A 72,089-nucleotide genomic window follows, 5' to 3' on the forward strand; every position below is an offset into this window, starting at 1 on the left:
TAATTAAGGAACGGTGATATATTTCCAAGTCAGGACGGTAGATGACTTTGAGGGGAATTTGCAGCATGTGGTGTCCCTTGTCCTTCTAGGTGGTAAACGTCACTTGATAAATTTGAGCCAGGGAGGCTAATTGAAATGCCCCTTTGAGTGGTTGAGAGCAGTTAACTCAGCAAAGAACCTGCTTCATTCTATATAATGGCCTGTGACTAACAAATAATGGAGAAAACATATCACACCACACAATCCCTGTATTTCATCCATACTCCCTTAGTCTCTGCAACTCTTACAGACACAGGAGGAGAGAAATCAGGTGAAATACATCACGCACGATCTTAAATGATCCTCCATCCCACTCTGTTCAAATTAGTGCATGAATAATCTGGTTATTATTCAATTTGGCTTTAACATGGTCCTGGCATCACGAACAGCAGATAACACAAATAATCACAACCTTATTAAGATGTCAATCGAGGTTCAGTGGGTACTAAGGGTCAGAAAGTTTTGGTTTCCTAGTCTGGAATTTTACTGCCTCACCCGCCCAAAGCTTGGAAAATCCCGTCTGAGACCAACAGAGAATCTCATCCGACCTGATTCCGCAGTGGGTGAGGTGGTAAAATTCTGGCCAAAGTCTCACTCCAAAGACTTGAGCACGTAATGAAGGCTGATGCTTCAACGCTGTGTCGGGAGAGTGCTGCACTGTCAGAGGTGTCCTTTTTTAGCTGAGAGATTAAATGGAAGCCCTATCTGCTCTGCCGGGTAAGCATAAAAGATGCCAAGGAGCAGAATGGGCGAGTTCTCTCCAGTTTCCTGGCCTATATCTATCCTTAAACCAACATCACTACGGCTGATTATCTGGTCATGTCACACTGCTGTTAGTGGGGTCAGATTAGTTTCCATGCTTTTGACATTACAACATTAACTTTAAAAATGATTAAAGTGCTAATAAGGCATTTTAGGACGTCCTGAGGTTGCTTTCTGAATGCTAATCTCTTCATTTTGTTGGTTAGTTATTGCACAGAAGTTTATTCCCTTTTAAGAAATGAAGGACTTATTGACAACGTTTTGCTAGTTAATGTTTTCTATATCAAAATACAGCAATTCGATAACACTTGAGCTTTTGAACTCCACTGGGGGTAGTCTATAAAAAATGCTGAACAGTGAAATATTTCAGACCCCCACTGTTAGCTAAACAGTCACAACCATCTCAACATTCTGGGGTCCCGGCCACTGAAGGAGGGATGGGCAAGCTTCAATGATGGAGTGATTGAATAATAAATTCCTGAAGACTGGGCAGCAGGGAAGTACAGAGGAGAGAGCATTCCAAGAAGGAACTGCAGGGCGCAGCAGCACTTGTGGGATTTACCGAGGGAAGCAGCTGTCAGAGGGCAGAGCAGAGATAGCTGCGGAATGCGGTCCCATCATCCTGTCCACTCCCACCGTTAAAATGGTTTACGACGGCTGCTTGGCAACCAGACATTTGTTTTGATAACATTGCATCACTGAAGCATGTGGTGCAGCTGTCGATCCAGTAAGCGACCGGTCACCTGGAAGTCTAATCCCGATTTGTGTGTCAGGAGTCTGAAGTGCACATTCCCGCACTCACAGGCAGCGCCTCTCTGGGCAATCTCAATCATTCTGCTGACAAATGTTCAATCATAAGCTTTAGGGTGGGAGAAACTCGGCAGGTTCCTGTAATTAGAGGATGTGTTAATCAGAATAAAGTGCCGGCCTTTGGCTGCGGGGATTTAAGTGAGTTACAGAAGCTGATGCGGTAGCTACAATATTATTAAAAATGGTACATTTACGGCTGTTGCCTCTTCTCCCCTGTCCTGAAGCTGCTGCTCAGTCTGCAGCTCACAATTCAATGGTACACAGCCCCCTGTAAGCATTAGCAAGCGATTACCCTTCAACTTTGTAGTATGGGCAGTGAGGGCTGGGACATTTCTCATGCCTCCCCTGTCTTTACCCGATATTTTTAGACATATTTTCTGGTTGTACTCACTCCATGGCAGTCCCTGTCTGCTTTTTTTTTTGGTTCCTATCAATCTACAACGCTGTATCCACCCAGGCCCCTGACTATCAGCAAACACAGACTTTAAACTGAAGATGTAGAGTGAATCCTCTGTGCTCAGTCAGTTGGTCTAAGCAGGGATGGTCAATGGGAGCAATCAGCTGGGCTTCTCTCTTTGTCCTGTCCAGCAATTATTCTTGCACATCCAGGTAAGGAAGCAGTCTGTGCCCACAGAACTGAAGAATATTCCTGCTAAGGCTGAGAAGTGGCAAGTAACATTTGGACCACACAAGTGCCTGGCAATGACCATCTCAAAAGATGTGGATTAGGTAGATTGGCCATACTAAATTGCCCCTTAGAGTCCCAAGATGTGTAGGTTAGGGAGATTGGTGGGGTAAATATGTGGGATTACAGGGATTAGGGCCCGAGTAAGATGCTCTGTTGGAGGTCGGTGCAGATTTGATGGACTAAATGGCCTCCTTCTGCACTGTAGGGATTCTATGATCTCCCATACAAGAGAAACTAACCATTTTCAATTGACATTCAATGTTTAATTCCCCCATTATCCTGAGGGTTATCATTGACCAGAAAATGAACGCAACTAGTCCTATAAATAATATGGCTACAGGTCAGAGATTGGGAATTCTGCAGTAATTCACTTTCTAACGAACTCACTTTCTCACCCCCAAAACTTGACAACCATCTACAAAGCACAAGTCAGGAGTGCGATGGAATACTTGTCTGGATGGGTGCAGCTTCAAGAACACTCAAGAAGCTTAACGCCAGCTAGGACAAAGTAAGAACATAAGAACATAAGAAATAGGAGCAGGAGTAGGCCATCTGGCCCTTCGAGCCTGCCCTGCCATTCAATAAGATCATGGCTGATCTGTCGTGGCTCAGTTCCACTTTCCCGCCCTCTCCCCATAACCCTTAATCCCCTCTCTTATCAAAAACCCATCAACCCGCTTCTTAAAAATATTTAGCGAGGCAGCCTCCACCACTTCAACGGGCAGAGAATTCCAGAGATTCACCACCCTTTGAGTGAAGAAGTTCCTCCTCAACTCCGTTCTGAACCGCCCCCCCTTTATCTTGAGGCTGTGCCCCCTAGTCCTACTGTCTTTTTTGAGCGGGAAGAGTCTTTCCACCTCTATCCTATCCATCCCATTCATCATCTTATACGTCTCAATGAGATCTCCCCTCATTCTTCTAAACTCTAACGAGTACAAGCCTAGTTTATTCAGCCTCTCCTCATAGCTCAACCCCCTCAACTCCGGTATCAGCCTAGTAAACCTCCTCTGCACTCCCTCCAGGGCCAAAATATCCTTGCGCAGGTGCGGCGCCCAAAACTGCACACAGTACTCCAGCTGCGGCCTCACCAATGCCCTATACAGCTGCAGCAAGACCTCCCTACTTTTATATTCAATCCCCCTCGCTATGAAGGCCAGCATCCCATTCGCCTTCCTGACCACCTGCTGCACTTGCAGGCTGGGTTTTTGCGACTCATGCACAAGGACCCCGAGGTCCCTCTGCACCGTCGCCTGCTGCAGTTTTTCGCCACGTAAGTAATAGTCCTTCCTACCATTCTTCCTACCAAAGTAGCAAGTAGCAAGTAATTGGCACCCCATCCATCATCTTCAACATTTATGGTCCCACTACTGATCCACAATTGCAACAATGTATACCACCAACAAGATGCACTACAGCAATTCATCAAGATTTTGCCCTTTGACAGAACTTTTCAAGCTTGTGACCTCTACCTAGAAGGACAAGAACAGCAGAAACAAAGGGAACCCCATTACCTGCAAGTTCCCCTCAAAATCATCTACATCCTGACTTGGAAATATATTGCTGTTCCTTCACTGTCACTGCGTCAAAACTTCCTTCCTAACAGCACTGGGTGTATCTACACCATATGGACTGCAGCAGTTCAAGGAGACAACTCATCACCACCTTCTCAAGGGCAATTTGGGATGGATAATAAATGCTGGCCTATCCAATGACATCCACTTCCCCAGAATGAATTTAAAATATTAAAGAGAAGAAATCAAGAAAAAGGTGGTGCATTCTCCAAGGCCTCTACCAATTAAAGCCCACTTGCCAACCAAGCATCACTCTCTTCTCATGAAGTACAAATTGTTGTTTCTTTTACATTTAGCAACCTTGCAAATTGTCCTGACTACCACATGTGCCTTTGTCAGCAATACTCAAGTTGTATATAACCAAATGACTAGAAGTAATTATGAACATAAAATAAGGGTAATCTTGCTCTTGATTGTGATGGCACCCACAATCGAATAGCCTGATTATACGTGAAGAATGGATAATAGGGTGAGGGCAGGAGGGTGCCAGACCCCAACGTCACTGATGAACAATCTGACCAAAGCTAGGGAAGGAAAGGTTTCTGCGTTTGACATAACTGCCGTTTCTCCGTAAGGAAGGAGAAGCAGCTGGGATAGATTCTACATTTATTTTTTAACTGGTGTTCCAAAGTAATCAAAAATTGACTCATGTCGGACGATCTTCTACTTCAAAGAAAAGGAAATCACAGCTGCAGAATGTGTCAGGTTTGTGTTGGCAGAGATAAAGATCCCATGATGGGAACGATGATGATGATGTGTCATTTGGGACTCTTTGGACAGAACATGTGCCTCTGAGTTCAAGTCCTCCATCGAATCCCTACTGCACAGAAGGAGGTCAATGGGAGAATTGAGTCTGTACCAACCTATGTTTTTTTAAAAAATCTTTCCCCTATCCCCACATATTTACCCCACTAATCCCTCTAACCTACACATCTTGGGACACTAAGGGGCTATTTAGCATGGCTCTTAATCCACCTAACCTGAGCATCTTTGGACTGTGCAATGAAACCCAAGCACTGGGGAGACGTGCAAACTCCACACAGTCACTCCAAGGACCAGAACTGAACCTGGGTTCCTGCCGCTGTGAAGCAGCAGTGCTAACCACTGTGCCACCCTCTATTCTGAAGATTTGGCCATGTAATCAAGGCTGATGCTTCAGTGCTGGAAGAGAGGTGCTAGAACAATGCAAGTCTTTTTGTGATCAATAGCTCCTGTGCTCAGAAATCTTCTCTTGCTTTTAAAAAGGACAGGAACATCAATCCTCAGCACTGAAAAAGGGTCGTTCGGACTCAAAACGTTGGCTCTGTTCTCTCTTCACAGAGGCTGTCAGACCTGCTGAGATTTTCCAGCATTTTCTGTTTTTGTTGCGTGAGGAACATTAATCTGTTTTCCAATTGAGCTGCAACAAGGCCTGAAGACACTGCTGCCAACAAGGGCTCTGTAAAACAACAGAATGTGAGACACTCCCTGTCGCAATCAGCAACTTTGCTACCCTGTGGAGGCAGGAACACCCACAGGAGATCAGTAATCCAAGGCCAAATGGGAGAATCCAGAGCTCTTCGTGGAATCGATTCACCATGGCTGGAGCAAGATCTTAACTACTATAAACTATATTTTATGTAATGGATTGATCTCCTGTGTTATAGCTCAATCAGAGGATTCTCATAGAATCCCTACAGTGCAGAAGGAGGCCATTCAGCCCATTGAGCCTGCACTGAGCACAATCCCACCCAGGCCCTATTCCCCTAACCTCACATACCCACCCTGTTAATCCCCCTGACGCTATGGTCAATTTAGCATGGCCAATCCACATCATTGGACTGTGGGAGGAAACTGGAGCACCTGGAAAAAAACCATGCAGACACAGGGAGAGTGTGCAAACTCCACAGTGACCCAAGACTGGAATTGAACCTGGGTCCTTGGCACTGTGAGGCAGCAGTGCTAACCATTGTGTCACCCTTAGTTTGTTAATGTCAGAAGTGTTAGACTATGTGGCACACTATTCAATATAGTTGATCCTGCCAAAAAATAAAGTGTTTTCTTCCTGTAACTATCTCCCTAATTGTCTCCCACTATTCCAATTTCTTCTGTTGCATTCCCCTCACTTCGATAAATAGAAGTTCAATGTAAAAAGTCTTGTATTTATACTGCCTTTCACAGCCTAAGGCTATCCTGGGACACTTTACAGCCAATGAAATATGCTGGTGATTTGGGAACTATTTTGAAATGCATTGACTGTTGCATAGGAAACAGGCAGCCATTCTGTGCACAGCAAGATCCCACAAATGGCAATGGAATAAAATCATTGATGATTTTTGTTGTGATGTTGGTTGAGGGATAAATATTGGTCAGGACACCAGGGATGACTCCTCTGCTCTTCTTCAAAAGCATCATCGGGTCTGCTACATCCACCTGAGAGAGCAGACGGAGTCTTGGTTAAATGTTGCATCCAAAAGTCGGCATCTCCAACAGTGCCTTATAAGGCTAGGGATATATGACTTTGCAAACTTATTTTCATCATTTATCACATCAACTGGTTCATGTGATACGATGAGCAGGCACCTCCATATTATAATGGGATAACACGCATGCAATATAATTGCCTCAGGGTGTCAGCCTTGAGCTGCTGGAATGCTGCCTCCCTTGGCTTGAAATCTTGGTTTGTTCTGCCAGACAACGAAGGCCACTCATTTTTGTTCTAGGAATTCAACGAGTTTGAAAATTTACACATACCAAATACATGTATCAGATATTAGGCTGGAATAAGTGGCTGGCAATTGGACAAATCTTTACTAGGATGCTCCTGGGATTTGATGGATTGAGTTATAAGGAGAGGCTGGATAGACTGGGGCTTTTTTCCCTGCAGTGGGAGGCTGAGGGGTGACCTTATAGAGAGAGGTCTATAAAATAATGAGGGGCAGAGATAAGGCAGATATCTTTTCCCAATAGCAGGGGAATCTAAAACTAGAGGGCATAGGTTTAAAGTGAGAGGGGAGAGATACAAAAGGGTCTGGAGGGGCAATTCTTTCACACAGAGGGTGGTGAGTGTCTGGAATGAGCTGCCAGAGACAGTAGTATAGGCGGGTACAATTTTTGGATAAGATGGGTATGGGCCAAACACAGGCAATTGGGACTAGCTTAGTGGTAAATAAGGGGCAGCATGGACAATTTGGGCCAAAGGGCCTGTTTCCATGCTGTAACCCTCTATACAGTGTTTAAACATGACATGGAAAAAAGGTTCTTAACACAACACATCAGACATAATTAAGCCTCTTATTTGTATATATTTACACATAGCTTAGGGTACAGAGTTCCCAGTTGATCTCATCTGAAAGGGAAAGTGTTATAATTAGCATTCATAGCCATAGGCTATTGGAGGTTAAAAGAGAGGGTTACTTCACCTGATGACTGTGTGGTGATGTCTGCAGGGAGATGTCTATGTATAGGAAAAGGCATAAGGCCATTCAGCCCCTTGAGCTTGTTCCATTGTTAATAGGAACAGGGGTAAGGCTATTCGGTCCCTCGAGTCTGTTCCATCATTAACAGGAACAGGAGTAGGCCATTCATCCTTGAGCCTGTTCCATCACTAACAGGAATAGGAGTAAGGCCATTCTGCCCCTCGAGCCTGTTCCATCACTAACAGGAATAGGAGTAGGCCATTCAGCCTCTCAAACCCCTCCATTATTAATTAGACCGCGATTGATTTGTATCTTAGCACCATTTTCCTTGTTTCCATAATGCTTTATACCCTTGGTTTACAACCTCAGTTTCAAAATGTTCAGTTGACCCTCAGCCTTAGCAGTTTCTTGGGGAAGAGAGTCGCAGACTTCTATTGCCCTTCCTGTCATTGTCCATTGTACTGCCTACTCCGCACTGTGTAGGCTCACACACCACAGTGCCAAAAAACTGCTGGAGCCACAAAATTGAGCACAAGGTAAATCAGGAGACATACAATGAATTGCCAAAACAGCCATGTGCCTGTATAGCATTCCCCTCATTTCCACCTCCCCCCCCGAAACCCCCACACTATCATAGGAGCAAATGATGGAGACTAGGAAAGATGGGAGAAAGGGGAAAATGATATGTGGGGATGGGTGTGTGTGTCATGGAATCTCTGCAGTGCAGAAGGAGGCCATTCGGCCCATCAAGTCTGCATTGACTTTCCAACAGAGTATCTTACAGGCCCTAGCCCTGTAGCCCCACATATTTATCCCACTAATCCCCCTAACCTACATATCTTGGGACACTAAGGGGCAATTTAGCATGGCCCAATTCATCTAACCTGCATGTGTTTGGATTGTGGGAAGAAACCGGAGCACCCAGATGAAACCCACGCAGACACAGGGAGAATGTACAAACTCCACACAGACAATGGCCCAAGGCTGGAATCAAACCCGGGTCTCTGATGCTGTGAGGCAGCAGTGCTAACCACTGTGTGACCTTTGTGTTCACAGCAATCTGATATATCACAGAGTAAATACACAAAGCTGGTTTAAAACAATATCAAACTAATGTACAGATAAGCCAGTGCTGGAGGCATTTGGAAGGTCTATGCAGGTACTTAACGCTAGAAATGCTTCACATACCTTCCTCACCAAAGTGAACAACATTCTTGACTGTTAAATATATTCAATCTAAGATATCCCCATTAAACTTTGCATCTAAATCATTTTGCTTGGTAATTGTCTATGGTTCTTCTTTGAGTTGGCGGGGGGGTTACAGCCTCACAGGTGCTAGATATTTCCTGCTGCCATTTCCAACTGGCAATCCTTCCCAAAGCTATCAGCTGAGAAGATCACATCAGAGCCTGATTGCATCCTTGGCAGTTGTCACTGCATGGAGGGCAGGAGAGGAATTACCTTCTCCTATGTCTGAGGCACTGAGATTAATTCCTAAAGTCATTCTGTCTGCTAACTCAGAATGAAGTGAGAACCGAAACTGGGGTACTGCATAGGTTGGCCACCGACTGGGTAGATTGGTTGATACCTTCAGCTAGAGATGCACGGAGCTGGAATTGAGCCGGGAGAGTCACTATCCTGGAGAAACCACTTGTGGTGCTTTGTGCCCCCTAGTGATGCCTTCGATATCACACGAGGTGGGTCAGTCCTGATCAATGTGAAATTTCCCATGCTTGCATTTTACAGAAAGGACTTATCACCCACGATCTCCCTCTCTCTCGGCCCTTTCTTTCACTCCAACTTGCTCCGTTATTCCTCTCAGATAGATTGGGGAGGGGGACCAATTATTGTGGTCCAAATAGGAAGAACCACAAATGATGATGCTGGGAGAAATTAAAAATGCTGCACCTCCAGGGTAATAACCTCTGGATTGTAGCCTGAGCCACGTGCCAATTGGCGGGATTGGGAGGGGGCAATCAGATTAGAGAATTAACCTTGTGGCTCAAAGAGTGGTGTGGGAAGATTCACAAAGGACAGGCACAAGTACTGGGGATAAAGGGAGCTGTTCCATTGCATGGAATCCATTTAAACTGGACTGGCATCCGTGTCCTGGCAAATCATATATCTAAGGGCCTATATTGGACTTTAAATTGGAAAAGAAGGTGGGGGTGGGACACGGGGTTAATAGGATCCAAGCTCATTAGAGTCATAGGCCGGAATTTTACCAACATGCCCCGATTCCGGGGGCGGGCTCGGCTTGGAGAACGGCACAGGCGGGATTGTGCCGGTAAAATTCCGCCCATAGAGGTTTACAGCATGGAAACAGGCCCTTTGACCTAACTTGTCTGTGCTGCCCTTTTTTTCGAAACCCCTAAGCTAGTCCCAATTACCCGCATTTGGCCCATATCCCTCTATACCCATTGTACCCATGTAACTATCTAAATGCTTTTTAAAAGATAAAATTGTACCCGCCTCTACTACTACCTCTGGAAGCTTGTTCCATACACTCACCACCCTCTGTGTGAAAAAAATTACCCCTCTGGACACTTTTGTATCTCTCCCCTCTCACCTTAAATCTATGCCCTCTAGTTGTAGATTCTCCTACCTTTGGGAAAAGATATCGACTATCTACCTTGTCGATGCCCCTCATTATTTTATAGACCTCTATAACATAGAACATAGAACACTACAGCACAAACAGGCCCTTCGGCCCACGAGTTGCGCCGATCACATCAACACCTACCAATCCATAGACCTATCTATAACCCCCAATCCCACTAAATCCCATATACTCATCCAGAAGTCTTTTAAAAGACCCCAGCGAGTTCGCCTCCACCACCACTGACGGCAGCCGATTCCATTCACTCACCACCCTCTGAGTGAAAAACTTACCCCTAACATCACTTCTGTACTTGCCTCCCTGCACCTTAAATCTGTGTCCTCTCGTAGCGACCATTTCAACCTGGGGAAATAGCCTCCGAGAATCCACCCTATCTATTCCTCTCAACATTTTATAAACCTCTATCAGGTCACCTCTCAACCTTCGTCTCTCCAGGGAGAAGAGTCCCAGCTCCCTCAACCTATCTTCATAAGGCATGCCTCTCAATCCAGGCAACATCCTTGTAAATCTCCTCTGTACCCTTTCAATAGCTTCTACGTCCTTCCTATAGTGAGGCGACCAGAACTGTGCACAGTACTCCAAGTGAGGCCTGACAAGGGTCTTATAAAGTTGCAGCATTACCTCCTGACTCCTAACGTCACCTCTCAGCCTCCGAAGCTTCAGAGAAAGAAGTACCAATCTATTCAGCCTCTCCCTATAACTCAATCCATCAAGTCCCAGTAGCATCCTAGTTAACCTTTTCTGCACTCCTTCTAGTTTAATAATATCCTTTCTATAATAGGGTGACCAGAGTTGTACACAATATTCCAAGTGTGGCCTTACCAATGTCTTGTACAACTTTAACAGGATGTCCCAACTCATGTATTCAATGTTCTGACCGATGAAACCAAGTATGCCGAATGCCTTCTTCACCACTCTGTCCACCTGTTACTCCACTTTCAAGGAGCTATGAATATGTACTCCTAGATCTCTTTGTTTTGAAACTCTCCCCAATGCCCTACCATTAACTGAGCAAGTCCTGCCCTGGTTCAATCTACCAAAATGCATCACATTTGTCTAAATTAAACTCCATCTGCCATTCGTCACCCCAGTGGTCCAATTGATTAAGATCCCATTGCAATTGGAGATAATTTTCTTCACTGTCCACTATGCCACCAATCTTGGTGTTATCGGCAAACTTTACTAACCATGCCCCTTAGATTCTCATCCAAATTATTAACATAAATGACAAATAGCAGTGGATCCAACACTGATCCCTGAGGCACACTGCTGGTCACAGGCCTCCAGTTTGAAAAACAACTCTCTACAACCATCCTCTGGCTTCTGTCAAGAAGCCAATTTTGTATCTATTTAGATACCTGGATCCCATGAGATTTAACCTTACGCAGCAACCTAGCATGTGGTACCTTGTCAAAGGCCTTGCTAAAGTCCATGTTGCTGAAGTTGAACCAAGACGCAGAGCTTTTCTTGACTTGAGTGAGTTTATTGACTTGTTCAGTCTCACAGCTCTCCTCCACACAACCCAGTGTCCCAGCCATCCCCTGTTTATATGTGCCTTTGAAAACAAATAACTTAACTAATAAACTGATTGAAAGCCCTGAAAAGTTGGCAAAACGACAAAACATTACAAAAAACATATCAAAATACATTAAAATAATGATGCATTCCAGCCCCTGCTGTGTCCCTCAGTCCCTGAAGGCTTCAAGTGTGCCAGTAGACACGGCAAGCTCCATCTCCAGGGACACCTTGGGTCTGTAGGTGATCCTGGATTTGGGGCAGGCAATCAGGTCTAATCACCCTTTCCATGGCCTGTGTCTGGACCTGTTAATGGCCACCTTGGTCAGACCCAAGAGCAGATCCACGAGGGAGCCTGCCCCCCTCTGCGCTGGATGATGATAGGTCAGGAGCGTGGGGCTGAAGTGTAATTAAAACCTGAGGAGCAGCCCCTTCAAATAATCAAAAAGGGCCTGCAACCTCACATAACCTACATAGACATGGAACACAGGTAGGTAGCCTGGGAGTGTGTGAACCACCTTCATCGTCTGTAACAAGGCACTACAAGAAGTCTCACAACACCAAGTTAAAGTCCAACAGGTTTATTTGGAAACAAATGCCAGTAGCTTTCGGAGCGACAGGTTAAAGAGATGTGTATCGTCTCCAGACAGGACAGTTAGTGAGATTTTGCAAGTCCAGGCAAGTCATGGGGATTACAGATAGTGTGACATGAACATCGCTCGACAGTCACCAGGCGAGAGTGTTCTCTTCCTGTTAGGAAACACTTCAGCGGTCACGGGCATTCGGCCTTTGATCTTCGGGTAAGCGTTCTCCAAGACGGCCTTCACGAGACACGACAATGCAGAGTCACTGAGCAGAGACTGATAGTCAAGTTCCGCACACATGAGGACAGCCTCAACCTGGATCTTGGGTTCATGTCACACTATCTGTAACCCCCACGACTTGCCTGGACTTGCAAAATCTCACTAACTGTCCTGTCTGGAGACGATACATATCTCTTTAACCTGTGCTTAACGCTCTCTCCACTCACATTGTCTGTACCTTTAAGACTTGAATTCCAATCATTATTTTGTAAATTGAGTTTGTGTCTTTATAAGTCCTGTTTGTGATTAGAACTCCCACTCACCTGACGAAACAGCAGCCAGCGCTCCGAAAGCTAGTGGCTTTTGCTACCAAATAAACCTGTTGGACTTTAACCTGGTGTTGTGAGACTTCTTACTGTGCTTACCCCAGTTCAATGCTGGCATCTCCACATCATGACAAGGCACTACTCCATGCCATCCCCCGTTTATATATCTTTCAATTACCAGTAAAATAACCTAATTAACAAATGAACTAATGAACAAATTAACAGCCCGTAAAGAGGTTAATCCCTATTTATATTCTGTCTTTCCCCTGATGTAGGGCGCAAATCTCCCTTTTCTTTTCTAAGTGTTCCCTCTGGTGGGAGAATTGGAATGTTTCCCATTAGGACTGGCAGTGCCTGTCAGGTGGAATTCAGCCACTTTTACCGTGTAAATGCATTCAAAATGCCAGCCAGCCAATGTCACAGAGATTGGGGCGCTGTTTTTAGAGGGAGCAGCAATCTTAGCAGTCAGAGACAGACCTTCCTCCTCATGACTACGAACATGGTGACACCCCCCCCCCCTTCTCCACTCCCCCGACAAGAGGAGCACCCCTAACCCCACAGCACAGGGGGACACCTAACCCCCACCTTTAAAAGAATGGGTCAGCCCACCTTCTTCCCCACCACCCCCCCAATAAAGGTACTCCAAATTGGGATCCCTGCAGGCCCTGCCTCCTCAGCCTCCCTTAGGCTTCAGCCTTTGGCAGTGCTGACAGTGAACTGCCCCTTGTCACTCTAGCAGTGACATCCTGGCTGTCTCTCTGTGACACCCTGTCTCTGTGGCAGTGACACCCTGGCTGTGACATTAAAGCAGTGTACCAGGGTGTCATTGCCAGGATGGAAGGGCAGCGGTGCCAACCTCATCCATGGTTGATAGCTCCTCCAGCATAGGCATGCTATTCCAGCACGAATGGTTGAGGAAGACTCACTATGGAAGAAAAAACAGTCAGCCAAGGACTTGAAATCAAAGAGCAAGCCCTTTTATAAACACTGCAATTAGAAAAGTGGAAGTGAAAGGTTCTTCCCGATGTTTAATAGTCTCAGTATGTCTATCAGAACAATTCTATTTATAAACATTGTGGTTAAGAACAAAAGGAAATACTTCAACCATGAAGTGAAACAAAAACAAAGCTGTGTAATAGCCTCAACCTGTCAAACCTGAGGTTTATAAAAGGTACTGGAGCATGAAATTGAATTAAACATAGCATTTCAAAGCCTTTGAGCTTTCCAGGAAGGCTCAGAGATTTGCAAAAATGCAGTGTTAAAAAAATGGGGCTTAGTGAGCAGCTGTGATGAAAATAGAAAGTTCTTCATGCTTACTGAATTATATCAACAATGAATTGTTTGATCTGCTCTGGAGCTGTCCACTACAACTCTCACCAACTTTTACAGATGCATCACAAAAAACATTGGTTTTGGTTGTATCACAGCTTGGTATGGCTCCTGCTCTACCCAAGACTGCAAGAAATACAAAGCATCGTGAAAGAAGCCCAGTCCATCATGCAAATCAGCCTCCCATCCACCGACTCTGTCTACACTTCCTGCTGCCATGGAAAAGCAGCTAGCATAATCAAGTACACCATGCACGCTGGACGTACTCTTTTCCACCTTCTTCTGTCGGGAAAGAGATACAAAAATCTGAGGACATGTACTACCCAGTCAAGAACAGCTTCTTCCCCATCGCCATCAGACTTTTGAATGGACCTACCTTGTATTAAGTTGATCTTTCTCTACACCCTAGCTATGACTGTAACATTCTGCACTGTCTCCTTTCCTTCTCTATATATGATATGCTTTATCTGTATACTGCATAAGAAACAATACTGTAAACGGATATGTTTAACAATAATAAATCAAATCAGAGCAGTTCACATTAGCCAGGCTGCACCTGCTGCTGGTTCAGGCAAAAAAGGGAATCCCCCTAGTGAAACTGATATCTCCTGTCAGTCAGAGGTCTTCAGATGTGTCTGCTTACACCTGGGGCTTCCAAGAGAGAATAAAGGAACCTTCCCTAGTGAAACTGACATCTTCTGCCAATCAGAGGACTTCAAATGGGTCTGCTCACACCTGGGGTTTCTGAGAGAGATCAATCCTTTCTCTAAAATGGAGTGATGTTATGATTTTGAAGGCTTGACACACCCTTCTCCTCTCTTTCTCTCAATGGGACAAATTAACAAAAGATCAAATGAACAGATTAAAGGGGCAGCCCCTTTAAAGAGGAGCTACAACAAAAAAAACAGAATCAGAGAGGAAACTTATAGAAACAAATTAAAATGCACTCCTCTATTTATGCTCTTATTAATATAAACCAAACGTATATGAAACAAAAATGATAAATGCAAAATACTGCAGATGCTGGAATCTGAAACAAAAAAATGCTGGAAAATCTCAGCAGGTCTGACAGATTCTATGGAGAGAAAATAGAACCAACCTTTCAAGTTTAGATGACCCTTCATCTGTGCTGGCTCTGACAAAACAAAAATGTGTTTGAACACCTGATGGGGCACTGTTACTAAAACAAAATGACAAAGAAAATGTAACTAATTAAACAAAAATGTAATTACTGGAGGTGATATTGCACCCCATCCCCCATGGTTCACTGGTATAGGTTGGTAGGCAGTAGATTTAAAACTGAGATGAGGAGAAACTAATTCTCAGAGAGGTGGCAAACTTGTGGAACTCACTGCCCCATAGTGTGGTGGAGTCTGAATCACTGAATGGTTTCAAGAAGGAGATAGATATATTTCTAATTTTAAAAAAAGGACAAGGGGATATGGGGAACAGGTAGCAGGGAGGTGGATTTGAAATCAGAGAGAGATCAGCCATGATCATTGAATGGCAGAGCAGGCTCAATGGGCTGAATTTGTCTACTTCTGCTCCTAACTCCTGTGTCACTGAAGGCCTGAAGAGTGCCAGTGGACACCACATGCTCCCTCTCCAAGGCCACTCGGTAGAGAGGATGGGTAGATGAGAATTTTTTAAGCTTGCAGGCTGTAACTAATGGAGTGCCACAAGGACTGCTGCCGGGGCCTCAGCTATCTACAATCTATACCAATGGACTTAGGCAGAGACTGGGCAATATATTCTGGCGTGGAGGGAGATGGGAATGGAAGCTCTGGGAAGGAAGGACACAGAGAGGCTGCAGGCAGATATAGCCAGGGTCACTGAGTGGGCAGCAAGGGGGCAGATGGAATGTCATTGGTGTGTGAGTTTACCAAGCCCCCCAAACCCTCTCCTGCCCCTCTCTCCCCACCCTTAATCTTCCCCCTCCTCTCTCCCCATCCCCTCACATCTTCCACCCCCAATGCTGCCCTCTCTCCTGCAGCCCCTCCCCCAATGCTGCCCTCTCTCTTCCAGCCCCTCCCCTAATGCTGCCCCTTCTCCTCCAGCACCTCCTTCTCCCCCCAGCCCCCCTCCAGACCTACTCCGATGCTGCCCCTTTCCGCCAGCCCCGCCCCCCCTCCTCAAGCCCCTCCCTCTCCGCTCAAGCCCCTCCCTCTCCGCTCAAGCCCCTCCCCAATGCTGCCCTTTGTCCTCCAGCCCCTCCCCCTCGCGCAGTGACGGTTCAACCGGAAGTTGATGCCGGTGCGCGAGGCGGCGGTGACGTCACCGGGAGGCGGGGCTGCAGCGGGAGCGAGTCGGAGAAATGAGCAGGTAAGCGAGAGAGAGCGGGATAAACCCCACACCCTCACCCCCACCGGGACAAACCCCACACCCTCACCCCCACCGGGACAAACCCCTCACCCCCACCCCCACCGGGATAAACCCCACACCCTCACCCCCACCGGGACAAACCCCACACCCTCACCCCCACCGGGATAAACCCCACACCCTCACCCCCACCGGGACAAACCCCACACCCTCACCCCCACCCCCACCGGGACAAACCCCACACCCTCACCCCCACCGGGACAAACCCCACACCCTCACCCCCACCGGGATAAACCCCACACCCTCACCCCCACCGGGACAAACCCCACACCCTCACCCCCACCCCCACCGGGACAAACCCCACACCCTCACCCCCACCGGGATAAACCCCACACCCTCACCCCCACCGGGACAAACCCCACACCCTCACCCCCACCCCCACCGGGACAAACCCCACACCCTCACCCCCACCGGGACAAACCCCACACCCTCACCCCCACCGGGATAAACCCCACACCCTCACCCCCACCGGGACAAACCCCACACCCTCACCCCCACCCCCACCGGGACAAACCCCACACCCTCACCCCCACCGGGACAAACCCCACACCCTCACCCCCACCGGGACAAACCCCACACCCCCACCCCCACCGGGACAAACCCCTCACCCCCACTCCCACCGGGACAAACCCCTCACCCCCACTCCCACCGGGACAAACCCCTCACCCCCACCCCCACCGGGACAAACCCCTCACCCTCACCCCCACCGGGACAAACCCCTCACCCTCACCCCCACCGGGACAAACCCCACACCCTCACCCCCACCGGGACAAACCCCACACCCTCACCCCCACCGGGACAAACCCCACACCCTCACCCCCACCGGGACAAACCCCACACCCTCACCCCCACCCCCACCGGGACAAACCCCACACCCTCACCCCCACCCCCACCGGGACAAACCCCACACCCTCACCCCCACCCCCACCGGGACAAACCCCACACCCACACCCTCACCCCCACCCCCACCGGGACAAACCCCACACCCTCACCCCCACCCCCACCGGGACAAACCCCACACCCTCACCCCGCACCCCCAGACCTGGATAAACCACCCAGCCCGCACCCCCCGACCTGGATAAACCACCCAGCCCGCACCCCCCGACCTGGATAAACCACCCAGCCCGCACCCCCAGACCTGGATAAACCACCCAGCCCGCACCCCCAGACCTGGATAAACCACCCAGCCCGCACCCCCAGACCTGGATAAACCACCCAGCCCGCACCCCCAGACCTGGATAAACCACCCAGCCCGCACCCCCAGACCTGGATAAACCACCCAGCCCGCACCCCCCGACCTGGATAAACCACCCAGCCCGCACCCCCCGACCTGGATAAACCCCACGCCCCCACACCCCGACCTGGATAAACCCCACACCCCTCCCCCGACCGGGATAAACCCCACGCCCCCCCCCCCCCCCCCCGGAGCGGGATAAAACCCCCCCCCCCCCCCCCCCCCCCGACCGGGATAAACCCCACCCCCCCGACCAGGATAAACCCCACACCCCCACCTACCCCAAACCCCTAGACCAGGATAAACTCCACCCACCCCACACCCCCAGGCCGGGATAAACCTCCCACCCCACCCCACACCCCCAGGCCGGGATAAACCTCCCACCCCACCCCACACCCCCAGGCCGGGATAAACCTCCCACCCCACCCCACACCCCCAGGCCGGGATAAACCTCCCACCCCACCCCACACCCCCAGGCCGGGATAAACCTCCCACCCCACCCCACACCCCCAGGCCGGGATAAACCTCCCACCCCACCCCACACCCCCAGGCCGGGATAAACCTCCCACCCCACCCCACACCCCCAGGCCGGGATAAACCTCCCACCCCACCCCACACCCCCAGGCCGGGATAAACCTCCCACCCCACCCCACACCCCCAGGCCGGGATAAACCTCCCACCCCACCCCACACCCCCAGGCCGGGATAAACCTCCCACCCCACCCCACACCCCCAGGCCGGGATAAACCTCCCACCCCACCCCACACCCCCAGACCGGGATAAACCCCACCCCCCCCACAGCCCCAAACCGGGATAAACCCCACCTCCCACACCCCCCAGACCGGGATAAACCCCACCCCAGACCGGGATAAACCCCACCCCACACCCCCCAGACCGGGATAAACCCCACCAACCCCACCCCCCCACAGCCCCAAACCGGGATAAACCCCACCTCCCACACCCCCCAGACCGGGATAAACCCCACCCCACACCCCCCAGACCGGGATAAACCCCACCCCACACCCCCCAGACCGGGATAAGCCCCACCCTCCCCACCCCACACCCCCCAGACCGGGATAAGCCCCACCCTCCCCACCCCACACCCCCCAGACCGGGATAAGCCCCACCCTCCCCACCCCACACCCCCCAGACCGGGATAAGCCCCACCCTCCCCACCCCACACCCCCCAGACCGGGATAAGCCCCACCCTCCCCACCCCACACCCCCCAGACCGGGATAAGCCCCACCCTCCCCACCCCACACCCCCCAGACCGGGATAAGCCCCACCCTCCAGACTGGGATAAGCCCCACCCTCCAGACTGGGATAAGCCCCACCCCCCAGACCGGGATAAGCCCCACCCCCTCCCCCCGACTGGAATAAACCCACCCCCCACCCACCACCCACCACCCACCCCCGACTGGGATAACCCCCTCCCCCAAAGACTGGGATAATCCCACCGCCCCCCGACCGGGATAAACCCCACCCCACACCCCCCCCCCCCCCCCCCCGACCGGGATAAACCCCATCCCCACACCCCTCCCCCCCCCCCCACCCCACACCCGCCCGACCGGGATAAACCCCACCCCTCCCACCCCACACCCCCCAGACCGGGATAAACCCCACCCCCCCCACCCCACACCCCCCAGACCGGGATAAACCCCACCCCCCCCACCCCACACCCCCCAGACCGGGATAAACCCCACCCCACCCCACTCCCCCCACCCCACCCCACCCCACTCCCCCCACCCCACCCCACCCCACTCCCCCCACCCCACCCCACCCCACCCCACTCCCCCCACCCCACACCCCCCAGACCGGGATAAACCCCACCCCACCCCCCCCACCCCCCAGACCGGGATAAACCCCACCCCACCCCCCCCACCCCACACCCCCCAGACCGGGATAAACCCCACCCCACCCCCCCCACCCCACACCCCCCCCCCACCCCACACCCCCCCCCACCCCACACCCCCCCCCACCCCACACCCCCCCCCACCCCACACCCCCCCCACCCCACACCCCCCAGACCGGGATAAACCCCACCCCACCCCACACCCCCCAGACCGGGATAAACCCCACCCCACCCCCCCCCCCCACCCCACCCCACCCCCACCCCCCCCCCCACCCCACCCCACACCCCCCAGACGGGGATAAACCCCACCCCACCCCCCCCACCCCACACCCCCCAGACCGGGATAAACCCCACCCCCCCCGCCCCACACCCCCCAGACCGGGATAAACCCCACCCCTCCCGCCCCACACCCCCCAGACCGGGGTAAACCCCACCCCTCCCGCCCCACACCCCCCAGACCGGGATAAACCCCACCCCTCCCGCCCCACACCCCCCAGACCGGGATAAACCCCACCCCTCCCGCCCCACACCCCCCCCGCCCCACACCCCCCAGACCGGGATAAACCCCACCCCTCCCGCCCCACACCCCCCAGACCGGGATAAACCCCACCCCCCAGACCGGGATAAACCCCACCCCTCCCGCCCCACACCCCCCCCCGCCCCACACCCCCCAGACCGGGATAAACCCCACCCCTCCCGCCCCACACCCCCCAGACCGGGATAAACCCCACACCCCCCAGACCGGGATAAACCCCACCCCTCCCGCCCCACACCCCCCAGACCGGGATAAACCCCACCCCTCCCGCCCCACACCCCCCAGACCGGGATAAACCCCACCCCTCCCGCCCCACACCCCCCAGACCGGGATAAACCCCACCCCCCCCGCCCCACACCCCCCAGACCGGGATAAACCCCACCCCCCCCGCCCCACACCCCCCAGACCGGGATAAACCCCACCCCTCCCGCCCCACACCCCCCAGACCGGGATAAACCCCACCCCTCCCGCCCCACACCCCCCAGACCGGGATAAACCCCACCCCTCCCGCCCCACACCCCCCAGACCGGGATAAACCCCACCCCTCCCGCCCCACACCCCCCAGACCGGGATAAACCCCACCCCTCCCGCCCCACACCCCCCAGACCGGGATAAACCCCACCCCTCCCGCCCCACACCCCCCAGACCGGGATAAACCCCACCCCTCCCGCCCCACACCCCCCAGACCGGGATAAACCCCACCCCTCCCGCCCCACACCCCCCAGACCGGGATAAACCCCACCCCTCCCGCCCCACACCCCCCAGACCGGGATAAACCCCACCCCTCCCGCCCCACACCCCCCAGACCGGGATAAACCCCACCCCTCCCGCCCCACACCCCCCAGACCGGGATAAACCCCACCCCTCCCGCCCCACACCCCCCAGACCGGGATAAACCCCACCCCTCCCGCCCCACACCCCCCCCGCCCCACACCCCCCAGACCGGGATAAACCCCACCCCCCCCGCCCCACACCCCCCAGACCGGGATAAACCCCACCCCCCCCGCCCCACACCCCCCAGACCGGGATAAACCCCACCCCCCCCGCCCCACACCCCCCAGACCGGGATAAACCCCACCCCCCCCCGCCCCACACCCCCCAGACCGGGATAAACCCCACCCCCCCCCGCCCCCCACCCCCCAGACCGGGATAAACCCCACCCCCCCCGCCCCCACCCCCCAGACCGGGATAAACCCCCACCCCCCAGACCGGGATAAACCCCAACCCCCCCCCGCCCCCCACCCCCCAGACCGGGATAAACCCCACCCCCCCCGCCCCCCACCCCCCAGACCGGGATAAACCCCACCCCTCCCACCCCCCACCCCCCAGACCGGGATAAACCCCACCCCCCAGACCGGGATAAACCCCACCCCTCCCACCCCCCACCCCCCAGACCGGGATAAAACCCCACCCCCCCACCCCACCCCACCCCAGACCGGGATAAAACCCCACCCCCCCCCCCCCCCACCCCACCCCAGACCGGGATAAAACCCCACCCCCCCCCCCCCACCCCACCCCAGACCGGGATAAAACCCCACCCCCCCCACCCCACCCCAGACCGGGATAAAACCCCACCCCACCCCCACCCCACCCCAGACCGGGATAAAACCCCACCCCACCCCCACCCCCCCCCCGCTGTCACCCCCACCCACTGCCTCGCTCCCTGCATCCCCCCTCGTTCCCTTCAACACCTCTGTTTCATGTTCTCCGTGGGGTTGGTAAGCTGCTGTCATTACTGTTTAGCCAAGGCAAATCTCCAAAGTCAAGCAATCACCTCCTAAGTGGTCTGTAGAGGGGACACTCCTCAATAATGTGCAGCTTTGTTTATGTATTTTCTCGTGTATTTCAGGGTTTTGTACTGAGGCCCCAGTGTTGGAGATTAGTTGTACAAGGGCTTTGACGTATCCTAAACCTATTTGGTGCTGTAAAAATGTCTCTCTTTTCTTTTCCTTTAGTAGTTTCTTTATTAGTGTAGCCCAGTGAGAGTTTCACTTGTGCAAGAAGCCATTGGGTATTTCCTAAAACATCCTTTGCATTTTGCAAAGGGTCTTGGGATGGTTTGTGACATTAAGGTGCTGCATAAATGCAAGTTGTTAGTTCTTGCGCCAGCCAAGTGAGTTGACAAATGAATGTACTTGATGAATGAATGGGATACTTTTGATAAAGGATTGCTTGTGGATGTGGTCATCTACGTTATCCTTACTGTTACAATTTTGATTTAAAATGCTGCTTTGAAGATGAGCTTTCAAAATAAAGTCTGATTTCTGCTGTTTGCATTTACGCCTTCTGTCAGCGTCATGTCAGGTGCATTTTGTTGCAAGTTTTATGTTTTTGTTGTTAAAATCATCCTATTTGTCTCTTGGGGCAGTCTAATGCAGACTGCTTGCTGTTCATGACTGTTTGCATGAACGCTTTCTCAAGTGAACTCCTCTTTTCTCTTAAAAAAAACTTTAAAAAATGGGTGGTACGGTGGCACAGCGGTTAGCACTGCTGACTCCAGGGACCAAGGTTTGATTCCTGGTTTGGATCACTGTGTGGAGTTTGCATGTTCTCTTCGTATCTGTATGGGTTTCCTCTGGGTGCTCCAGTTTCCTCCCCAGTCTGAAAGATGTGTTGACCTGAACAGACGGAGTGTGGCGACTAGGGGAATTTCACAGTAACTTCATTGCAGTGTTAATGTAAGCCTTACTTGTGACAAATGAATAAGCTTAAGTTCTAATTCTGTAAGTGTGCGCCAGCTGTAACTGGGCTGCTTACTTGTTTCTATGGCTGTCGTTTGCTGTTAGGATTCCACTGTATGATCCAGTGGTAAGTTTTCCATCTGTCTTCAATTTAAAGTGAAGGCTGGATGAATTGTTTTCATGCATATGGAGATTAGAATAGAGTATACATTACCACTTGTGGTGGTTGAAGCTGGTGAGAACGTTTGAGAGGCATTATACACACTGAGAAAGCACATGAGGAAACGGAAGGGGAGCTGAAATTAATCTGAATCGTTCATGCTGGGCTGAATACTCTGCTGCATTGAAATCATGGTGTTAAACTTGCAGCTGGTGGTGCTCCCATGCACCTACTACCCATGTTTCCCTACGTGGTAGGATTGTAGGTTCAGAAGGTGCTGTTAGAGGAACCTCGGAGAATTGATCCAGTGCACTTTGTAGCTGCTACTGTTTGTCATTAGTGGACGGGGGCTGCCAGTTAAGCAGACTGCTTTGTTCTGGGTGCTGTTGAGCTTCTTGAATGTTGTTGGAGCTGCAGTCATCTGACCAAAAGGTGAATATTCCTTCGCACACCTGATTTGTGCCTTGTAGACGCTAATTTTAGGAGTCAGGAGATCAGTTAGTCATTGTGGAATTCACAGCTTCTGACCTGCTCTTGTAGGCACTGTATTTATACGACTAGTCCAGTTAAGTTTCTGGCCACTGGTGGAGGATTCAGTGATGGCATTGACATTGAATGTCATAGGGACTCTTTTGGGGATGGTCGTTTCCTGGCACTTGTGTTGCATCATATGAGACAATAGTGTTAGGTTGCAGGTTAGCCAATGATGGAACAGTCTTGAGAGGATAAATTAGGGGTAGGTAAGAATGTATCTGTTAATACTGTGGTGTCATGTATTAGTTTCCCAACCTCTTATCTATCAATGGAACACTTAGTCACTGCTGAGCTTTGTTCTGTGAGGGCTTTCCCCTCTACTGATTGATTTGATTTATTATCACATGTATTGGGATACAGTGAAAAGTATTGTTCCTTGCACATGATGCAATCAAAACCTACTGTTTGTGAAGTACATATGGGCAAAGGAGATGATGTGGGTATGCCGGCATTGGACTGGCGTAAACACAGTAAAAAGTCTGACAACACCAGGTTTTAGTCCAACCTATTTATTTGATAATCTCACAAGCTTTCGAGGGGACAGCCTCTTCGTCAGGTGAAATTTCACCTGACGAAGAGGCTGTCCCCTCGAAAGCTTGTGAGAATATTATCAAATAAATAGGTTGGACTAAAACCTGGTGTTGTCAGACTTTTCAAAGGAGATGATACAGAATCTAGTGTTGCAGTTACAGGTAGGGTGAAGAGAAAGATCAGCTTAATATATGATAGGACCTTGTATATGATACTGGTCTCCCATTTACTAAGGAAGTAGCTAACATTGTGTCAGCAATAGACCATGGAAGCCATTTGTACAGAAGAAAATTGAGCTGAAAATGAATCATTTAGTCAGATTTCAGTGAAATGCAATGACTGAAATGTTCATATTTTGTCCACTTCAATTGTGGCAGTACCCAGTAATTCAAAATCTGTTTGTCATTTTGAGACTGTTTTGAGCTGTCACACGGTGCTGATGGCTAGCGTAGTGAGGTGCAGTTTGAGGGTGGGTTAAATTACACAAGTGTATTGTTTTCTCCTTACAACGTGTACTACATAATCTGATTACAGCTCTAGTTTTACAGAAAAAGGGCTACAAACACCCATGTTTGTGTTTAATAAAAGATTGAGACTGCCAAGCATGTGATGGAGCTGGTTGAATCAGTTCAGGCAGTTACTTTAATCTGTGCTGTTCCTTGTGCTCGGAATTTGGATATTACAGTATCTTTTCAGTGGTTAATAGAACCAAATAATTGAGCAGTTATAGCCCCCATCCTCCACAATCCAGTTGCCATTGGTAAATCCTTTACATCCTTTTCATTCTGAAATACTTCACAAATGCTTTGTAATTATCCTCTATGTTTCGGGCTAAACTGTCCATTTTAGGAACATCGGAGTAGGCCATTCAGCCCATCGAGCCTTCCTGCTCTTCAATATGACCATGGCTGATAATCCACTTCAACGCTCTTTTCTCTATATTGACCACAAATCCCTTTAATTCACTGGCATTTAGAAATGTATCAGTCCCTACTTTAAACATGCTCAATGACTGAGCTTCCACAGGAAGAACATTCCAGAGATTCACAATCCTCTAATTTAAAACTTTTCTCAATCCTAAGTGGCTTCCCCCTTATTTTGAATTTGTGTTCCCTGGATCAAGACTCCCCAACCAGAGGACTCCCTGTCTATCCCTTTAAGTATTTTGTAGGTTTCGTTCAGATCATTTACAGAGTTGTGGGCAGTGCAGAAGGATGTTGCAGGTTACAGAGGAACATGGATAAGCTGCAGAACTGGTTTGAGAGGTGGCAAATGAAGTTTAATGCAGAAAAGTGTGAAGTGATCCACTTTGGAAGGAGTAACAGGAATACAGAGTACTGGGCTAATGGTAAGTTACTTGATAGTGTGGTTGAGCAGAGAGATTCCGGTGTCCATGTGCATAGAACCCTAAAAGTTGACACTCCAGGTTGATAGGGTTGTTAAGAAGGCATACGGTGTGTTAGCTTTTATTATTAGAGGGATTGAGTTTAGGAGCCACAAGGTCGTGTTGCAACTGTACAAAACTCTGGTGCGGCCGCACTTGGAGTATTGCGTACGGTTCGGGTTGCCGCATTATAGGAAGGATGTGGAAGCATTGGAAAGGGTGCAGAGGAGATTTACCAGGATGTTGCCTGGTATGGTGGGAAGGCCTTACAGGGAAAGGCTGAGGGACTTGAGGCTCTTTTCGTTAGGGAAAAGAAGGTTAAGAGGTGACTTAATAGAGGCATATAAGATGATCAGAGTTTTAGATAGGGTGGACAGTGTGAACCTTTTTCCTTGGATGGAGATGGTTAACACGAGGGGACGTAGCTTTAAATTGAGGGGTGATAGATATAGGACAGATGTCAGAGATAGATCCTTTACTCTGAGTAGTAAGACTGTGGAATGCCCTGCCTTCAACAGTAGTGGATTCACCAACATTAAGGGCGTTTAAATGGTCTTTGGATAAACATGTGGATGATATTGGAATATGTAGGTTAGATGGGCTTTTGATTGGTTTCACAGGTTGGTGCAACATCGAGGGCCAAAGGGCCTGTAGTGTGCTGTAATGTTCTATGTTCTATTTTTTGAACTTCTAGAGAACACTGGCTCGGTTTCCCCCATCTCTATTCATAAGACAGTGCTGCCATCTCTGGAACAAATCTCATGAACCTTTGTTGCACTCCCTCTAAGGCATTAGTATCCTTCCTAAGGTAAGGGGGCCACAATTGCACACAGTACTCCAGGCATGGTCTACATACTCCTGTACTCAATCCTCTTGTGATAAGGGCCAACAAACCATTAGCCTTTCTAATTGCCTACTGCACCTGCACGTTAGCCTTCAGTGACTCATTGATGAGGGCACCCAGGTCCTTTTGTCTATCTACATTTTCTAATCTCTTGTTATTTAAGAAATACTCTGCGCATCTGTTCCTCCTTCCTCACATTTTTCCAGATTATGTTACATCTGTTAGGTTCTTGCCCACTCACTAAGTCTGTCCAAATCTTCTTGAAGCACTTGCATCTTCCTCATTCCCACTTAGCTTTGTGTTATCTGAGAACTTGGAAATGTTACATTTGGTTGAAACGTCCAAATCATTAATGTATATTGTGAATAGCAGGGGCCTTGAGCACTGATCCCTGTGGTATCCCACTAGCCACAGCCTGTCAACTCAAGAATGATCTGTTTGTTCCTGTTCTGTTTTCTGCTTGTTACCGAATCCTTAACCTGTACCAATATGTTACCTCCTATTCCATGTGCTTTAATTTTGCAAACAAACCTCCTGTGGGGGGATTTTATAAAAAGCCTTCTAAAAATCCAAGTATACCACCTCTTTGCCAATTCTGTGAGGAATATTCTCAAAAAATGACAATAGATTCATTAAAAATGATTTCCCATTCATGAATACATATTGATTGTGCCTAATCAGATCATCATTTTCTAAGTATCCCATTTTTCATATCCTTTATATTGGGCCCAACCAATCCATAATGGTCCTTATGCACCTGTCTTTTCTCATTTAAATCTGCCGTTGTTAACCCTCTTTATTTATTTATTTCTCTCCTTAAAGGCATCTATGCTAATTGCTTCAATCACTTCCTGTGATATCTGGAATTAAGAATCTACTGATGACCATGAAACCATTGTCGGAAAAACTCATTTGGTTCGCTAATGTCCTTTAGGGTTAGGGAAGGAAATCTGCCACCTTGCCTGGTCTGGTCTACATGTGCCTCCAGAGCCACAGCGATGTGGTTGACTCTCAACTGCCCTCCAAGGGCAACTAGGGATAGACAATAAATGCTGGCCAGCCAGTGATGCCCATGTCCCACAATGAATAAAAAAGAACTTCCTGTGTTGCAATTTCCACAACCATTGAGTGAAAAAGTTTCTTATTGGAACAAAGAAACTGCTTTATTTTTGACCTCCCCACCTTGTTTCTTCCTTGTGTATTTCAGAATTTGTCCTTTCCCTGTGATGTGCTCCCTGACACCTCTTCACGGCAAGTTTTATTAAAGTATAGATTAGGCCTTGGGTAGATGACTGGGGGAAGGAGGGATCCGGACATTGAATTCGCTAATCAGCCATGATCAAAATGTATGGTGGAGCAGGCTCGAGGGGCCAAATGGCCTACTCCTGCTTCTAGTTTCTATGTTCAATTATTGGCAGCACAAGACCTTGAAGAGAGTGCAGCAACATCATAGAATCATAGAAGCCCTACAGTACAGAAGGAGGCCATTCGGCCCATTGAGTCTGCACCGATCACAGTGCCACCCAGGTCCTACCCCCACACCCTACGTATTTTACCCACTAATCCCTCTTACTTAAGCATCTCAGTTCACTAAGGGACAATTTTAGCATGGCCAATCAACCTAACCCACACATCTTTGGATGTGGGAGGAAACCGGAGCGCCCAGAGGAAACTCATGCAGACATGAGGAGAATGTGCAAAATTCACACACACAGTGACCCAAGCCAGGAATCGAACCCAAGTCCCTGGAGCTGTGAAGCAGCAGTGCTAACCACTGTGCTACCATGCTGCCCATATTATCAACCATGAGGGACCGCTTGCCCATCCCCAATTACCTTGGCTTGCTTGAGCATTTCAGAGAACGATTAAGAAAGAAAAAGTAAAAATTTGTCTTATTTCAACTTTTTTCTTTTTAAATCTCCTACAGTAATTAAAAGATGAAGAAATGAGAATCAACAGTCATAAAAGTTAATTTTCAATACTCTGGGTTTGGAGTCACATGTAGGCAGATTTCCTTCCTTGAAAGAAATTTGTGAAGCAGATGAATTTTCACGATAATGGTTTCATGGTCATCATTGGACTTTTTAAATGCCAGATTTTTATTGAATTCAAATTTCACTACCAGTGGTGGGATTCAAACCCGGGATCCCCAAAGCATTACCCTGGGTCTCTGGATTATTAGCCCAGTGACAATGGCTCTACTCCACTGCCTTCTCAGGTTAGAGTAAATAGGGACAAACTCTTTTCAGTAGTGGGACGGTCTGCAAATGTTAGAAGAGTTAAAGGGAAGATGAAAATTTTTTTTGCCAGTGAGTTATGACCTGGAATGCAGTGCCTGAAAAAATGGTGGAAGCAAATTTTGTCATAACTTTTGAAAGGAAATTGGATAAATACTTGGAGGAGAGAAAAATTGAAGGAAGGAGCAGGAGAGTGCATCAAAATGGAGAGCTCTTAGTGCAGGCATGATGGGCTGAATGGCCCCTTCCTGTACTGTATGATTCTATGATGAATTTACCTTCCAGGTTTATTTCTGGGATAAGTGCATGCAAGATATATTTTTAAAACTTCCAAACTTCAAATAGAAGAACATATAGGAAGGACTTTTTCCCAAAATGAGTTTATTGACAAGTCTTTGTTTTGACAGCAGTTAATAGGAAATATTTTTTGCTAATTAAAAATAATGAGCCCAGAATGGTTCATTAAAGGTTAAGGTACTGGACAGGATTTTGCTGTTTAAGTTAAGGTAATGGTGAAGGTAACTGTTATTTATATGCAAGTCCGGCTGCAACTGTGGTGGCCTCACAGGTATGATTAAACAAAGAAATCCAGAAGCTTCTCTCTGAGACTCCTACAGAAGCTGAGGGGTCAAGGCATCACACTGACTCACTATTAAAATGCATTGAGTGGTGTGAAGTTCCTGTACTTATCTACCAGGTGCAGGATAAACTCCCACAAAAAGTTAGGGTTTATACAGTCCAGTGTAAACTTTGAACAGTGGCAAATCTTAATTAACTCCTAACTAGCCTCCCTGGCACTGGAAGTTAACTTTTATGAATATTGAATCTCATTTCTTCAGCTTTTAATTACTGTAGGAGATTTAGAAAGAAACAAGTTTAAATAAAAGACACATTTTTTTCTTTTTCTATCTCATGTCTCTCTCTCTCTCTATCCAATCATTTTTTTCTTTTTGTTTTAGAACAAAGACAAAGATGAAAGGACGGTACAGCACAGGAACAGGGTCTTTGGCCCTCCAAGCCTGTGCCGATTATGATGCCTCAACAAAAAGCAAGCCTTCTGCCCTTACTTGATCTGTATCCCTCTATTTCCTCCCTATTCAAGTATCCTGTGCCTGATTTATTAAATTTGCTACTCTAACTGACACTTCCTGGTTAAGTCACTGCGCTGCTCATTAATTGTCATAGAATCCCTACAGTGCAAGAGGAGGCCATTCTGGCCCATCAACAATCTTCCTGCACTGACAAGAATCCCACCCAGGTCCTATTCCTGCAACCCCACATGTTAATCCTGCTAATCCCCCTGACACTAAGGGGCAATTTAGCACGGCCAATCCACACATCTTCAGACTGTGGGAGGAACCCGGAGCATTTGAAGGAAACCCTTGCAGATATGGGGTCTGTGTGGAGTTTGCACATTCTCCTTGTGTCTGCATGGGTTTCCTTTGGGTGCTCCGGTTTCCTCCCACAGTCCAAAGATGTGCGGGTTAGGTTGATTAGCCATGCTAAAATTGTCTCTTAGTGTTATGGGGAGAGGGCGGGAAAGTGGAACTGAGCAGCGACAGATCAGCCATGATCTTATTGAATGGCGGGGCAGGCTCGAAGGGCTGGATGGCCTACTCCTGCTCCTATTTCTTATGTTCTGATGTCCTGAGATGCTTAGATTAAAGGGATTAGTGGGTAAAATATGTAGGGATATGGGGATAGGGCCTGGGTGGCACTGTGATCGGTGCAGACTCAATGGGCTGAATGGCCTCTTTCTGTACTGTAGGGATTCTATGATTCTATGATGTTGCTGCACTCTCTTCAAGGTCTTGTGCTGCTAATAATTGAACATAGAAACTAGACGCAGGCGTAGGCCATTTGGCCCCTTGTGCCTGCTCCTATATTCATTTTGATCATGGCTGATCAGCAAATTCAATATCCGGATCCCCCCTTCCCCCAGTCATCTACCTGAGGCCTAATCTATGCTTTAATAAAACTTGCCGTGAAGAGGGGTCATGGAGCACATCACAGGGAAAGGACAAATTCTGAAATACATAAGGAAGAAACAAGGTGGGGAGATTAAAAATAAAGCAGTTTCTTTGTTCCAGTAAGAAACTTTTTCACTCAATGATTGGTGGAAATTGCAACGCAGGAAGTTTTTTTTAATTCATTGTGGGACATGGGCATCACTGGCTGGCCAGCATTTATTGTCCATCCCTGGTTGCCCTTGGAGGGCAGTTGAGAGACAACCACATTGCTGTGGCTCCACACACATAGTGACTCAAGGCTGGAATCAAACCTAAGTCCCTGGTGCTGTGAGGCAGCAGTGCCACCATACCATCCTTCAATGTGATTGGTTTAAAAAAAAATACATATTTGCTTGCCTTGTTCATACAGGCCCCAAATACTCTGTGGAGAGTGCTGCACTTTTTGGGTAGGTGATAAACAGCAAGTTACTGTGTGGGCAAGGGCAACTCTCTAATGGGTAACTGGTGCAGTTTGTGCATTACTCATCACACTAACTGTAACTGTGGATGTGATAAGTAGAAAGTAAAATAAACCCCTCTTCTGAGGATTTATTGTGTGCCTCTCCCTGTTCATTGTCAACTAACCACTTCCTACTGATAATAGCAAAGGTAGATAAGTAGAACATGTTCATCTCCTTAACGAGCTGAACCCTGATCTTACAGTTCATTTGGGAACTGAAATTTTGATCTATAGTTATTTGATTTCAAGTCTATCTTTCAGCTTAAAGACTAGAGCAGGTGCCAAGGTTGTTGTTTGTGCTTTTCTTATAATTGAGCCATTAGTTACATGCATATACAACCACTAAGAGTACTCTGAGCGCGTAAATCTAAGTGAGATCGTGTGCAGATTAATGCTACTGTGCAGTGGTGTACTTCACCTCATTGTGGTTTCTCTACTAGGCAAGTGACTTGTTTGATTGACTCACTTATTTGGCATTTTCCATGTTGTGCATCTAGGGGGTTTTAGGGGAAATGGTCCACAATAAGTTGAACAGAGAAAGTTGAATATTTCTTTGTGATTATATTTCTTCCTGTGGAACTCTGCTTTGTGCACTGTGGTAAAATGTTGTTACGGTAATAGGGAACAGGTTACTGGGGGCTGCCTGTTTCCATTGTGTGGTTGAAGAGTGAATGCTTGAAACATTTAGTGTCCTATCTGATGTGCTTTTCTGATAAGAAAGGAGCATATTTGTTTGGGGACTGGGACTTGATGCCTGTTTACCATCTGTATTAACTTTGAGCTAACAAATCTGGAAGGAAGAATGCACTATATAAAATTGAGAAATGATGAGCTGAGTGTTACAGGTTGATTTCTTACCAATTACAGCACCACATTTTTCCCATCTTATTTTATTTGGAATGTGTAATAATGATAAGATTACGCCTATCTGTCCCTATGTTGTTTGAATCATTTTTTAAATGTTGAATCCTTGTTTAGAGGAGCTCAATTCAAATGCTGGTTTTCTGGTAAACTTAGCAATGGTCCAATGTGTCTAACCAGCCTAGCAGAGAATGCATTTTCATCCTGACTGGTGTTTCTTGCCCTTGTGTCTGAGAGGGATCTGCTGCATATCGCAGGCAGCAATTCCTCCCTGCAGTACCCTGACACACCAGTGTGTGCAGAACAGCTGTGCCACTTGGAAAGAAACGTCACTTTGTTCTGAAGATGGCCATTTTGTATTGCAGAAGAATTTAATTGGTTTGCAAACTGCCATTGATTTGCTATTTCTTTTGATCTCAGCACAGGAACTTTGCAGGTTCTTGTATTCCTGCCAACACAAATGTGCAGTGGGAGAAATTCAAAAACATTCTGGTTAGAAATAAACAGAACGATAATTTGAAGGGGATGATTTTGGATTGCTACAACAACTTGTGTTAAAGGTGCACTGTAAATATAAAACACCCAAAGGCATTTCACAGAAGCCTTTCCAAACAAAATTTGACACCATGCCTGTACAGAGCTATCAGGTCAAGCAATGAAAAGTTTGGTCAAAGTGGGTTTTCAGAAGTGTCTTAAAGAACCAATGCAATGTACAGAGGCATTGAGGTATAAGGAGGGTATTCCAGAGTTTGGGACCTCAGGAACTGATGGCATTACTACAAATGATGGAGTGATTAAAATCAGGGATGCTGAAGGGGCCGGAATTAGATGAGTGCAGATACCTCACAGACTTGAGGGCTGGTGAAGCTTATAGAGACAGGGAGTGGTTGGAGAAATTGTAAGTTTATTTATTAGTCACAAGTAAGGCTTACATTAACACTGCAGTGAAGTTACTGTGAAATTTCCCTAGTCAGCATGTTCTGGCGCCTGTTCGGACGAATGCACCAGCACGTCTTTCAGATTGTGGGAGGAAGCCTGAAGCACCTGGAGGAAACCCATGCAGACATGGGGAGAACGTGCAAACTCTGCAAAGACGGTGATCCAAGCTGGAAATTGAACTTGGGTCCCTGGCGCTGTGAGGCAGCAATGCTAATCACTGTGCCACCATGCAGTTTAGGCCATTGAGGGCTTTGAAAATTGGGATGAGAGTTTTAGAATAAAGACGTTGCTTGCTCAGTCAGAACAAAGGGCAATAAGAGAACAGGACTTGGTATGAGTGAAGACGTTGGTTTTTAGTATTACTGGAGTTTGTGGTTCCAGCGTTCATAACCAGTTTGAGGTTTGTCCAACAACAATAGAAAATGCTGGAACATCTCAGCAGGTCTGACAGTATCTGTGGAGAGAGAGAACAGATCTTTTGAGTCTGGTCCTTTTTCTGTTTTTGTTTCGGATTCCAGCATCTGCAGTAATTTGCTTTCATCTTGAGGTTTGTCCAACTGACAAGATCAAATATCCTGAGAATTTAAACTTTTTCTTTTAGCCTAAATGTGAACTTATTTCCTCTCTTCCAGCTCACCTGCACCAAGGATTGTTTATAATGGCAAACGAAACAATGGACCACGTTCTCCAACTAACACTGCACCACAAGAGATTTATACTCCAGCACATGAAGAAAATGTCAGATTTATACATGAAGGTACATTGAGATTGATGTGAAGAAAACAGACTTCCAAATAGACAAACTTGCATTTATGTAGCACCTTTCATTATCACAGGATAGTCCAAAGCGTTTTACAGCCAGTAAAGTACTTTTGAAATGTAGTCACTGTTATAATGCAGGAAACATTGCAGCCAATTTGTGCACAGCAAGCTCTCACAAACAGCAATGCAATAATAAGAAAATCTGTTTCTTTAAGATGGTGATTAGAGGATAAATATTGACCCTGATACCGGGGATAACATCCTGCTCCTCTTCAAAATTGTGCATTGGGACCTCCTGTATTCACCTTAGAAGGCAGAAGAAGCCTCATTTTAGCATCTTTCCTGAACAGGAACTCCATCAGTTTAGCATCCCCTCAGTACTAGCACTGGAGTGCCAGCTCTGATTATTGCACTCATCCCCTGAAGTGGGTCTCAAACTCTCAGCCTTCTGAGTCAGAAGCAAGTGTACTGAGCTATAGCTCCTGGCACAGAATGGCCATACAGTACAGTATATTCCCATCAATGGGATAATCTATAGTTGTAGACTGCTCCTTGGAAACATAATGCAAAATCACAGCCTCTGTTTTCACACACATGCTGCTCCTAGCTCTATTTTACTACATCTCTCTTGGCTCCCCCAGTGTGCTTGACAACCATCCAGAAATTTCCCCCAGTTAAATACCGGGAAGGTCAAAGCTGTTATCTGCAATCCCCACCAAAATTTTATTCCTGAGCTACTAGCTCCATCCCTCTCCTAGGCAACTGTCTCGAGACTGAAGCAGACTTTTTGCCACCTTGGTGGACTTCCTACTGCACACTTGCATTATAATTAAGACAGTTTACTTCTGCTTCTGTGATGTTGACTGATTCTGCCCCTACTTCAGCTGAAAACCCTCATCTATCTCTTTACCTCTGCATTTGACTGTTCCAGCACGTTCCTGGGTGGTGTTCCACATTCCATGAACTTTGCAATTGATGGCATGGCCACTAATGATGGACGCTCATGGTTCTGAAATTTTTTCACTAAATCTTTCTGCCTGTCTACCTGTCGCTCCTACTTTAAGACACTCCTTAAAACCTACCCTTTTCACCAAGATTTTGGCCACCTGCCCTAATATCTCTTTAAATGGCTCAGTATCAAAGTAAATTAATTGGAAAAGTTGAATAACCTTAAAGATGTTACAAAACTCTTATATTTAATAGTCCTTTAAGAGGATGCTGATGATTCTTCTTGATTGCTCATCTGATGACAGTATAGGATACATGACTCAATTTCGTTGCTTTCTTGGAGCATGTCTTTTGGAATTCTTTAAGTTTGTGCAAGAAAATCTGAGTCTAACTTTACCACCGTAACTAGCAGTTAGACTATTGGCTTGTGTGAACGCTTGCATTTTCTATTTAAAAAATGTGAGGTTTCTGATTAGGCTTGTGTGAGAAGTTTATGGGCCTAGTGGTATTATCGCAAGACTGTTAACCGAGAACCTCAGCTAATGTTCTAGGACCCAGGTTCGAATCCCGCCACGGCAGATGGTGGAATTTGAATTCAGTTTAAAAAAAAATCTGGAATTAAGAATCTACTGATGATTGTGAAATCATTCTTGATTGTCGGAAAAACTCATCTGGTTCCCTAGTGCCCTTTAGGGAAGGAAATCTGCTGTCCGTACCTGGTCTGGCCTACATGTGATTCCAGAGCCACAGCAATGTGGTTGACTCTCAACTGCTCCAGGGCAACTAGGGATGGGCAAAAATGCTGGCCAACCAGCGATGCCCATGTCCCGTGAACAAAACTTTAAAAAATGGTCAGAAGGTGCTGATAAACTGCAGTTTGAAAGAATGTGTTTCTGCTTTTGCTGCACTGAGCACAGAAGGAATCTTTTCAAAGAGCAGCTGTAATTTTCCAAGGTTTGGCATGTTCAGAACCCTTCCCAAATCCGTGGTGTAGAGACTAAATGCAGGGTGGGTTTAGGATTATCTCATCACAGAGGTGAAGTATGACTGGCTCATTGTTAGAGGCTTAGGAGTAGTTGCCTGCATTTCCCTTGTCCTAGCCATTGTGAGTGGCCTAGTTATAAGGACGAGAAAGGAGATTTCCTTGTAATCTTCTAAAATTAAACATTTTAATACGAGTCCCAAGATAAAGTGAAAAGTGTTGTTCATTTGAATATTAGAGGTGTAAATCGCCTGTTCAACATTAGATATTTTTACTTAGGTATATATTTTGTTCTAGTATATTTTAGAATGAGTTGTCAGCCATCTGGTAACTACACTAGTTCCCTGCTGTCAAATTGGCAGCGTTTACATGTACCCTAGTCTAAGCTGACATACACACTCTTTTCCCAACAGGATGTGGCTGCCTTTGTTTTTGGATATCTGGATTTTAAACCTACAGACGTTTGAGTAAAATGTAAAGTTGTCTTTTTAGTAGCTAATCTGTGTTCTGATTGGCTAGAGAATTGATATTAATTGATGCCAAGATCCCTTGTTGCTTGAATCCCTGCTTTAAAATCCTGCTAACAGCACCCTGTGGTTTCAGCAACAATTGACAATAATAAACTAACAGCTGGTACTTTTGCTTTAATCTGCTTTTTATCCTCTTCTATTCTGAGCTTAATGCAAAAGATTTGGAGACCTGCTTATGAAATTGTGAAACGTGTCAAGTTATGTATTGAATGCATTAATGCTAATAAGAGTTTTGCCTTTGGAAATCTGTGTTTACCTGGGGACTTCTAAGCAGATGTACTTTGTTACACCTTTTTAAATTATCTTCTGGTCATCAGCTGTTGCATTCCAAGGGGTGTGCTTGGATTTTGAATGACTTCTGAGCTTGTAGTGCATCATCACATTTTACAGAGAATCCTATGATGTTACTCTGCCTGTACTTGTCTAAAGCCCTTGGGGCTTTGATCACATTTAAACTTTGATGCTCTCTTGATAAAGCATCTTTGTGCTTTGGGGCATCCTATACAATCACAGCCAATACATTTTATGTTGACAGATGTACTACTCTATTCCCCTGTTTTGTTTATATACTTCAGTTGAACAAAGATTTGTGATTAATAGTCCCGAACCATGGAGCTGGGGCCCTACCTTGGCAACACGGCCTCCTAACTGTGGAATTGTTTTAACTTTGTGAAGCAGCTGGCAGTTGTGGCTTCTCAATACATATCTTGGGGTTTTAGTGGTTACCCTCTGCAGAAAGAAACTGTGCCAAAGGGATAACCTTCCTGTTTGAAATTGTAGGCTTGCAGTTGTGGGAATCCTATTGGACTGTCCCTTTTAAAGCAAAAGCCACACTTAAATATTTGTCATAATTTCAAACTCGACTATTCTTCAGCCAGGGCATTCTTTTGAAGTGTAGCCTTCGGCATGTAGTCTTAGGATGAAGTAAGGCCACAAATCATTTACAGTCAGGTTTGAGACAAAAACAATTGTAAAAGCTATTCTGCGGCTAGAAGTCCGTTTAGGAAAATACACAACTGTCTCCTGTAGTTAGAAATATTTAAATCTACAGAGTGCAGTGTTAGACAGTGACTGCCGAAAGGCAGAAGAGTGAGATTTCCTGGGGTTTGTGGAATTAATTTGAAATATTTGATGCTGTGAATTTAACTTTGATTTTTTTTATTTGAAATTGGGGAAAAAGAGGCAGAAGGGCGTCTGGACAGAATTTCATCTAAGGCTGTCCTTGAGTCTAACTCCAGTCTAATATCTGATTCTGTTTTCAGCTTGGCAGTGTGTGGAGCGAGAGCTGAGGAGCCAGATGTCAGGAAATGAACGAGGCCCTGTCCAGTACGTAGAGAAGAATCCTAATCCAAATCTGCACAGTGAGTAATGGATGGTTGAGGCTCGTGTGGGAAGTCAAAGGAAAAATCTTCTGTAAAAGCCACTCGTTTTTAATGCAAAAACCTTTAGAAAAAATTTAATACTTCTCGTTTGGAGGGTAAATATGTTTGAAGGGGGTTATTTCAATATTGGCAGGTAATGTGGTGAAACAAAGGGTATGTTGTAAAGGATGAAAGATGCCTACTTGCACCCTGCAGGAAAAGACCAGCACTTGCTTTAAGCTGAGCCGCCTGTTTCCTTTATAGTGAGATACTTGTAGACAATAAGATGTGGAGCAGAAGTCGGCCATTCAGCCCATCAAGTCTGCTCCACCATTCAATGAGATCATGAATGGTCTGATATGAAAATCCTCAACTTCACCTTCTCACCCTAACCCTGAACCTTTGATTTGCTTACTGATTAAAAATCTATGTATTTTAAGTTAGGATCCTGGACCTGAACCCCAAGGCATATTATGAACCAGACTAGACCTCAACAATTTTTTCTATTTTGGCATAAATGTGAGGAAAGGATGCTTCACCTCAGGAGTAATTCCACTGACCAACTAGAGATATTTTATCAAAATAATCTTTATTCATAATACAATTTAAATATGACTCTAAAAACATGAAGCAGCTTAACTTTAACTGTTGAACAACAGCTAAAAAATGAAAAGAAACAAGTCTTATTGCTTTTTCAATTCCAAATAAGCAACAGTTTTCTTAGACTCTAATGTCACTTTAAATACAGTTAGCAAACCCAGGCATATTTGTTGTAAATAGTTAACATTCTTGAAGCTTTCAGACAGGTTTTGATTTTCAGAGCAGTTTGCCAATTTCTGCCAGAAACTGAATAGAAAGCAATTTCTCTGTGCTCCATACCTAGCTCTCCCATTAACCACATGATCACATGACCCAGTATACTTAAACCCACCTTCTATTCCTTTAACAAAAAACCCCAGGTGAACTTTTTTGTAAACAAGGGTTCATTAGCTGTTTCCTGAGCAAATACGGTGTAGCTAAAATTAATAATTATCATGCTGTCCTAGCATCTGAGCTGTATTACCCTCAGACATACTGACTGCCTGTTTAAAAAAAGTTGAATCTTAAGACTGTCCCCTTAAACATAAAATATACCAATAACACAGTATCATCACAGTCAGCTTTAGTCACAGATTTTCTACTTTCTGAGAAGAAATTCCTCCTCCTCCTCCTCTGAACGGGTGACCTTTTACTCTGAGGTTATGCCCTCTGGTCCTGGACACTCCCTCAAGAGGAAACAGCCTTTCAGTGTCTACCTTGTTAAACCTCCTGAAAATCCGATAGGTCTCGATAAGATCAGCTTTCAGTCTTCTAAATGCAGTGGACACATGTCCAATCTACTCAATCTCTCCTCATCAAAAAATTCCCTTCATACCTGAGATCAGCCTATCTTGTGAACCTTATCTGGACTGCCTCGAATGTCTGTATCTTGGATAATGGGACCAAAGCTGTTCACAGTGTTCCAGGTGTGGTCTAACTAATGTCTTGTATAGTTCTGGCAAGACTCCCTTATTATTATACCCCATTCTCTTTAGAATAAAGGCCAACATTCCATTTGTCTTCCCTATTACCTGCCGAACTTGAATGTTAGCTTTCTGTGATTTATGCACGAGGACTCTCAAATTTCCCTGTGCTGCAGCTTTCTGCAGTCTTTCTCCATTTAAGTAATATTCAGCCCCTTTTTTTCCTATCAAATGGCATGAGTGTTTTGAGTCCAAAATGACTCTTGTTCATAGCTTTAACAAGAGTCAGAAGGACCCGAAATGTTGTTTCCGTTTCTCTCTCGGCAGATGCTGCCAGACCTGCTGAGACTTTCCAGAATTGTGTTTTTAATGAAAGATTATATAACCTGTTCTTGTTACTTCATAACTACTGACTGACCCACTTAATCCCAATGTTATTCTCTGATTGATTGGTTTTTAACAAATATCATGTAGGGAATGCCTTAGAGAAACAGACTATGTAATCTTATTTCCTCATGTTTTCTGAGCTGCTCAAGATACTTGAGGTGCGACACCTATTGGTAATGTGCTTCCAAGTAATTTTACTGCTTTGTGGGCAGGTTGGTGTTAAACCTAAGCACTGACTGTGTGCAATTTGAATCCACTGCTCTTGTAAAATAATCTGTCCTCATACTAACACAATTTCTTTGATTTCTTGCACAATGAAACCTTTATATTTACAAATTGTGTTTAACAATGTGGCAACAGCCCTTGCGTTTCTTCAAATTGTGCACTCAACCTTCGCGAACACTTGGATTTTTCACTGCTGGTTTTCAACACTTCAATTTAAAAAAAAATGCATCAAAGCAGCTTTTTAAACTGACATTCTATCTTATCACCATCCGACCTGTCTGCTTCTCCTGGGCAGATCCAGTTCCTCTTCTCCCTCTTGCTGAATGTAGTTCAGAGACAGGATTTGTGAGCAGAGTGTTGTCTGAGCGCATCAGTGGATGATCTGAACTCCCTCTGGTCACCTTTCAATAAGTATCTCATCAGGGAATAACCTATACAACAGTAGAGATAATGAAGAAAACACAACTTGGCAAATCTAAAATAAGGAGTGAAAGATTTTATTCTGAGTGTTCATGATGCACTCTGGTTGCCCTTTCTCAGGGTATACAAGTTATCCAATCCCCGTTGTATTGCACCTGTCCCCACATCAGCCGTGACGTGCACCCCATATGCATATGACCCCCTCCACATGCCTGTGCAGCTGCCCCACCCCCAGCCACTCTCTCACATGCCTCCCTCCACCCCCAGCCACTCACTCAACATGCCCCCCAGCCACACTCTCACTCTCACACACACACACGCCCCACCCCCCCCACCACTCATTCACACATGCCTCCCACCGCCGCCACCCACTCACGCACACACTCCCCGCCACTTATTCACACACACTCCTCCACCCCCAGTCACTTACTCACACATGCCCCACACACCCTCCCTACCCCGAGCCACTCATTCACACGTGCACCCCCCATCCCCACCACTCACTCTCACACGCATCATCTTGCACGCTCCATCTTGCACGTGCGCACATAGTTGGTTGAACACAGGTCAGGTTCTAAATCAGTTCATTTGCTTTTCAGATTTCACCCCTGTCGATTTGAGCGATTTGAAGAAGAGGGGTGTGTCAGATGCTAAGAAGTCTTAAGGCTTACGTTTGCCTGGATTTGATCTTTCCTTCAACATCCTCAGGAACTTCCTTTTGAAGTTTGTTTCCTTTGATCTCTGGCTGGCGAGGAACCAGAGCCAACCCACTTTCTTCCAGCAGAATGGATGTCCTGTCAGTTACCTCTAACTGACCTGAGGATGCATGCAGTCAGCATGTGTACAAAAACCCAAAAGTTTGTAGATGGTGCTAATTTTAACTGATTTATTTTCCATCTGTTTCTTCTCCATTCCTGTCGAGAGCTGAGCTCCATTTTGACATGTTATGGCCACGATTTGGACTCCTGTCCGTCCGCCATGAGGAGTGTAATGCCCTCAGGGGGCGTCTTTTTGGAAACTATTCATTCTGGCCTCTGTTAGATTTCTCCGTCATTTGCTTGGCGCCGGCAACCAAACTGGATCTTCCGACTAAGTCCTGTTCAGAAATGTTAGGTTGGGAGGGGGTCAAAAAGATAGCCTACTGAATGATGCAGAAACCTCAATGACTGGTTTGTTTAAAAATACCATTCCAGATTTGGTGAAACATTCAATTTGACTTGCGCTGTATGCAGCCAGTACTGATGTGGGGAAAAGAGAAGCCCGTGTTAAATGCTTGGGCTTAAAGCAGTGAGTTGTGTGAGGGGATCATAAACTGGTTTTCTGTATACAGGCCACAAGTCATTTTAACTTGGTATTCCAGGTAAGCTTCCAGCTTTCAAATAAGTCTTTAATTTTTTAATAAAAAGTATGGGTACAGTGGGGCGGGGTGGGGGGGAGGGTTTGGAATAATCTTTTAAATTTTGTTTTCACTGTAGTGTATGATGACAACTGCCAGCCAGGGTGGGTGGGAATGCAGATTTTGGGTGGTGCGATTTAGATGTCTAAAATGGCCTCCTCCTCCCCTGGCCTGGTGCTGTGTATTTACCAGCCGTTACTGATGAAGTGGAAGATCCCACACAACGTGACCGGTGGACTGTTTAGAAACCTGGGTTTCTCCCAGGAATCATCCAGTTTTCTAAACAGCGGGTAACTCTCATACACTGCACGTCTTTTCGCCAGAAATCTAAGCTTCCAAAGTAGTTTTTCCTTCATTCCTTCCCTTCAGCAGCTACATCCTGGACACGAAAGGATTAAGCATTGTAACCGTCACTGTGAGACATAAATTGTTACTAATGTTGGCAACTTGTCTAATTGATGGGAAAGGATGTATTAAGAGTCTGTACTCCACTGTCGTACGGACATGTCACACTCGAGAGCTAGAAGGATTGTATTTGTCAGAGGAATTGTACAATTTTGCGAACTTCCTGATGCTTAAGTGGGGAAGTGTTGTAAATAAAACTGACTTCATTTATGAGTCTAATGTTTGAATGTTGTCTAGTTCTTGTTTGTGTGAATGACGTGCAGTTTAAACCAACTGATAAAGCTGTGATGTACAACAAATAGTGTGAACAGATTGTCAACATTCTGGCAGTTACCACTGACCAGACCTGCCATGTAAATACTGTGGCTACCAGAGCAGGTCAGAGACTGGGATTCTGCAGCAGATAATTCTCTTCCTGACTCCCCAAAGCCTGTCCATCATCTACAAGGCACAAGTCAGGAGTGCAATATTCTCCACTTGCCTAGATGAGTGGTTAAGAACATAAGAAATAGGAGCAGGAGTAGGCCATCTAGCCCTTCGAGCCTGCCCTATCATTCAATAAGATCATAGTCCTGCTATCCTTTCGAAGCGGGAAGAATCTTTCTACCTCTACCCTATCCATCCCCTTCATTGTCTTATACATCTCTATAAGATCCCCCCCATCCTTCTAAACTCCGAGTACAGACCCAATCTATTTAGTCTCTCTTCATAGTCCAACCCCCTCATCTCTGGTATCAGCCTAGTGAACCTCCTCTGCACTCTCTCTAAGGCCAGTATATCCTTGCGCAAGTGTGGCGACCAAAACTGCACACAGTACTCCAGCTGCGGCCTCACCAGTACCCTGTACAGTTGCAGCAAGACCTCCCTACTTTTATATTCTATCCCCCTCTCTACAAAGGCCAACGTTCCATTCGCCGCCTTGATCACCTGCTGCACGTGCAGACTGGGTTTTTGTGACTCGTGCACAAGGACCCCCAGGTCCCTCTGCACTAGGTTTACTAGGATGCTATCGAGACTTGACGGGTTTGAATTATAAGGAGAGGCTGAATCTACTGGGACTTTTTTTCTCTGGAGCGTAGAAGGCTGAGGGGTGATCTTGTAGAGATCTATAAAATAATGAGGGGCATAGGTCTGCTAGATAGTCAATATCTTCTCCCAAAGTCTAAAACTAGAGGGCATAGGTTTAAGGTGAGGGGGGGAGATACAAAAGGGTCCAGAGGGGCAATTCTTCAACACAGAAGAGGGTGGTGAGTGTCTGGAACATGTTGCCAGTAGTAGAGGCGGGTACAATTTTTAAAAAAGCATTTAGACAGTTACATGGGCAAGATGGCTACTGAGGGATATGGGCCAAATGTGGGCATTTGGGACTAGCTTAGTGGTTTAAAAAAAAAGGCAGCATGGACAAGTAGGGCCGAAGGGCCTGTTTCCCTGCTGTAAACCTATATGATTCGATGACTGAAGCTTCAACGACGCTCAGGTTCGACACCATCCAGGACAAAGCAGCCCACTTGATTGCCACTCATCCACCAACTTAAACATTCACTTGTTCCACAACTGATACACAGTGGCAGCAGGATGCATTGTGGAAACCCACCAAGGCTCCTTTGAAAAATCTGCAACTTCTAACACCTAAAAGGAAAAAGGCAGCAGTGCTTGGTTTCCCTCCAAATCACTCACCATCCTCACTTGGAGATAGGTTGCTATGTCTTCACTGGGTCAAAATCCTGGAATCCCCCTCCCTAACAGCACTGTGGGTATACCTACAGCACAGACTGCAGTAGTTCAAGAAGACAGCTCTCGACCATTTCTAGTGTTCGTGGAGATGACCAAGGGTATATTTTTAGTCAAGGTAGAAATAACATGGAGGTGATTGCAGGTTGAAAGCCCCAGGTTAGCAAGAACAATTGGTACTTGTAAAAAAAATAATTTTTTAACAACCTCCTTGCCTTCATATCTCTTGTTGTTAAAGCCTAGGATGATGTCTGTTTTATTAATTGTGCTCTCAACCTGTCTGGCCTTGATCCATATCTTCGCTCATACTGTTATCTCCCTTTGGAGAATGATGGAAAGGTGGTAGAAAAATCCCTAGGCTGTTTGTGCGACCAAGAAGTTCTGGCATGGGAATTGAACCAGTGGCTTGATGACAGGGTGGTTATAGAGGGTTGTTCTTCAAACTGGAGGCCTGTGACCAGTGGTATGCCTCATGGATTAGTGCTGGGTCCACTGTTATTTGTCATTTATCTTAATGATTTGGATGAGAATTTAGGAGGCATGGTTGGTAAATTTGCAGATGACACCAAGATTGGTGTCACCTGAAGAACGTGACAGTGAAGGAGGTTATCTTAGATTGCAATAGGATCTTGATCAGTTGGGCCAGTGGAATGACAAATGGCAGGTGGCGTTTAGATAAATGTGAGGTGATGCATTTTGGTCGATCGAACCAGGGCAGGACTTACTCAGTTAATAGTAGGGTGTTGGGGAGAAATATAGAACAAAGAGATCTCGGGGTGCATGTTCATAGCTGCTTGAAGGTGGAATCGCAGGCGAACAGGGTGATGAAGTAGGCATTAGGCATGCCTGGTTTCACTAGTCAGAACACTAAATGCAGGAGTTGGGCCATCTTGTTGAAGTCGTACAAGACATTGGTAAGGCCATACTTGGAATAGTGTGAACAGTCCTGATCACCCTATGATAGAAAGGATATTAAACTAGAAAGAGTGCAGAAAAGATTTACTAGGATGCTACCAGGACTTGATGGATTGAGTCATAAGGAGAGGTTGGATAGACTGGGACTTTTTTCCCTGGAGTGTGACCTAGGGGTGATCTTACAGAGGTCTATAAAATAATGAGTGGCATAGATAAGGTACAGAGTCAACATCTTTTTCCAAAGGTAGGGGAGTCAAAAACTAGAAGGCATAGGTTTAAGGTGAGAGCTACAAAAGTGTCCAGAGGGCAATTTTTTCACACACAGTGATGAGTGTCTGGAACAAGCTGCCAGAGGTGGTAATAGAGGTGGGTATAGTCTTGTCTTTTAAAAAGTGTTTAGTCAGTTACATGGGTAAGATGGGTATAGAGGGATAAGGGCCAAATACAAGCAATTGGGACTAGCTTAGTAGTAAAAACTGGGCGCTATGGACAAGTTGGGCCAAAGGGCCTGTTTCCATTGCTGTAAACCTCTGATTCTATGACTATGACTCTATAACCAGAGGTAGGAACACTACCACTTGTTCAGAAGGTAATCTTTTCTTCTGTGGGACTGGGAGAAGCAGGAGTGCTGCCATAGTCGCCACAAGATAAATGTGGGTAGCTCTGTGTTGTACAGTAAGAAGTTTCACAACATCAGGTTAAAGTCCAATTGGTTATTTGGCAGCACAAGCTTTCAGAGTCTCAGGCTCCATTGGATGAGCTCACTCACCTGATGAAGGAGCAGTGCTCCGAAAGCTAGTGCTGCCAAATAAATCTGTTGGACTTTAACCTGGTGTTGTGAGACTTCTTACTCTGCTTACCCCAGTCCAACGCTGGCATCTCCACATCAATGCTCTGTGTTGGCATGATTCCTGTTATCAATAATTGAGGACTGGCAAATTCTAAAATGCATAAAAATAAGAGTGGGAGCTACAAGCAAATAAGCCTGAAATCTACTGGGGGTAAACTGGGGACTCCCAAAAGGAGGACAAATAATACAATGAATGAAAGAAATAGGAATTAAAAAGGAACCAGCTTGGCTTTATGGGAGGGGGAGTTGCATCTGAGCAGTCTCCTGGACTTTATGGAGGTAACAGGTGAAGAGGAGAGGATTACTGGGATTTGAAGCTTTTCCAAAGGCGTTTGTTTTACCAATGCAGAAAATGGGAGAAGTGAGGAGAGGAGAATCTGCAGTGATCTGAAGAGGCCTAAAACAAGGAAGCACAGATTAATTGTATATGGAACAGCATCAGAAATGGTTAGATGGATGGGGCGGCACCGTGAATAGTAGTGCTGCCTCACAGTGGCAGGGAACCAGGTTTGATTCCCGGCTTGGGTGACTGTCTGTGTGGAGTTTGCATGTTCTTCCCGTGTCTGCGTGGGTTTCCTCCCACAGTCTGAAGATGTGCGGGTTAGGTGGATTGGCCGTGCTAAATTGACCCTAGTGTCAGGGGGATTAGCAGGGTAAATTTGTGGGGTTATGGGAGTAGGTCGGGATTGTGGTCAGTGCAGGCTTGATGGGCTGAATGGCCTCCTTCCGCACTATGGGGATTCTATGATACATCCAGGAGTCACTGTTTACATGGAAACACAGGATTTTCCAGTCGTAGCAATAGGCTGAGGGAGGCGGGGTGGACCATATTGATAATTGTAAGGGATGTAGATGAGCTGCATGTAAATAAACTGAAAATTGACACAACTGCCCAGTCTGTCAAAAAGGGTTTGGAATCTGCAGAGGCAGTGTAATCAGACAGTTCTGATTAAATTTCACAGTGATGTGTGTCTGGAGAGGAAGGTGGTTCGTTTGATAAATGCAGCTGTCAATAATTGTGTTGTGATAATTGTGATAACGTCTCTTTGAGACTAATTTTGCAGTTGGTGAAGCAGATCTTTGTCAGTAATTCAATCCTCCACTCGACAGCATTTACAATGGCTCAGAGATAGATAGGAGTTGTGTGGTTAGAGAGAGACACCCAGTGGCGATTTAGGAAAATGCAGGTTCACTGTTCCATTGCAGGCGCAGAAAATCATTAAAAAAAACCTTTGCTTACACCGTGTCTACACAGAAATAGGGCATTTAGGGTCATGGTTACAGGTTCATGCCTGCTCCCACCCTACTTCATATCATGCATACATTTCTGGGGATTTTTTTCTCTCTTTAAATGCATGCTATTCACCACAGCTACTCCTTGTGGTAGTGAGTTCCACATTCTTATCTCACCCAAACACTGGATTTATTAGTGACAGCCTTAATTGCAGCTCCTAATCTTCAGCTGATCTTTCAATGCCTTTTACTTTCTTCTCTGCAATGTCCCCTACCTCTGATGTAACCTCAGCCCACCTCCCTATTAAATTTCTTTACTGTCTTTCTTCACCCAAGATGCACATCTTTGGACTGGGAGGAAACCGGAGCACCTGGAGGAAACCCACACAGACACGGGGAGAATGTGCAGACTCCACACAGACAGTGACCCGAGGCCAGAATCAAACCTGGTGCTTTGAAGCAACAGTGCTGACCAGGTTGCCACTTGGGCAGCATGGTGGCACAATGGTTACAGTATTGACGACGATCTGACCTTCCAAGCCCTTAATAATTTCGTATAAGATGATGAATGGGATGGATAGGATAGAGGTGGAGAGACTCTTCCTGCTCAAAAAAGACAATAGGACTAGGGGGCACAGCCTCAAGATAAAAGGGGGGCGGTTTATAACGGAGTTGAGGAGGAACTTCTTCACTCAAAGGGTGGTGAATCTCTGGAATTCTCTGCCCGTTGAAGTGGTGGAGGCTGCCTCGCTAAATATTTTTAAGACGCGGGTTGATGGGTTTTTGATAGGAGAGGGGATTAAGGGTTATGGGGAGAGGGCGGGAAAGTGGAACTGAGCCACGACAGATCAGCCATGATCTTATTGAATGGCGGGGCAGGCTCGAAGGGCTGGATGGCCTACTCCTGCTCCTATTTCTTATGTTCTTATGTTCTTAAGGTCCACCTTAAACTTCTCTGCTTGTCCACCTCCACCTCACCTTGGAACTTACCTCTTTGACTGAGCTTTGAAGTACCTGTACTAATTTCACAGAATCCCTAAAATGCGGAAGGAGGCCATTCAGCCCATTGAGTCTGTACTGGCCACAATCCCACCCAGGCCCTAATCCCATGCATTCAGCCTAGCTAGTCAGTCTGACACCAAGGGGCAGTTTACCATGGCTAATCCACGTACCTTTGGAGTGTGGGAGGAAACCAGAGCACCCGGAGGAGACTGATGCAGACATGTGGAAACTCCACAGAGACAGTGACCCAAGCCAGGAATCGAACCCGGGTCTCTGGTGCTGTGATGCAGCAGCGCTAATCTCTGTACCATCGTGCAGCCCTTAATAGCAACAAGCTAATTATCAGTGGGTGCAGTATGGTATGGCTACAGGGTGACCAAGACTGGGATTTGAATATTCAAGGGAGTTTGATATTTAGGAAGGACAGTTGAAAGGAATAGCGAGTTGTGTGGGGGAGAGGAGGGGGTGTGCTGTTAGTTCAGGATGAAATTAGTGCAACAGCGAGAGAGGGTATTGATGCAGAAAATCTAAATGTAGAATCTGTCTGGGTAGAGCCAAGAAGCAACAAGGGGAGGGAAACATTAGTGGGAGTTGTCTACAGGCGTGGCATGGTGGGTTAGCACTGCTGCCTCACAGCGCCAGGGGCCTGGGTTCAATTCCCGGCTTGGCTCACTGTCTCTGCAGAGTCTGCACCTTCTCCCGTGTCTGTGTGAGTTTCCTCCGGGTGCTCTGGTTTCCTCCCACAGCCCAAAAGACGTGCTGGTTCAGTATGTTGGCAATGCTAAATTCTCCCCCAGTGAACCCGAACTGGAGTGTGGTGACTAAGGGATTTTCGCAATAACTTCATTGTAGTGTTAATGTAAGCCTACTTGTGACACTGATAAATAAACTTTAATAGGTCTCCAAACAGTAATGGTGAGATAGGGGATGGAATTAAGCAGGAAATCTGAGATTCATATAACAAGGGTGCTACACTAATAAAGCGTGACTTCACATAGCAAGAATACTGTGGCAGGTGAACTCCTGGAGTCTGTATGAGACGGTTTATAGATCAATATATTGGGGAACCAACTAAGAAACATGCTATCTTAGATTATGCAATGAAAAGGGGTTAATAACCTTGTTGTCCTTTAGGAAACAGTGACCATAACGTGATAGAATTCTTCAATAGGATGGAAGATGAAGAAGTTTGATCTGAAACTAGATTCCTAAATTTAAACATAGGAAACTATGAAGATTGTGGGATAGTGTGTAGAACTTTATTAAAAGACCTGAGAGTGGATGGGAAATGGCTAGTCTTTAGGGAATGGATGTACCCATTGCGATAGTTATGCATTCCTTTCTGCTGCAAAACTACAAGAACAGTGGCACAAATATGATTTACACAAGAAATTAAGGATAATATTAAGTCCAAAGAAGAATCATATAAAGTTGCTAGAAAACGCAGCAAGCCTGAAGATCGGGAGCTGTTCAGTGTTCCATAAAGGATGTCAATGAGGTTAAGAGAGCAAACATAGGGCACGAGAGTAAACTTACGAGTAACATAAAAGCAGACTGTAAAAGCTTCTGTAAATTTATAAAAAATAGAAGATTAATTAAGACATGTCCTCCTTGCAGTCCGAAACAGGGGAATTTATAACAGAGAATAAGGAAATGGCAGCGCAATTAAACAACTAATTTAGTTCTGTCTTCACTGAGGAAGACCCAGAAATGCAAAGGAATCAAGAATCCAGTGAGAAGGAGGAATTGAAGGAAATTGGTATTACTAGAAAAATAGTGCTGGGGAAATCTCATTGAGACGTATAAGATGATGAATGGGATGGATAGGATAGAGGTGGAGAGACTCTTCCCGCTCAAAAAAGACAGTAGGACTAGGGGGCACAGCCTCAAGATAAAGGGGAGGCGGTTTAGAACGGAGTTGAGGAGGAACTTCTTCACTCAAAGGGTGGTGAATCTCTGGAATTCTCTGCCCGTTGAAGTGGTGGAGGCTGCCTCGCTAAATATTTTTAAGAAGCGGGTTGATGGGTTCTTGATAAGAGAGGGGATTAAGGGTTATGGAGAGAGGGCGGGAAAGTGGAACTGAGCCACAACAGATCAGCCATGATCTTATTGAATGGCGGGGCAGGCTCGAAGGGCTAGATGGCCTACTCCTGCCCCTATTTCTTATGTTCTTATGTTCTTATGTTCTAAATCCCCAGGACCTGATAATCACATCCCACAGGAGGTGGCCATGGAAATAATGGATGTGTTATTCTTATCTTCCAAAATTGGGTTGAAGGGTGACCCCACTATTTAAAAAAGGAGGAAGGGAGAAAATAAAGAACTCCAGACTGATTATCCTAACATCAGTAACAGGGAAAATGCGAGAGACTTTTATAAAGGATGAGAAACAGGACACTTGGATAATATCAACAGGATTAGACAAAGTCACCGTGGATTTATGAAAGGGAAATCATATTTGACAAATTGGTAGAGGGATTGAATTTCGGAGCCATGAGGTCATCCTGCAACTGTACAAATCTCTGGTGTGGCTGCACTTGGAGTATTGTGTACAGTTCTGGTCGCCGCATTGTAAGAAGGATGTGGAGGCATTGGAAAGGGTTCAGAGGAGGTTTACCAGGATGTTGCCTGGTATGGTGGGAAGGTCTTATGAGGAAAGGCTGAGGGACTTGAGGTTATTTTTGTTAGGAAGAAGAAGGTTGAGAGGTGACCTAATTGAGGCATACAAGATGATCAGAGGGTTAGATAGGGTGGTTAGTGAGAGCCTTTTTCCTCAGATGGTGATGGCTAACACGAGGGGACATAGCTTTAAATTAAAGGGTGGTAATTATAGGACGGATGTCAGAGGTAGGTTCTTTACTCAGCGGGTAGTAAGGGCGTGGAATGCCCTGCCTGCAGCAGTTGTGGACTTGCCAACTTTAAGGGCATTCAAATGGTCAGTGGATAGACATATGGATAACATTGGAATAGTTTAGGTTAGAGGGTCACTAGATTGGTTCCACTGGTCGGCGCAACATCGAGGGCCGAAGGGCCTGTAATGCGCTGTAATGTTCTATGTTCTATGTAAACCTACTGGAGTCTTTTGAGGATGTAACTAGTAGAATAGATAACGGTGAACCAGTGGATGTGGTGTATTTGGATCTTCAAAAGCTTTTGATAAAAGAGATTAAAGTGAAGAATTAAAGTGCATGGGATTTGGGGTAATATGTTTACATAGATTGAGCATTGGTTAGGAGACAGGAAATCTGGTAGGGATAAATGGGTCTTTTTCAGACTGGAAGGCAGTAACTACTGGGGTCCCAGCTATTCACAATATACATCAATGATTTGGATGAGGGAACCAAAAGTAATATTTCCAAGTTTCCTGATGACATGAAACTTGGTGGGAATGTGAGTGGTGAGAATGATATTAAAAGGCTTCAAGATGATTTAGACAAGTTGAGGTTGTGGGCAAATACATGGCTGGTGCAGTATAACTTGGTAAGAGTGAGAAACAGAATGGCAGAGTAGTATTTACATGGTTGCAGATTGAGAAATGTTGATGTACGAAGGGACCTGGGTGACTTTGTACACCAGTCACAGAAAGCAAAGATACAGCAAGCACTTAGGAAGGCAAATGGAATGCTGGTCTTCATTGCGAGAGGATTTGAGTAAAGGATGTCTTACTGCAGCTGTACAGAGTCTTGGTGAGATCCACCTGGAGTATTGTGTGCAGTTTTGGTCTCCTTATCTAAGAAAGGATATACCCGCCATAGAGGGAGCGCAGTGAAAGTTCACCATACTGATTCCTGGGATGGCAGGACTGTCGTATGAGGAGAGATTGAGTCGACTGTGCCCGAATTCACTGGAGTTTGGAAGAATGAGAGGGAATCTAATTGAAAGGTATAAAATTCTGCTGGACTGGGTGGATACAGGGATACTGTTTCCTCTGTCTAGGGAGGGGCTCTAGAACAAGGGGTCACAGTCACAGGATAAGCCATTTAGGACTGAGATGAGGAGAACCATCTTTACTCAGAGGGATTCTCTTACTGCAGAAGGCTGTGGAGGTCAAGTTACTGAAGACATTTAAAAGGGAAATAGATCAATTTCTAAAGGGCACGGGGAGAGAGTGGGAGTATGGTGCTGAGATAGATATGATCATACTGAATGGCAGAACAGTCTCAAAGGGCTGAATGGCCTATTTCTGCTCTATTTTCTATGGTCCTATCTCCTTCTTGGCTCTGATTTGATTCGATTTATTGTCACATGTATTAACATGTAGTGAAAAGTATTGTTTCTTGTGTGCTTTAAAAAGCATACCATTCATAGAGAAGGAATGGAGAGAGTGCAGAATGTAGTGTTACAGTCATAGCTAGGGTGAAGAGAAAGATCAACTTAATGCGAGGTAAGTCCATTCAAAAGTCTGATGGCAGCAGGGAAGAAGCTGTTCTTGAGTCGGTTGGTACGTGACCTCAGACTTCTGTATCTTTTTCCCGATGGAAGAAGGTGGAAGAGAGAATGTCTGGGGTGCGTGGGGTCCCTGATAATACTGGCTGTTTTGCAAAGGCAGTGGGAAGTTGTTCTCTGGAGCGTAGGAGGCTGAGGGGTGACCTTATAGAGGTCTATAAAATAATGAGGGGCATAGACTAGGTAGGTAGTCAATATCTTTTCCCAAAGGTAGGGGAGTCTAAAACTAGAGGGCACAGGTTTAAGTGAGAGGGGAGAGATACAAAAGTGTCCAGGGGGGCAATTTTTTCACACAGAGGGTGGTGAGTGTCTGGAACAAGCTGCCAGAGATAGTAGTAGAGGCGGGTACGATTTTATCTTTTAAAAAGCGTTTAGACAGTTACATGGGTACGTTGGGTACAGAGGGATATGGGCCAAATGTGGGCAATTGGGATTAACTTAGGGGTTTTTAAAAAAAGGGCAGCATGGACAAGTTGGACTGAAAGCCCTGTTTCCATGCTGTAAACCTTTGACTCTATGACTAAGTGTAGACAGAGTCAATGGATGGGAGGCTGTTTTGTGTGATGGACTGGGCTACATTCACGACCCTCTCTGTCAATTTTTGCCTGATTACGTTCTAGTGGAGTACTCATTAATATTTAAAGCGCTATAGAAAGACAAATTGTTGCTTCATAGAACTTTTGGTCAATTCTCATCATTTTTTTTGTTTCCCTTACACCGATCATAGAATCTCTACAGTGCAGAAGGAGGCCATTCAGCCCATTGAGTCTGTACCGACTACAGTCCCACCCAGGCCCTATTCCCATAACCTCACACGTTTACTGCTGTTTGTTCTGAAAAGACAGATGATGGTTCAGGTTTCCCTTCCCTCCCCAAACCCAGCTGCACACAGAGAATCGTTCCACAAAAAGCTTCATGGTAAGGGTGCAATTGAACTAATTCTCACAGTGACTCATTTATTAAATTGCCGCTAAATGTGTCATTTGCCACTGTAATTACTTCTCCACACCTAATTGGAAAAAAACCCACACTTACTTTCACGTCAAGCTTAGCCTTAAACTATTTAATTGGTGCGGTGTTAGAACTGAGAGCAGTTATTAGCAGGCATCCTGATATCAAGGTTTTAATTAAAGTTGATTTCAGTCCAGGCACCAATGTGTGATGTTTGAAATGCACTTGTTCCCTCTTTGGCAATGTGCTTTTTTACAATCTCCCGGTCTTCAAGACAAAACAGAAACTGCTGGAAATACTCAGCAGGTCAGGCAGCTGAGGGGAGAAATAGAGTTAAGGTGAGGTGGGGTGGGTGAGGCAGGGCTGAGGGTGGGGTGGATGAGGCAGGGCTGAGGGTGGGGGTTGAGGCGGGGGTGGGGTGGGGAGGGTGGTGAGGCAGGGGTGGGGTTGGGTGAGGTGGGGACTGTGACCAGTCCAGGTATCTTCGTAAGTACATATAAGATATAGGAGCAGAATTAGGCCATTCGGCCCATCGAGTCTGCTCCGCCATTTGATCATGGTTGATATGCTCCTCATACAAGTTCATAAGATATAGGAATAGATGGCAGATTTCTTTCCCTAAAGGACATTAGGGGATTTTCACAGTAACTTCACTGTTGTGTTAATGTAAGCCTACTTGTGACACTAATAAATAGACCTCATGAATCAGATGGGTTTTTATGACAGTTGATGACAGTTGCATTGTCACCATTACCGAGATGAATTTTATATTCCAGATTTTATTAGTTGAGTTCAAATTCCACCAGCTGCTTTGGTGGGATTTGAACCTGTGTCCCCAGAGCATTGGGTTGGACTTCTGGAATGGTAGTCCAGTGATACAACCAATGCCACACCATTTCCAACACCCCCAAGCCAATCCTCTGATACTTCCCCTCCACAAGTAGCTAATATCTTACAGAAGCCGAGGGCTCATTGTTACCAGATTATCTGATGATGGATTAGACGGCAAAACAGCAGAGACTGACCCCGTCCTCCGCAGACACTCGCTGGAGGGGGAGGGGGGAGAAGTCATGGAACATATTCCTCCACCTGGCCTGGCGACTGAGGGCAAATTTACCACCAGACTAAGACCACAACTGAGAGCATCGAACTCAAATCCACCTGGTACCCGATTCCTGATCTTGTGTGGTTCTGGCTCAGGGCACATACCAACTCATAACAAGAGCTCCAAGTTTAGTTTGGAGATTTGTTCTTCAATAACCAACTGCACCAAGAATAGAACGATTGGGACACTTGTCTGTAATCCAGGATATGGTTTTGTGTCTTTTAATCAATAAATACAGAACATCAGATAATAAACACAACACTTGGAACCTTTTCTAGCCAATAACCTCATCATTAGAACTATATGACGTTATAAAGATTGAATGCAAAGCTCTGTTGGTTTATAAATACTGTCTGAGGTATGTTATTAAATTATCATTTTAAAATCACTGTCCTCTTTAACTTAAATACATTCCTGTCCTCCTCATCCGTGCTTCGTTATTTGTTATAATGTTCTCAGTGAGATGTGTTGCTTTTAATGTTCTGTGAACTTAAGTCCCCCGACCTCTCTGCTCTTCCACAGCACTCGAATCATTGGCAGGCGGCCATTTGACAAGAGGAGTTTGTGCTGACTCTCCAAAAGAACATCTTACCAAGGCCCACCCCTTCCACCCACCCTATCCTCATAACCACGAGAAAAGCATGGATGTTAGGGAACTCGAGGAAATAAGTAGTGATGTCTTGAGGGTGTACATATTACAGAGAAAGAGGTGCTGGAAGTCTTAAAGCATATCAAGGTAGATAAATCCCCTGGGACCTGATGAAATGTATCCTAGGAAGTTGTGGGAGGCTAGGGAGGAAATATCGTGTCCCCTGGCCAAGATGTCTGGATCATCGATAGTCACGGGTGAGGTGCCTGAAGATTGGAGAGTGGCAAATGTTTTGCCTTTGTTTAAAACGGGCTGCAGGGAAAAGCCTGGGAACTACAGACCAGTGAGCCTCACATCTGTGGTGGGTAAATTGTTGGAAGGTATTTTGAGAGACAGGATCTACAGGCATTTAGAAATGCAAGGGCAGATTAGGGACAGTCAGCATGGCTTTGTGAGTGGAAAATCATGTCTCACAAACTTGATTGAGCTTTTCTGAAGGGGTAACCAAGAAGGTAGATGAGGGCAGTGCAGTTGATGTTGTCTACATGGACTTTAGCAAGGCCTTGGACAAAGTACTGCATGGTAGATGTAAGGCTCCCGGATATCTTTGTGGAGTTGTTCCAGTCTCTCACTCCGTCAGTGTAGGGAATGATCACTCTAATTCCCAATAGCAGTATCCAGTTTTAGAACATTGATTCTAGTTCCCTTGTTCAGTATGGTTTGAATTCCCGATTCCGCCTCTGTTTATCCAGTGGAATTCCTTTGAAGATCCTGTCCCTGACTTCCCCTATCACTGGATCTGACCTTCTGCCTCTTTGCACCTAAGAGGTTGTAATTGGTGCTCTATCAGCCTGGGAAAAGTACAAGGTGTTCACATCGTTCTGCTATGGTTTAGCTTTGTCCTGAGGTGCAGCCGTGTAGGCACATTGGTGTTCGCATGATGCTCAGATCTTCCGTATTAATCTTGTCATCGTTAATCTCACATAATAATGTATAGAGTGATTTTAATATGTAATGAGATTTGGGATAAATTTTCCATTGTAATTGATGAGTCATAAGACAGAAGACAGTTGTGTTATATTCTGTGGTTTAGATACACCTAAAATTGCAGTCATTTCCTTAGGTTCCTTGTGGAACCATCTCTATCACACGGTCAAGATAGCTTACTGCTGACTTGAAAAATTTGCATTTTTATTTCTTCACATGAAGATTGTGTTTCTCCAGACACTGCAGTGTCTTTTCCAAGTATCATAAATGTTCCTGTTCAGTTTTGCTTGTGATTAGAATGATGTCCAGGTAACACTGGACACTATTGAGGCCACTGAGGATTTGATCCGTGGATTTTTCAAATAATGCCGCTACCTTATTCCAAACGGTAAACGAAATGGGGCAGCACGGTGACACAGTGGTTAGCACTGCTGCCTCACAGCACCAGGGACCCAGGTTCGACTCTCGGTTTGGGTCACTGTCTGTGTGGAGTCTGCACATTCTCCCTGTGTCTGTGTGGGTTTCCTCTGCACTGTGGGGATTGTATGGTTTGTATGCTCACTTACATAGCAAAGATAAAAGAATGAAAAGATTGCCATATGTTGGGTTACTTAGCCAGTTTGTGGAACTTTATTAGATAGGGTGTTGCTTGCTTACATTCCAGGATAGAAGAGAGGGGAAAATCTCCCAAGTGCCTCTGAGGATGTCACCATGTAATTCATGTGACACATGACACAGATACGTAACAGGGTGAGCGACAGTGAATGAGAGGAGTGTGAGAGAGAGGGAGGGATTGACAGAGATTAAAAGCATAAAGGAGAGAGGGAAGCAGATTGAGAGGCAGTGAGATGGTAAGATGGCGAGTGAGGAAAAGGGAGAGAGTGAAATAGTGAGGAAGGTAGACAGGGAGTGAAAGAGAGAGAGGGAGGAATGATAGTGCGGGTCAGGATATCATATTGAATGGTTTGAATTTACAGCTGAGTAAATCATTTTCCTGGTCTCTCAACCTCTTCTCTATTATTGAGAGTATCCGAGATGGGGAATAATGTGTTCATTCTGAGCTGCGTGACGAGATGGTTTAGGCCACAAACGGAGTTACAGTGGTTAACACAGCTGCCTCAGAGCGCCAGGAACCCAGGTTCAATGCTGATCACTGTCTGTGCGAAGTCTGCATGTTCTCCCCATGTCTGCGTGGGTTTTCTCTGGGTGCTCTGGCTTCCTCCCAAAGATATGCAGGTTAGGTGGTTTGACCATGCTAAATTGCCCCTTAGAGCCGAATATTCCCATCCTGCCCGCCACGGGACTTGGTGGGGAGTGTGGTTTGGACGATCCGTTGACCTCAGGTAGAAATGTCTGGCCTTGGGGCGAGGGCAGGTAAAAAAATCCCACCTTCGATGTTCAAAGATGTGTAGGTTCAACGGATTAGCCATGGGCTGTGTGTGAGGTTACAGGAATAGGGCGGGTGAGGAGGAAAGACCTGGGTAAGATACTCTGTTAGTGCAGTCTCGATGGGCCGAATGACCTCCTTCTGCGCTGTAGAGATTCTGTGATCTGGACATGTGCTCGCAGTACCAGAGAGCTGCCTCCAGGTGGCAGGAAGAGGCTATTGTACATCAGCTGGTGCAGCCCATCCCAAAGCTGAGCACAGAGAGGGAACAGGACAAGGATGTTTCACCTGCAGCAATGCCTGCACACAGGTAACACCAGGGAGGGTGGCTCAATGCTAATATCCCCAGCATCAGTCAACCAGGTTCTCACCCTAACGCTCTGGAGAAGCAGGTTCAAATCCCACCTGGTGGAATTTAAATTCAATTAAAAAGCTAGTTACAGTGACAGCAACTGTAAAACTCTCATCAATCGCTGTAAAAATCTGGTTCATTAATGTCCTTTAAAGTTTGTTTATTACTGTCACAAGTAGGCTTGCATTATTAACACTGCAAAGGGCAGCATGGTGGCACAGTGGTCCGCAGTGTTGCCTCACAGTGCCGGAGACCTGGGTTTGATTCCCGGCTTGGGTCACTGTCTGTGTGGAGTCTGCACATCCTCCCCGTGTCTGTGTGGGTTTCCTTCAGGTGGTCCAGTTTCCTCCCACAGTCCGTGCTAAATTCTCCCTCAATGCACCCGAACAGGTGCCAAAGTGTGGCAACCGGGGGATTTTCACAGTAACTTCATTGCAGTGTTAATATAAAAATACTTGTGACGCTAATAAATAAACTTCAAACTTTAATCATGGAACACTAAGGAGCAATTTAGCATTGTCAATCCACCTAACCTACTTATGATACTAATAAGTAAACTTCAGCAATGAAGTTACTGTGAAAATCCCCTAGTCGTCACACTCAGGCACCTGTTCAGATACACTGAGGGAGAATTTAACTTGGACAATGCACCTAACCAGCACGTCTTTCAGATTGTGAGAGGCTAGCAAGGAAATTGCAGGATTCCTGGCAGAGATATTTGGATCATCGATAGTCACTGGTGAGGTGCCTGAAGATTGGAGAGGGGCAAATGTTGTTCGTTTGTTTAAAAAGGGCTGCAGGGAAAAGCCTGGGAACTACAGACCAGTGAGCCTCACATCTGTGGTGGGTAAATTGTTGGAAGGTATTTTGAGAGACAGGAACTACAGGCATTTAGAGACACAAGGACTGATTAGGGACAGTCAGCATGGCTTTGTGAGTGGAAAATCATGTCTCACAAATTTGATTGAGGGGTAACCAAGAAGGTAGATGAGGGCAGTGCAGTTGATGTTGTCTACATGGACTTTAGCAAGGCTTTTGACAAGGTACCGCATGGTAGATTGTTGCAAAAGGTTAAATCTCGCAGGATCCAGGGTGAGGTAGCTAAAGGGATACAAAATTGTCTTCTTGGCAGTAGCCAGAGATTGGTTGGAGAGGGTTGCTTTTCAAACTGGAGGCCTGTGACCAGCGATGTGCCTTAGGGATTTGTGGTGGGTCCACTGTTATTTGTCATTTATATTAATGATTTGGATGAGAATATAGGAGGCATGGTTAGTAAGTTTGCAGATGACCCCAAGATTGGTGGCATAGTGGACAGTGAAGAAAGTTAACTAGGATTGCAATGGGATCTTGAACAATTGGGCCTGTGGGTTGACGAATGGCAGATGGAGTTTAATTTAGATAATGCATTTTGGTAGCTTGAACCAAGGCAGGACTTACTCAATTAATGATAAGGCGCTGGGGAGAGTTACAGAAAAAAGAGACCTAGGGATACATGTTCATAGCCACTTGAAAGTGGAGTCACAGGTGGACAGAGTGGTGAAGAAGGCATTCAGCATGCTTGGTTTCATTGGTCAGAACATTGAATACAGGAGTTGGGACGTCTTGTTGAAGTTGAACAAGACATTGGTAAGGTCTTGAAATACTGTGTACAGTTCTGGTCACTCCATTGTAGAAAGAATATTATTAAACCAGAAAGAGTGCAGAAGAGATTTACTCGGATGCTACCAGGACTTGATGGTTTGAGTTATAAGGAGAGGCTGAATAGACTGGGACTTTTTTCTCTGGAGCGTAGGAAGCTGAAGGGTGATCTTATAGGGGTCTATAAAATAATGAGGGGCATAGATCAGCTAGGTAATCAATATCTTTTTCCAAAGATTGGGGAGTCTAAAACTAGAGGGCATAGGTTTAAGGTGAGAGGGGAAGAGATACAAAAGGGTCCAGAGGGGCAATTTTTTCACACAGAGGGTGGTGAGTGTCTGGAACAAGCTGCCAGAGGTAGTGGTAGAGGCGGGTACAATTTTGTCTTTTAAAAAGCGTTTAGACAGTTACATGGGTATGATGGGTATAGAGGGATATGGGCCAAACGTAGGAAATGGGAGTAGCTTCGGAGTTTTAAAAAAAAGGCAGCATGGACAAGTTAGGCCGAAGGGCCTGTTTCCATGCTGTAAACCTTTATGACTCAATGAACTAGAGCACCTGGAGGAAACCCATGCATACATGGGGAGAACGTGCAGACTCCACGCAGTTAGTGACTCAAACCAGGAATCGAACGTGGGTCTCTGGAGCTTTGGCCAGTAGCGCTGACCACTGTGCCGCCAGAGGGAAATCTGCCATCCTTACCTGGTCTGGTCTACAGGTGATTCCAGAGCCGCAGCAATGTGGCTGATTCCAAACTGAAATGGTTGAGTTCAGGGACAGTTAGAGATGGGCAGCCAATGGTGATCCAGACATAAAACAATACATTTAAAATAAACACAAGGCAATCTGCCAAATGCACTCATTTTATTCAAAGTTATTGAATTGTGGTTCTAATACCTTAGCAGAGAGAGTGGAAGACACTTACTAAACTGGACTCAGTTTATTCAAACCCACAGATGCAGAATCGCTCTGTATATCGAATGGAACATTGTTCTCCATCCCTTAGTGTCGGGGGATTCACTGGACAAATATGTGGAGGTACGGGGATGGGACCTGGATGGGATTATGGGCGGTACAGACTCGATGGGCTGAATGGCCTTCTGCACAGTAGGGATTCAGTGGCACAGTGGTTAGCACTGCTGCCTCACAGCGCCAGGGACCTGGGTTTGATTCCCGGCTTGGGTCACTGTCTGTGTGGAGTCTGCACGTTCTCCCCGTGTCCGCGTGGGTTTCCTCTGGATGCCCCGGTTTCCTTCCACAGTCCAAAGATGTGCAGGTCAGGTTGGTTGGTCACGCTAAATTGCCCCTTAGTGACAGGGAGACTAGCTAGGGTAAATAAGTGTGGCTACGGGGATAGGGGCTGGGTGGGATTGTGGTCCAGGCAGGCTCGATGGGCCAAATGGCCTCCTTCTGCACTGTAGGGATTCTATGAAGATACTTTTCCCATACACAGCAAAGGGCTGACACCAGCATAATGGGCTGAATGGCCTCCTTTTACACTGTAAACCTTCCTTTGGGTGCCACATGAGATGGCATTGAACCAAAGGAAATCCCTGTGATCCAGTTTCCATTCTCGGAGAGTGTCAGGACTTGGTGTAGAGCCCAGGAACAGTACACTGGGTGGGGAGCTGTACCACTGCCATTGAATATGGGTTAGATTCTGAGGGCAATTATTGGTAAACATTCGGTGGGAATTTCCTGCTGCGCTTGTTCCAAAACCGGAAAATCCCACCTGAGGTCAACGGACGTTTCCATGGTCCACCTTTCACCCGCTCCGATTCCCGTGGCCAGCAAGATGGTAAAATCCAACCTATTGTGTGTGAACTGAGGTCTGATAAATAAACATGGTTTTGCCACGGGAGGTGTGCTGGTCAGCTGGGTTTAAGTCACAGCCACATTAAGCTGGTCCATGGATCGAAACACTCTCCAATAAGCGACATGATGGCACAGTGGTTAGCACTGCTGCCTCACAGCGCCAGGGACCTGGGTTCAATTCCTGGCTTGGGTCGCTATCCGTGGGGAGTCTGCACATTCTCCCCATGTCTGCGTGGGTTTCTTCCAGGTGCTCCGGTTTCCCTCCACTGTCCAAAGATATATGGGTTAGGTGGATTGACTCTTAACGTCAAGGGGATCAGGAGAGTAAGTGTGGGGTTACGGGGATAGGACAGGACCTGAGTGGGATTGTTGCTGGTGCAGGCTTGAGGGGCCAAATGGCCTCTTCCTGCACCATAAATTCTCTGTATGTGGAAACCTTACTGTCCTTCGCATTAGGAGATGTTTCCATCCCTTGGCTGGCTGTTCCTGCACTGCTCTCTGTGTTTCTCTTCACCCTTTCACAGTGCTTGGCAGCACAAACAGACGTAACGTTCCAAAAACAAGTCCATTTATGTCACAAACTGTCGCATGAACTCCAGGCTTTCCATAATGGCCACTTACGTGGGAACATTGCTGCCTCTCCCCTCAGCGTTAACGCTGGAAGTTTTCCCGAGCTGTGCCCATTAATCACTGCAAATTGCCTGGGACGTGTGTGTTTATCTAAGTGAGTGAATGCCGCCTCAATGCTCCTGGCTGTTATTAGCACTTGGATCGAATGAATTAATTGCTTCTATAAACAGTGGCTTTGCAGAGAGGAATCTGTGCCGTCAGTGCTGGGAGCTGTGGATGGAGACTTGGCCTCCAGCTCATTCTGATTCGACATTCTGCAGGACACAACAGAGAGCAGGCCCTCAAACTGAGCCCTTTTTAACGCCCCCCTCTCTGCCTGCCATTGTTGTGTCCTTCACTACAGGGAGCCCAGGTTTGCGATGGCGAAGTGCATGTTGTAGTGCGGAGCCATGGGTGGCGATGTTTTCATTTCCAAAAGGCCATAAGATATAGGAGCAGGATTAGGCCATTCGGCCCATCGAGTCTGCTCCACTATTCAACCATGGCTGATATGTTTCTCAACTCCATTCTCCAGTAACCTTTGATCCCCTCACCAATCAAGACCCTATCTATCTTAAAGACACTCAATGACCTGGCCTCCACAGCCTTCTGCGGCAAAGAGTTCCACAGATTCCCCACTCTCTGGCTGAAGAAATTCCTCCTCATCTCTGTTTTAAAGGATCATCCCTTTAGTCTGAGGTTCTGCCCTCAGATCCTAAAATCCATAGAATCCCTACAGTGCAGAAGGAGGCCACTCAGCCCATCAAGTTTCCATCCAAGCCCTATTCCTGTAACCCCAAGCATTTGCCCTAGCTAATCCTCCTTACACTAAATGGCAATTTAGCAAGGCCAATCCACCTAACCCACACATCTTCGGACTGTGGGAGGAAACCGAGCAACTGGAGGAAACCCACACAGACACGGGGAGAATGTGCAAACTCCACACAGACGGTTGGAATTGAACCCGGGTCCCTGGCGTTTGAGGCAGCAGTGCTAACCACTGTCACCCTAGTCTCTCCTACTAATGGAAACATCTTCCTCACTTCCACTCTATTCAGGTCTGTCAGTATTCTGTAAGTTTCAATGAGATTCCCCCTCATCTTTCTAAACTCCGTCGAGTACAGACCCAGATGAAGGAATTTTACCACCTTGCCCACCCCAGAAACGGGCTAGGTGAGGCTCACAGAATGGTATTCCCCGTTGGCCTTGGGCAACTGAGGTGGTAAAATTCCAGCAACAGTCCTCAAGCATCTTGTTTCCAGAATCATTCTTGTGAACCTCCTCTGGACGCTCTCCAAGGCTGGCACATCCTTCCTTAGATACACTTCTACTTTCAATCCATCATACAGCTGGCCAGGAATGACTCCCATACCTCAAGTTTGGAAGGATTTGCAGGCTGGCACTTGACCTGTTTGACAGCATTATGAATGCACCTTCCTTGGCCATCAACTCCTGGAGTGGGACTCGAAGTAAAAAGTCTGACAACACCAGGTTTTAGTCCAACTGATTTATTTGATAGTAAACGCACAAGCTTTCGAGGTCTCCCTCTTCGTCAGGTGAATGGAGAGTTCTGGCCTCAGACAGAGCATATAAAGCACAGACAGTTTACAGATTACTGATTAGAATGCAAATCTTGACACCTAACCTGCTGTTCAAGTCCTAAAGTGGCCGACAATGTGAGTGGAAGGAGCACTGATCACAGGTTAAAGAGATGTGTATCGTCTCCAGACAGTACAGTGAGTGAGATTTTGCAAACCCAGGCAAGTCACGGGGGGTTACTGATAGTGCGACATGAACCCAAGACAATCACCAGGCAAGACTGTTCCCTTCCTGTTGGCGAACACTTCAGTGGTCACGGGCATTCAGCCTCTGACCTTCGGGTAAGCATTCTCCAAGGCAGCCTTCACGATGCACGACAGCGCAGAGTCGCTGAACAGAGACTTTAGCCAAGTTCTACACACATGAGGACGGTCTCAACAGGGATCTTGGGTTCATGTCGCACAATCTGTAACCCCCGTGACTTGCCTGGGTTTGCAAAACCTCACTCACTGTGCTGTCTGGAGACAATACACATCTCTTTAACCTGTGATCAGTGCTCCTTTCACACACATTGACGGCCACTTTAGGACTTGAACAGCAGGTTAGGTGTAAAGATTCGCATTTTAATCAGTAATCTCTAAACTGTCTGTGCTTTATATGCTCTGTCTGAGGTCAGAACTCTCCATTCACCTGACGAAGAGGGAAACCTCGAAAGCTTGTGGGTTTACTATCAAATAAATCAGTTGGACTAAAACCTGGTGTTGTCAGACTTTTTACTGTGTTTACCCCAGTCCAACGCCGGCACATCCACATCGTGGGACTCGAACCCAGAGCTTTTGGTTCACTTACCCATTGCGCCACAGGGGCTCATGCTGCAAGTGTTGATTCTGAGTTGGGGGAAGAGGTTTATCTAGGTGCTGGTAATTAAATGGGATTGGGGAGGCAGTGGGACAGGAGGGCTGGGAGAGAGCTATTTGACTATGCAGGCTGCATCCACACAGCTTCCAGCAGGAGTCACTAGTCAGCTATCAAACTGCAGCCCTGATTGAGAGATACTGTGTGCAAGAACAGTGACCCAAGTCCCTGAGATACCACAGAAACGGTTTTGTATTCAAGGTTATTCTTGTGTTCTTGCACAATCACTTTAAGAGCGGAATTTTCCCCTCCCGCTCGCCGTAGGAATTGTAGTGGGCGGGACACGGTCCATGCTGTCCTCGGGCAGGATTTTCCGGCTTTGGGGTGAGCGCGGATCCGGAAAGTTCTGCTCTAAGAGCCCAGACACGAGTATAATCTGTGACATCATCAGCTGCTTTGTGGGTTTTTGCCTTGGTCTAGGTATAGAGTTAACAAGTATTCAATAAACCTGCATTATTGCAGCCAAACCCACTACAACTCCTGAGAGCACAATACAGAACAGAGACCACTGTGTGAGTGTGTGAGAGAGTGTGTGCGAGCGTGTGTGTGTGTTGGCCTAGTGGTGTTATCACTAGATTATTAATCAGGAAACTCTTAATGCCCTGGAAACCTGGGTTCAAATCCTGCCATAGCAGATGCTGGAATTTTTAACTCAATTAAAAATATCTGGAATTAAGAGTCTACTGATGACCATGAAACCATTGTCAATTGTCAGAAAAACCCATCTGGTCCACTAGTGTCCTTTAGGGAAGGAAATCTGCCATTCATACCCCGTCTGGCCTATAGGTGACTCCAGGGCAATGTGGTTGATCCCTAGGCAATAAATGCTGGCCTGTATACGTTCCAGCCTATACATCTTTTTCTCTCTCCCTCTCTCACTTACTGTCCCTTCTCCCTCTTTCTCTCCCTCTCTCCCTTTCTCTCTCCCACTCTCTCTTTCTTTCTCCTTCTCACTCTTTCACCCTCCTCTCTCCTTTCTTTCTCTCTTTCTTTCCCTTCCTTCTCTTTCTCTCTCTTTTTCTCCCTTTCTCTCTCTCTTTCTCCCTTTCTCTCTCTCTCCCTCTCTCTCTTTCTTTCTCTCTGCCTTGTGATTATCCTTCCAATCCTTATGGACTCCATTAGCTTTTACCACTTTTCTATCTGTCCTTGGAGACTGTCCATTAGCCTGGAGACTGTCTGATCAGATCCCAGTCTCTTTTGTCCCTTTGCGCCGTCCTGTCAGTTCTCCTGTAGTATCTCCCTGTCAGAGTGAACGGAGGGTTAGCAGGATCTCTCGAGGACTAACACTTTGTTACCTAAAAGATGTCAGCCGGTGTTATTGTCTTCCTGTCCTCACCAGCAATTGCCCTTTGCAAACTGACTTATCACCCAGTTCTGAGACTGAAGAGGTTTCTTTATCCTCGGGATAGGGAATGGGAGCCACTCGGTGATGTGGGAAGGAAAGGTCAAGGTGAGGATTAAGGTCACTAACTCTGACTGGACATTCATCACATGACCTCTTGTTTTTAGCTGGCCCCTCCCCATCTCCTGCCATTGGTCATTTAGCACGTTGACACTGGCGATGACTCTGTCTTTCGTGGCTAGTTGGAAAGCAGAAAGATTCTTCAATTCCCAATTGAATGGTTCCTCAATGTTGATCAAATGGTGTTCCCCAATCTCCAATATTATCATACATGTGGCACAGAGGTTGGCACGGCTGCCTCACAGCACCAGCGACCTGGGTTCGATTCCCAGCTTGGGTCACTATCTGTGTGGAGTCTGCACATCCTCCCTGTGTCTGCGTGGGTTTCCTCCGGGTGCTCCGGCTGTCCAAAGATGTGTGGGTTAGGTGAACTGGCTTTGAGAAATTGCCCCTTAGTGTCAGGAGGGCTAGCAGGGTAAATATAGGGTTATGGGATTAGGGTCTGGGTGGGATTGTAGTCAGTGCAGACCCGATGGGCCAAATGGCCTCCTTCTGCACTGCAGAATTCTATGATGAATAAACAGAGCCCGACATATAAAAAGGAAATAAAACATTCCATTCTTTTTGCTCCTGGGCCGTTTATCCACTTTTTGTGACCTGGGAGCGATGTGACAGGGGCGCGATTTTCAAATTATTTTCCTCACTGCGCGTGCGCAGTTCAGAGCTCCGATCATTTTGGGCGCAGTAAGCCCCCCCACCCCCACAGCACAATTCAGACCTGCTATTTTTCTTTCAGGCTGAGCGTGTATGGGGAGCACCTGAAAGTGGATTTCTAAGTCGGATCTAAATTGTGCCCAGATTCAGCACTTAGAATGAAAAGGGTAAAATTGGGCCCAAAGTGTTGGAAGGCAGACTTTCAAAGAGCTAGTACAGTAATGATGGGCTGAATGGCCTCTTTCAATGTTATAAATTTCTATGCTGTGCGGTTAGAGATGAGCAATCTGCCCCAGTCTGATATCTCAGCCATCAGTGTGACTGAGAGAGAGATTAGCACCTTGCTGACCACACAGGTTTGCCGAGTGTTAATTTTCCACCACGCTTTCTGAATTCCAACAATCACTTCACTTCAATAGTACTTTGTTGGCTGTAAAGCACTTGGGGTCATCTTGAGGTTGTGAAAGATGTTGTATAAACCTTCATTTTCCTCCGATTTAATTATTTAGATTTAGAAAACCCATGGCACTGGGGCACCAGCTATTTGGAAAATAGGTGAATGAAAAAGTGAACAGTGAACGAAGAAAATTACAGCACAGGAACAGGCCCTTCGGACCTCCAAGCCTGCACTGACCGACTGAGCTAAAACCCCAGAGAGATGGAGTTTTGGAGAAATGATTCTGTCTGCCTCTGTGCGATTCTTTGAATTTCAATTTGATAAAAATGCGGCAGGGTGGGGTCAATCTAATCCCAGAAGGAAGGAAAGCTCTCTGCCCACCAGCCTCATCTTCCTGACTGGGACCAGGAAACTCAACTGACGCACTGACCTATGCAGGAGCCTCCCCCTCCCCTGGCTCGCACATCCCTCTCTCCCCTTATCTGTCCATCTCCTTCTCTCCCCACCCTCAATCTCACTTACCCCTTCCCTCCCTCTCATCTTCCATCTCTCTACCTCCACTGGTCTTCCCTTTCTCTCCTCTTTTCCATGTTCCTTCTCATTCCTTTCTCTCCTTCTCCCCTCTTTCCCCTCTCCAGTAAGAATCATGTGTTAAAAAAAACAGATTGTTTTTAATGGTGAGCAAACAAGGCCTGGTCTGGCCCCTGCTCAGTCCAAGACCACAAGAAACTACAAAGAGTCATGAACGAAGACCAGTCTATCACACAAACCAGCCTCCTATCCATTGACTCTGTCTACACTTCCTGCTGCCTCAGCAAAGCAGCCAGTATAATTAAGCGCTCCAGGCGCCCCAAACATTCTCTCCTCCACCTTCTTCAGTCGGGAAAAGGATACAAAAGTCTGAGATCACGTACCAACCAATTCAAGAACAGCTTCTTCCCTGCTGCCGTCAGACTTTTGAATGGACCTACTCACCTTAACCTGATCTTTCTCTACACCCTAGCTATGACTGTAACACTCTCGGCACTCTCTCGTTTCCTTCTCTATGAACAGTCTGTACAGCATGCAAGAAACAATACTTTTCACTGTGTGTTAATACATGTTAATACACCTGGTGTATAAGATGTTGCGAGGTATTGATCGAGTGGATTCTCAGAGGCTTTTTCCCAGGGCTGACATGGCTGCCACGAGAGGACACAGGTTTAGGGGAGTAGGTACAGAGGAGATGTCAGGGGTAAGTTTTTCACTCAGAGGATGGTGGGTGTGTGGATTCGGCTGCCGGTGGTGGTGGTGGAGGTGGATTCGATAGGGTCTTTTAAGAGACTTTTGGATAAGTACATGGGACTTAGTAAGATAGAGGGTTATAGGTAAGCCTAGTAGGTAGGGACATGTTCAGCACAACTTGTGGGCCGAAGGGTCTGTTTGTGCTGTAGTTTTTCTATGTTCTATGTGACAATAATAAATCAAATCAAAAAATAACCAGTTTTTTTCTCGCAACAACAAAAGCAGAAAATGCTGGATAATCTCAACTGGTCTGACAGCATCTGTGGAGAGAGAATAGAGCCAATGTTTCAAGTCTGGATGACTCTTTGTCGGAGCTTTTTATCACCTCTTGTTTTCTCTCAGCCCTTAAGTGATTAACAGTTCCTCACTTAACTCTCTTTCTCTCTCCCTCGCTATCTTTCTGTCTCCCTCTTTCTCTTTCTCCTCTTTCTCTCTGCCTCTTTCTTTCTCTCTCCCTCTCTCTGTTTCTCGCTCTCTCTCTTTCTCTCTCCCTCTCTCGCTTTCTCCCTCCCTCTCTCGCTTTCTCCCTTCCTCCCTCTCTTTCTCCCTCCCTCTCTCTCTTTATCTTCCCCTCTCTCTCTTTCTCTTCCGCTCTCTCTTTCTTTCTTTCTCTCCTGTGACTGTCTATCTAATCATTGTAGACCCCATTAGCTTTTGCCACTTTTCTATTATTGGGGCTACTGGTATTGAGCCGACAGGATTGGTTTACTATGGGAGAGTGCCAGTGAATCGAATCAGTTGCGGTATTGCTATCCTGGCACTGCACTGCGCTGATTTATTGCTGATCTCTATCCACAAGTATTCAATTACACTCTCTCCACTTTTCAACTGCGTCTAATGCATTGAATGCTCCTCTCAGGTGGAGGGGTATATCGTCTGGTGGCTGTGACATCCATCATTATGAAGTGCTTCAAAAGATTAGTCATGGCACGAATCAATTCCAGCCTCCTGGATTGCCGGGATCCACCACAGTTCATCCATCACCGCAACAGGTCCACAGCAGACACCACCACCCTGGCCCTGCATTCAACCCTGGAACACATGGATAATAAAGACGTCTATTTCAGACTCCTATTTTTTGACTATAGCTTAGCCTCCAACACTATTATTCCCACGAAACTCATCTCCAAACTCAGTGGCCTGGGCCTCAGCACCTCCCCGTGTGACTGGATCCTGAACTCCCTAACCCACAGACCGTAATCAGTAAGGATAGGCAACAACACCTCCTCCCTGATCACCCCCAACATCGGTCCCCCACAAGGCTGTGTTCTCAGCCCCCTTACTAGACTCTTTATACACCTATGACTGTGTGGCCAAGTTCCCCTCCAATTCGATTTTCAAGTTTGCTGAAGACACCACTGCAGTGGGTTGGATCCCAAACAATGATGTGATGGCGTACAGGAATGAGGTAGAGAATCTAGTGAACTGGTGCGGTGACAATAATCTCTCCCTCAATGTCAACAAAATGAAGGAGATAGTCATCGACTTCAGGAAGTGCAGTGGACCCCACCAACGCCACTACTTTTTCAGAAGACTAAGGAAATTTGCCATGTCAGCTACGAATCTCATCAACCTTTACGGATGCACCATAGAAAGCATCCTTTCTGGTTGTATCACAGCTTGGTATGGGCTCCTGCTCTGTCCAAGACTGCAAGGAACTACAAAGGGTCGTGAATGAAACCCAGTCCATCTCACAAACCAGCTTCCCATCCATTAACACTGTCTACACTTTCTATGAAGTAAAAAGGATTGAGAGCTTCAAGTTTTTAGGTGTCCAGATCATCAACAACTTGTCCTAGTCCCCCCATGCCGACACTATAGTTAAGGAAGCCCCAACGCCTCTACTTTCTCAGAAGACTAAGGAAATTTGGCGTGTCAGCTATGGCTCTCACCAACTTTTACAGATGCACCATAGAAAGCATTCTTTCTGTATCACAGCTTGGTATGGCCCCTGCTCTACCCAAGGCCACAAGGATTTACAAAACATTGTGAATTTAGCCCAGTCCATCACACAAATCAGCCTCCCATCCATTGACACTTTCTACACTTCCCCCTGCCTTGGCAAAGCAGCCAACATAATTAAGGACCCCACACACCCCAAACATTCTCTCTTCCATCTTCTTTCACTGGGAAAAAAATATGAAAGTCTGAGGTCACATACCAACCAACTCAAGAACAGCTTCTTCCCTGCTGCTGTCAGACTTTTGAATGGACTTACCTTGCATTAAGTTGATCTTTCTCTACACCCTAATTATGACTGTAACACTACATTCTGCGCCCTCTCGTTTCCTTCTCTATGAATGGCATGTTTTGTCTGTATAGCGTGTGAGAAACAATATCTTTTCACTGTGTACTAATACATGAGACAATAATAAATCAAATGAAATCGCTTAATACCACAGACAGATCTCAAAGTGTTTCCATTTATTGCAGCCTTGGTTGATGGAGAGAGCTTGTTCCTTTTTTCACTCAGACTACTCACTCTTCTCCCATCTGCGGGAGCCAGGTCCCTGAGCACTTCAATAACAGAGAACCTGGAAACTTGAGAGTGATCTAAAGGGGGTCTTATGCAGGGGGTCTTGTGAGAGGGGCAATTAAACATTTGGAGGGAGAGCATGAGGGAGTGTTGATTGGTGGAGTGATGGAGTGGAGGCATGTTGAAAGGAGAGGGATGGAAGGAGCAAGTGTAGAGGTGAAGGGGAGTGAGAGTGGAGGGAGGGAAGGCAAGGAGGTGGAGGTGATGTAGAGAATGGAAATATGAGGACAGTGTGTGGCAGGGTCAGGGAAATAGGATACGGGAAGTAGGGAGACTGACCCTCTCGCCCAGTGGAGACTCTGACTCCATTCCCCTCCCCATCCCCAACAGAGTGCATCTTCATAGCTCTGCCCCATCCTAGGGCACAATCTGACCATCGTGATACCCACTGCATCGCCCACCTGAATCCCAAGCTCAACCCTCACCCACTGCCATCACCTCCAGGCTCAATTTCCTCAAACCTCTCCTTGTGGGTACCGATGATGCACGCTACACAAGCCCCATTTCACCCAGATCTCTCTCGCCTTCACTCATAGGTCCATAAGATATAAAAGCAGAATTAGGCCATTTGGCCTATCGAATCCTCTCCGCCATTGGATCATGGCTGATGTTCTCCTCATACCCATTTTCCTGCCTTCTCCCCATAACCCTTCAACCCATTACCAATTAAAAATCGAACTCTTCCTTAACTTTACTCACTGTCCCAGCATCCATCGCACTTTGGGGTAGTGAATTCCACAGGTTCACTCTGCGCTGTGCTTAGTCCCACTGACCCTCCTTGCTAATTCCCAATGGCTTCCTGTTTCTCGATGTCCCTGGGGGTGTACTGGGTTAATAATATGGAGAATTCGGACAACACCAGAGCATTTTAATTCAGCTCAGAACAGGTAAAACTGATCCTAAAGCTGTTGACTTGCTTCAGAAACTCGACTGATGGAATAATATTCTACTGGGGAAGGAGAATTGCCCCGTCTCCCGCAACCCCTGCCCCTCCTCAGCCCATTTCCCACCACCATTCAGCCTCACTCTCAAATTCTATTGAATTACTTCGGGTGGCACAGTGGTTAGCACTGTTGCCTCACGGCTCCAGGGACCCGGGTTCGATTCTCGGCTTGGCTGACTGTCTGGGTGGAGTCTACACGTTCTTCCCGTGTTTGCGTGGGTTTCCTCCAGGTGCTCCGGTTTCCTCCCATATTCCAGATTCTGCAGATTAGGTTAATTGGCCATGTTAAATTGACCCTCGTTTTGGAGGGGGATTAGCAGGGTAAATATGGGGGTTTAGGGGCTGGGTGGGATTGTGGTCGGTACAGGCTTGATGGGCTGAATGGTCTCTTTCTGTACTGTAGGGATTCTATGATTCTACTTCTTGCAGAAGCTGACCTTGCCGTTTTATCTATTTCTGCTCCCCTGCGTATTAATCTGAATTCTAAACTTCAGACTGCTGTTCTCCCACACACAAAGCTTCAATTCAGTTTGATTTGATTCCAAGTTCCTGTCACTGTCTTGCCGCTGTGTGTCCTTCTGTCACAAACAATTCCTCACTGGCTCCTGAGGCTGAGATTGAAACTGCACAGGGACATCTGGTTTCACATCAATGCCCTTAACCCAAGGGGGAAAGGGAAAAAGGGAATTAATTTGATTGCGGGAATATGGGGAGAAAATTGGGAAGCGGGTGGGATTAGATTGGACAAAGAACAGACACGGGCACAATACACTGAATGGCTCTGTTCTTCTCTGTGAGGTTCGATGGAGAAAGCAACCTTGAAGAATGATCCCAATTTCACTTGTGACCTCTTATTCACTCACTGGAAGCGGCCTCAAGATTTTCTTAAGGTTAACGTGTAGGTTCAGTATGCAGTTAGGAAGGCAGATGCAATGTTAGCATTCATGTCGAGAGGGCTAGAATACAAGAGCAGGGATGTATTTCTGAGGCTGTATAACGCTCGGGTCAGACCCCATTTGGAGAATTGTGAGCAGTTTTGGGCCCTGTATCTAAGGAAGGATGTGCTAGCCTTGGAAAGGGTGCAGAGAAGGTTCACAAGACTGATCCCTGGAATGAAGAGCTTGTTATATGAGGAACGGTTGGGTCTATACTCGTTGGAGTTTAGGAGGATGAGGGGGGATCTTATTGAAACTTACAGGATACTGTGAGACCTGGATAGAAAGGGCACGGAGAGGATGTTTCCACTAGCAGGAAAAACTGGAACCAGAGGGCACAACCTCAGGCTAAAAGGACGATCCTATAAAACAGGAATTTCTTCAGCCAGAGAGTG

The 72,089-nt window shown here is 46.6% G+C and overlaps 1 protein-coding gene across 3 annotated transcripts; it reads left to right on the forward strand.

Moving 5' to 3' along the window:
* Positions 1-16,075: 16,075 nt before the first annotated feature.
* On the forward strand, positions 16,076-41,034 carry mcrip1 (MAPK regulated corepressor interacting protein 1). 3 transcript variants are annotated; one of them, XM_080209177.1, is made up of 4 exons: positions 16,076-16,183; positions 33,134-33,258; positions 36,986-37,084; positions 40,218-41,034. In XM_080209177.1, the coding sequence occupies exons 1-4, from the start codon at positions 16,176-16,178 to the stop codon at positions 40,280-40,282; spliced, it is 297 nt and encodes a 98-aa protein (XP_080065303.1). In that variant the 5' UTR covers positions 16,076-16,175; the 3' UTR covers positions 40,283-41,034. The 3 variants fall into 3 exon arrangements, with proteins under 3 accessions (XP_080065303.1, XP_080065302.1, XP_080065301.1); XM_080209176.1 differs by lacking the exon at positions 16,076-16,183 and adding an exon at positions 22,605-22,669; XM_080209175.1 differs by lacking the exon at positions 16,076-16,183 and adding an exon at positions 25,871-25,959.
* Positions 41,035-72,089: the final 31,055 nt, after the last annotated feature.

Source organism: Carcharhinus amblyrhynchos, chromosome 21 (genome assembly GCF_965287045.1).
Source record: "Carcharhinus amblyrhynchos chromosome 21, sCarAmb.v2.hapA, whole genome shotgun sequence".
NCBI classification, from domain to species: domain Eukaryota; kingdom Metazoa; phylum Chordata; class Chondrichthyes; order Carcharhiniformes; family Carcharhinidae; genus Carcharhinus; species Carcharhinus amblyrhynchos.

Excerpts from the sequence above, each read along its gene's own strand:
- mcrip1 (XM_080209175.1), top strand. The coding sequence starts at position 25,913 with ATGAACCTTTGTTGCACTCCCTCTAAGGCATTAGTATCCTTCCTAAG. Across the intron at positions 25,960-33,133 it reads GCATTAGTATCCTTCCTAAG|CTCACCTGCACCAAGGATTG; the intron begins GTAAGGGGGCCA and ends CCTCTCTTCCAG. Across the intron at positions 37,085-40,217 it reads TCCTAATCCAAATCTGCACA|ATTTCACCCCTGTCGATTTG; the intron begins GTGAGTAATGGA and ends TTTGCTTTTCAG.